The sequence below is a fragment of the Triticum urartu genome, chromosome 4 (assembly GCF_003073215.2).
Source record: "Triticum urartu cultivar G1812 chromosome 4, Tu2.1, whole genome shotgun sequence".
Lineage (NCBI taxonomy): Eukaryota > Viridiplantae > Streptophyta > Magnoliopsida > Poales > Poaceae > Triticum > Triticum urartu.
In genome coordinates this window covers 240,487,638-240,559,726 of record NC_053025.1, presented here as the reverse complement: position 1 = coordinate 240,559,726, position 72,089 = coordinate 240,487,638, and the positions used below count along the sequence as shown (strand labels likewise).

The 72,089-nt window shown below is 44.8% G+C and overlaps 1 protein-coding gene across 1 annotated transcript; it reads left to right on the top strand.

The window, feature by feature from the left end:
- Positions 1–20,272: 20,272 nt before the first annotated feature.
- LOC125551389 (dormancy-associated protein homolog 3-like) lies at positions 20,273–23,082 on the top strand. Its single transcript, XM_048714606.1, has 3 exons — positions 20,273–20,513; positions 20,624–20,818; positions 22,507–23,082. The coding sequence occupies exons 1-3, from the start codon at positions 20,402–20,404 to the stop codon at positions 22,599–22,601; spliced, it is 402 nt and encodes a 133-aa protein (XP_048570563.1). The 5' UTR covers positions 20,273–20,401; the 3' UTR covers positions 22,602–23,082.
- Positions 23,083–72,089: the final 49,007 nt, after the last annotated feature.

Here is a 72,089-nt window from a genome sequence, read left to right as displayed (position 1 = left end):
TGCGGTTTAACCATATCTTTGAGATGTTTCTGACAAGGCGGCTTGATTTTACAATCGTCCACCTTTTTGCGCTACATATGAGCTCCATCATGAAGAGTGAAGAAGTCTCGCAAATCTGTGTGGTGGGTCCGTACTACATGCACGAGTGAAAGTGCAACTATCCCTAGGTGGTTTTGGTAATTCATAACAACATATAGCTCATTGAGCTAATGCTATTCCAAGATGACTATTTCAGGAAAGCTCAATGATTGGCATGGCATGGATGTGAAAGTGGAACCCTCAAAATGCTAAGGACAAAGGATTGGCTCAAGCTCAAAAGCTCAAGACTCTTCATTTTATATTTTAGTGATCCAAGATCACATTGAGTCTTTAGGAAAAGCCAATACTATCAAGGAGGGATGAGGTGTTGCTTAATGAGCCTTTTGCTTCATGTGCTTAGTGATATGCTCCAAAACCCTCAACTACTTTCCCATATCCACATATGACCTAAACCCTAAGCCAAACTCGGTCCTACCGATTCTTTCTATCCGGCGCCACCGAGTTTCACTTGTCATAAGCCACTGCCAAACCCTAGCAATTCGGTTCTACCGATAGGGATCTCGGTCTCACCGAGATGGGATTGCAAACTCTCTGTTTCCCTTTCGTAACTTTTCGGTCTCACCGAAAGAGCGAATCGGTCCCACCGAGATTGCAATGTAAACTCTTTGTTTCCCTTTTGTAACTTTTCGGTCTCACCGAAAGAGCAAATCGGTCCCACCGAGTTTGCCTGACCAACTCTCTGGTTAGCTTATTACCAAACTCGGTCTCACCGAGTTTGTGTAATCGGTCTCACCGAGATTACGTTATGCCCAAACCCTAACCATATCGGTCCTACCGAGTTGCATGTCAGTCCCACCGAAAATCTCTAACGGTCACTAGGTTTACCTTTTCGGTCCGACCGATGTTTATTCGGTCCCACCGAGATTGGTAAAATGTGTATAATGGTTGGATTTTGTGTGGAGGCTATATATACCCCTCACCTCCTCTTCATTCGTGGAGAGCCATCAGAACACACTACACATTTCCAACTCATATGTTCTGAGAGAGAACCACCTACTCATGTGTTGAGACCAAGATATTCCATTCCTACCATATGAATCTTGATCTCTAGCCTTCCCAAGTTGCTTTCCACTCAAATCTTCTTTCCACAAAATCCAAATCATATGAGAGAGAGTTGAGTGTTGGGGAGACTATCATTTGAAGCACAAGAGCAAGGAGTTCATTACCTACACACCATTTGTTACTTCTTGGAGAGTGGTGTCTCCTAGATTGGCTAGGTGTCACTTGGGAGCCTCCGACAAGATTGTGGAGTTGAACCAAGGAGTTTGTAAGGGCAAGGAGATCGCCTACTTCGTGAAGATCTACCGCTAGTGAGGCAAGTCCTTCGTGGGCGATGGCCATGGTGGGATAGACAAGGTTGCTTCTTCGTGGACCCTTTGTGGGTGGTTGCTTCTTCGTGGACCCTTCGTGGGTGGAGCCCTCCGTGGACTCGCGCAACCATTACCCTTCGTGGGTGGAGCCCTCCGTGGACTCGCGCAACCGTTACCCTTCGTGGGTTGAAGTCTCCATCAACGTGGATGTAGGATAGCACCACCTATCCGAACCACGGGAAAAACATCCGTGTCTCCAATTGCGTTTGAATTCTCCAAACCCTTCCCTTTACATTCTTGCAAGTTGCATGCTTTACTTTCCGCTGCCAATATACTCTTTGCATGCTTGCTTGAATTGTGTGATGATTGCTTGACTTGTCCTAAAATAGCTAAAATCTGCCAAGAACTAAAATTGGGAAAAGGTTAAGTTTTTATTTGGTCAAGTAGTCTAATCACCCCCCTCTAGACATACTTTCGATCCTACAAGTGGTATCAGAGCTTTGGTCTCCATTTTCTTTGATCTCCATAGCTTTTGGTGTCATAGCCTTGGTTTCACAACCTAGGAGAGTATGGCGTCTAGCGAGGGAAATTATCACCGTAGAGGTCCTTACTTTGATGGTACTAATTTTGCTAGTTGGAAGCATAAAATGAAAATGCATATTCTTGGACATAACCCCGCCGTTTGGGCTATTGTGTGTGTTGGTTTGCAAGGTGACTTCTTTGATGGGAGAGAACCAAACCGTGAAGCTACCGCGAATGAGTTGAAGATGTTGCAATACAATGCTCAAGCTTGTGATATTCTCTTCAACGGATTGTGCCCCGAAGAATTCAACAAAATCAGCCGTCTTGAGAATGCAAAGGAAATTTGGGACACTTTGATTGATATGCACGAAGGTACCGACTCCGTCAAGGAATCCAAGTTGGATGTGCTTCAAAGTCAACTTGACAAGTTCAAAATGAAGGATGGTGAAGGTGTCGCTGAAATGTACTCTAGGCTTGCTCTCATCACAAATGAGATTGCCGGCTTAGGAAGTGAAGAGATGACCGATAGATTCATCATCAAGAAGATTCTAAGAGCCTTGGATGGAAAATATGATACCGTGGTGCACATTGATCCAAATGATGCCCAATTACAAAGATCTCAAGCCAACGGAGGTGATTGGAAGAATTGTTGCTCATGAGATGTCACTTAAGGATAAAGAGGAACTTCACAACAAATCAAGTGGTGCCTACAAAGCCTCATTGAAGCCCCTACATCATCAAGTGAGAAACAAGACTTCAATGAAGAATTGAGCTTAATGGTGAAGAACTTCAACAAGTTCTACAAGAGTAGAAGCAAAGATAGAAGCTTCAAGTCAAGGTCCTACAATGACAAAAGATCTTCTAGTCAAGAGCGAAACTGCTACGGTTGTGGAAGACCCAGACACTATTCCAATGAGTGTACGGCTCCGTACAAGAGAAGAGAAGATTCTCCAAAAAGAAGAAGCAAAGAATCACCACCAAGAGAGAGAAGGAGTAGAGATGATCGTTATGAACGAAGATACATCACGGAGAAGCAAGGATTCGGAAAGGAAGGAAAAATCATCAAGGAGCTACACAAGACGAAGACATCAAGCTCATGTTGGTGAATGGGTATCCGGCTCCGACTCCGACAGCCACTCCGAGAGAAGTTATCACTCCGACTCCGAAGATACTCAAGATGAAGGTGTTGCCGGTCTAGCACTTGTGTCAACCAACTCCTACGACATATTTGACTCACCAAATGAAGGAATTGGAAGATGCTTCATGGCCAAAGGTCCTAAGGTAACACACCCCGAGTATGTTGATTTCAATAGTGATGAAGATGACTTGTTAGGTGATGATTTGCTTGTTGACAACTCTAGTGATGAATACTATGATGAAACGTCAATTAATCATGCTAATCAAGATAAAACGAATGACAATGATAAGGAGAAGATTGAGGCTCTAACTAAAGAACTAAACACTCTTAAGTTAGCTCATGAAACTATCTTCGAAGATCATCGAGAACTTTTAAGAGCTCATGAGAAATTACGCTTTGAAAAGCTCAATCTTGAGCAAGAGCATGAGTTCTTAAAAGCAATCAATGATGATCTCCGCAAGAAAAGTTCTTCTTACATTGCCAAGCGTTTACTCTTATCCACTTACATGCCTCAAGTCAAGAGTAAAAGAACAAGAAAGATTCTTCCTCTAGCAGTAACAATGATCATGCTAAATCCATATGTTTGCTTTCTAGGTAGTTCTCTTGATTCCACTTATGATTCTCTTAGCCAAGTTACACTGAGCAAGAAAATAGCTTATGAAAGGAATTATAGAGAAAGGAGTACAAAAGCCCTTGCCGGGAGTAAGCAATTCGAGGAAATTGTGCGCAAGCAAGGAATGCACCGGAAGATCAAGGTGTTGGTTTTGAACGAAAGTTCAATGCCAATGGAGTTGAGTGGGAAGAAGATCAATACCCCAAGACAAAGTTTGTTCCTCAACAAGAGAAGTATGATACTTCTTTCAAGGGACACAAGCTCAAGATGATCTTCCACCACAAGACTACAAGCAAAAAGGCAAGGACAAGCTTCAAGAGGAAATTGATGCATTTGAAGAAGCTCCTAAGACCTTAGTCAAGTGGATTCCCAAGACTACTTCAAGTTCACTATTCCAAGTACGACTACAACTCCAAGGATTCCCATCAAGATGGTGTGGATCCAAAAGAAAGAAGAACTAGAGAGTTCTTGAGGGTGACTCCGCCAACATACTTCACTCTTATCATTTTGGCAAGAACAAGTGCAATCAACTTCCACATCTTGCACTAGTTCAAGGAGTCACAAACCCTCTTGTTGGTAAGACAAGGGACAAGGTAACCTAAAAGTTTTCATGGACATCATCTTTTGTGTGCATCACTCTATGTCTATGGATATCCTTGTTTGTTCCTTGTGGGACTAACCCATGTAGGTATTGAAAGTGCAATTCACTCAAATGGATAGCTCCAAGAGATCTACATCAACATTGAGCATCCACATCTTCAACATCTACATGAAGTCATCATCGACAAAACCCAAGGTTAGTTCATCCCTCTTAGGGGGGATATCACATCTAGGGGGAGATTTACTCTAAGACTTGAGCTAAAGCAACTCTAAAGATGTGAACAAAACAATGCTTTATGTAAAAGTGATAAACCCACTTGAGCTTAAACAATGAGTATGACCTATGATCAAGTGTTCTCACTTGACTCCTAAGTCAATATACTCATATATAGATGACCTAGTCATCACAAATTGCTTGATAGATGCTAGAATTGGTTGTGCATGCCTTGTCACATATTTCATTTGCCATATTATTGTGTGAGCATGCTGGTTGCATATTTTACTCATTCGAGGACATCCACTTGTTGTTTGTTGTTTGGTTTTATTTCCTTTTCCAAGTGGATGGACAAGAATCCTAAAACCTCCTCTAGCTATCTATGCTTTTCTCGTCTCAAACTCTATTCATGCTACATCACAAAATTTGATCAAGTCAGATTCGAACCACTCTGTGTGAGGAGCGCTCGGAGTCCCCGATTCGTCATAAACTTAAACTTCAAACCTCTTTATGATTCTCGGTCTGACCGATACCCTACTTTCGGTCCTACCGAGATCATTAAGTTGATCTAGGTTTTCTGATCTCGGTGCAACCGATTTGAACCATTCGGTCACACCGAGTTGCAGAAACTGTATACAGTTTTGCATCTCGGTGCCATCGAGTTGTTCCACTCGGTCACACCGACAGGGTCGGGCTATATATAGTCACGGGCAAAAATTTGGAAATTTCTCCGAACCCCTTCGCCCGCGCGATAGCCTGCTCTGCCAACTTGGTCTCCGGATCGTCTCCTCGCCGCCAACCGCCTCCAGTCGCTGGTCTCTGTCACCGTCAACGGGAATTCTACCCCGCCGTTGCCGCCGTAGCGAGTCTCCGCCGAACTAGGGTATGGACTCGATCTTTGTGCTATTCCCCAATCCGATTCTTAGCACATTGTGATCATCATGATTATTGCCACGTTTGTTAAACTTCTATCCAGTCAATGAACTCGTAGATTAGGTTTAATTCGAAAATTTTAGGGTTAGGTTTCCGCCGAAACCATCTCGACCCACCGAGTTGAAAAACTCGGTCCCACCGATTTGGCTTATGCCATTGCACAAGTGAGACTCGGTCTGACCGAGAATTACTTATCGGTGTGACCGATTTTGGAACTCTGTGAAACCCTAGCAGTCTCGGTGCCACCGAACTGTGACTCGGTCTGACCGAGTTCACTAGTTTAGGTGCCAAAACTGCTTCGGTATCACCGAGTTTAGAAATCGGTAGATCCGAGATGCTTTCAGTGGGAAACTAAAACTAAGTTTTTGAATTATTCTTTTGCAAAAATCCTCTGCATTTTGTGATGCTATCCACTCTATCTCATCTTATAACCTATTCACAGGGTCAGCAGTCAGAGTTTGCATCATGTCAGACCAAAGTGATAGCCAGAACTTGTCAGAGCAGCAAGTGCAGATGAGGTGAGGGCACTAGTCCCTCAAGTTCCTCAGATGGCAAGCAGGAAGCCACCCTAGCATCTGCCTAAAAGCTGGCACAAGATAGAGAAAGAAGAGAACCTCAGAATCAGAAGATGAGGATTATGTGGCAGAAGAGGAAGCAACTTCCAAGAGAGTTGAGCCAGCACAGGGCATAAAACCAGGGATGAAGATCAAAAGGCCAGCAGGCAGGCAGCCTATGTCAAAGGCCAGAGCTTCAACTGAGAAGCCCACTCCCATTGAGCCAGTTGCTGCTGAAGGCAAGAAGAGGAAAGAAAGGGTGAAGAAAACTGTAGCCAGAGTGCTTGGCAAGGCTTCCATCATGGAAGATGAGGAGGAAGAAGAAGAGGTAGCTGCACCAGCACCTAAGGCACCCAAGCTGATGGGTGATGCCATAAGAACAGGGGCAGCTGCTTCCAAGGCCAAGCCAGCTCCAAAGCCAAAGCCAAAGAGGAACACAAGAAGCATCCCAGCTACTGAGAAGAACAAGGCCCCAGTGCCTGAAGCTGCAGAAGAAGAAGAAGAGAATGTTCTTAGAAAGCTCAAGCCCAAGATCCCAGACCACAACGATGCTCATCCTGTGGCTGAGGATATGAAACTCAGGAGAGATTCAGGGCTCCGGAAGTGGAGAGAAGCAGACCCGTATGCTTCAAGGAGAAGGACTGCAGTTGACTACAGGTTTCACACCAAGGAGCAGCAAGACTTTTATGAGACAGTGCTGCTAGACAAGAAGCCAATTGTCTGTGATATGAGATGGGTTGATTGGCAATACATCAAGGACAACGAAGAGTACTACCCTGGAGTGCAGGACAGCTTCAAGGCATGTGGAGTAGAGGACTTTGTTGGGCAGAAGCTCACAAAGTGGAACGAGGAACTCATCATGCAGTTCTACTCCACAGCCCATTTCTATCCAGATGGCAGGATTGTATGGATGTCAGAGGGTACGAGGTACCAGTCTACAGTTGCTGAATGGGCTCAGCTGATTAATGCCCCAGAAGAGCATGACGATGACTTGGACATTTATGCCAAGAAGAAGATGGACCACAACTCAATGTCAAACATGTACAAGGAGATTCCAAATGAAGCACTTGATACGTTCAAGTTTGGCTCAGTACACTATCTTCTGTCAGGGCTGCCAACCATCAACTGGATTCTTAGGCACACCCTATTGCCCAAGTCTGGAGATCACAAGATGATCAGGGGCCACGCGATCAACTTGCTTCATATCTTTGACGTGCCACAGAAATTCAAAGTCATGAGCCTTATGATTGAAACAATCAAGAGGACAGCAGCAGACCAGAAGAGGAGCTGTGGATATGCCCCACAGATTCAGGAGCTCATCAACTCTAAGATGGGCACGGGCATATACTTATTGGACAAGGAACACCTGCCCATCCGTCCAGACTTTGAAGATAATCAAGTGGTCATGACTGAGAATGAGCCATCATCTGCCCAAGCACAAGCCAAGAAGGAGAAGGCGAGGAAGGAGAAAGCTGCCAAGATGCCTACTCAAGAGGAGGCATCTGAATATTTCCTGAAAACCAAACAAGAGCAGCTTGGTTACTTGATTGCATCCACCCTGCGGATTGAGCAAGGACTAGCCACCCTAACTCAGAACCAGGCAAGCTTAGAGAGGATCATGGAACAAAAGTTCTATGACTTGGATGTCAAAGTGACAGAGATTCAGACTGCAGTGGAGCAGCTCCAGGATGACATGCAGGAGAGGAGAGGCAAGACTACAACTGATGCCTTTGCCAGAGTGCCACGAGGTCCGAGGTCGTCTGCAGTGCCAGTTGCTGACCCCAGAGCCACCACGTCTGCACCAGCTACAGCCTCAGTTCCACCAGCTCCAGCGTCCACTTCAGCCTCGACTCCGACCACGTCTACAGAAGGCTTCGTCCTTGGAGTGCTCCGGACTCCACCACCACCTGAAGATCAAGCCTGAGTGTCGACTTAGCACTATGCATTTTCTAGGAACTTTTTGGTAACTTGTTGCCAAAGGGGGGAGAAAATGTATAGATCATAGGCTTCGAGAGAAAGTGTTGCTTTTATTCTCTCTTGTTTTATTTGGTGGTTTTTCGAACTTTGTTTGCTTTTGTGTGAGATACTATGTCATTGCTCGTGAGACATTGATGATCATGTGTTTGATCATAAGCTACACTTAATGTTTGCTTAATATTATCATCTTATCTATCTTATGTGATCATTCACTATTCTTGGTGATGAGTGCATGTATTTCATTCTTATCATTTTAAGCGCTCCACCAAGATGTATGTGACATGGAAGAGTAACCCATGACTCTAACTCTTTGTGCATTTGCAGTCCAAAGCAAATTTTAAATATGCACAAAATTAGGGGGAGCTCTTACTTGTCACATACTTCTCAAAGCGACGATATATTTCTTGCTTATTATCATTTGTCGAAGCTTTGATCTATATGTTGTCATCAATTACCAAAAAGGGGGAGATTGAAAGTGCAACTATCCCTAGGTGGTTTTGGTAATTCATAACAACATATAGCTCATTGAGCTAATGCTATTCCAAGATGACTATTTCAGGAAAGCTCAATGATTGGCATGGCATGGATGTGAAAGTGGAACCCTCAAAATGCTAAGGACAAAGGATTGGCTCAAGCTCAAAAGCTCAAGACTCTTCATTTTATATTTTAGTGATCCAAGATCACATTGAGTCTTTAGGAAAAGCCAATACTATCAAGGAGGGATGAGGTGTTGCTTAATGAGCCTCTTGCTTCATGTGCTTAGTGATATGCTCCAAAAACCCTCAACTACTTTCCCATATCCACATATGACCTAAACCCTAAGCCAAACTCGGTCCTACCGATTCTTCCGACCCGGCGCCACCGAGTTTCACTTGTCATTAGCCACTGCCAAACCCTAGCAATTCGGTCCTACCGATAGGGATCTCGGTCTCACCGAGATGGGATTGCAAACTCTCTGTTTCCCTTCCGTAACTTTTCGGTCCCACCGAAAGAGCGAATCGGTCCCACCGAGATTGCAATGTAAACTCAGTGTTTCCCCTTTGTAACTTTTCGGTCTCACCAAAAGAGCAAATCGGTCCCACCGAGTTTGCCTGACCAACTCTCTGGTTAGCTAATTACCAAATTCGGTCTCACCGAGTTTGTGTAATCGGTCTCACCGAGATTACGTTATGCCCAAACCCTAACCATATCGGTCCTACCGAGTTGCATGTCAGTCCCACCAAAAATCACTAACGGTCACTAGGTTTACATTTTCGGTCCGACCGAGATCATTGATTCGGTCCACCGAGATTGAAAACTGTGTAACGGTTGGTTTTGTGTGGAGGCTATATATACCCCTCCACCTCCTCTTCATTTGTGGAGAGAGCCATCAGAACACATACATAATTCCAACTCATATGTTTTGAGAGAGAACCACCTACTCATGTTTTGAGACCAAGATATTCCATTCCTACCATATGAATCTTGATCTCTAGCCTTCCCAAGTTGCTTTCCACTCAAATCTTCTTTCCACAAAATCCAAATCCTATGAGAGAGAGTTGAGTGTTGGGGAGACTATCATTTGAAGCACAAGAGCAAGGAGTTCATCATCAACACACCATTTGTTACTTCTTGGAGAGTGGTGTCTCCTAGATTGGCTAGGTGTCACTTGGGAGCCTCCGACAAGATTGTGGAGTTGAACCAAGGAGTTTGTAAGGGCAAGGAGATCGCCTACTTCATGAAGATCTACCGCTAGTGAGGCAAGTCCTTCGTGGGCGATGGCCATGGTGGGATAGACAAGGTTGCTTCTTCGTGGACCCTTCGTGGGTGGAGCCCTCCGTGGACTCGCGCAACCATTACCCTTCGTGGGTGGAGCCCTCCGTGGACTCGCGCAACCGTTACCCTTCGTGGGTTGGAAGTCTCCATCAACGTGGATGTAGGATAGCACCACCTATCCGAACCACGGGAAAAACATCCGTGTCTCCAATTGCGTTTGAATTCTCCAAACCCTTCCCTTTACATTCTTGCAAGTTGCATGCTATACTTTCCGCTGCCAATATACTCTTTGCATGCTTGCTTGAATTGTGTGATGATTGCTTGACTTGTCCTACAATAGCTAAAATCTGCCAAGAACTAAAATTGGGAAAAGGTTAAGTTTTTATTTGGTCAAGTAGTCTAATCACCCCCCCTCTAGACATACTTTCGATCCTACAACGAGTCTTTCTTGAGTCTCGGCGACTTTGAGCGTGAAACTGCTAGAGAGTACCTCCAAAACTTCATGGTACAGAATAAGGACTGGGAAATTGTTCTCGTGCCTTATCATCCAAAGTAAGTTAGTTCCAGACAACCCTTTCGTGCATTTCAATCATTCATTCTCTCTCATATGGGGAATAATTTGAGGTGTCTTTTCCCCGCAGCAACGGGCGCGCCGTCCTTATCGTTCTTTACCCGCAAGTCTCCCACGCCGTGTATTTTGACCCTTCCAGAGACTACGAGAAAAAAGACTACACCCACATAATGAATATTCTAGATGATGCTCTCCAAGGCTTCAGCATTAGAGGTGGCCACATGCAGATCAGGAAACAAAGGAACAAGAAGATGGGTTTCGCGCATAAAACTAACTTCTCCTGCATCCATGTCCCAAAACCAAGCAAGAAGGATGGATTCTACATCGTCCATCTCATGATTCAGTTCAACACGGATCACCAAAAGCTTCGCATGAAAAGCAGAAATGATGATCATATCCACAAGTGGCTAGAATCTCATGGAGAAGCGGATTATAAACTTAGAGATGACTTCTTTCGCATCCAAAGCGACATTGCGACGATCATCATGAAAGAAGTCGTCGATGAGAAGGGGATGTTCCACCACGGCCCTATATCACGAGCTGACGTCCGAACTCGCATAGGCATGCAATGTCTAGACCTCACGCCGTTCAAGAAGCTAGGGTCCATCCTCGATGATATGGAAGGATGGAACTTCTAGTGATTTATGATGCAGATGATGATATGTGTCGATTGAACTTGTATACTTTTTGTAGCGATGAAACTTTGTGATGTCTACGGTCCCTGCCGAAATTGCGTAACGCTACTTTGTTAGTTTGCGTACGATGACCTGCGTACCTCTAGTTAATTAATTTGCGTACTGTATGTTGCATCTAGTTGCTAACCCTTTCTTTTTCGGTGTTGCTCTAGTATATTTTGTTGCATATATATGATTGTACATCCTCTTCATGAACATGCATCTCTAACAGGTACCTAGTTTCTTGATGGCGAGATGGAAGTGCTATGTCGTGTACAAAGGGAAGGTTCTGGGGGTGTACAACGAGTGGCATGAGTGTCAGGCGCAAGTGAATGGGTTCTCGGGTGCTAGCCATAAAGGCTTCAAAAGCAGACAAGAAGGAGAAGCTAGTTACTTGAGGTTCACGCTAGCGCGAGAGAGGACTCGTAACCGCCACCTCATGTACTGCATAGTTCCGCTCTCACTCATAGTGATAGCTCTTCTCGCGTATACCTTTGTTTAGATGGATGACGTTGTAGTTGCAAGTATTCGAGACTTGCATGTATCGCTATTTTTGAGATGATGACAAGATACCACTTTGTGTTGGATGATGATTATGATGAGACTATTTGTAAGTATATGCTATGATTACATTTGTGGTCTCGCAGGCATTTGTATGTGTATCATGATGACATTTGTATGTGCTAAAGATTCTTCTATAAAGCATGTTCAAATACAAAACAGAAAAATAACAAAAAACTACTAAAATTAGCAGTAGCGAGTGGAGAAAAGTTAGCAGCAGCGCGGTAGTAGCAATAGCGCGCACAGGAGAAGCGCGCTATAGCTATTAGCAGTAGCGAGCTTCCATTAAGCGCGCTGCTGCTACACTTGTGTAGCAGTAGCGCTGGTGAGCACGCGCTACTGCTACGTGTTAGCTGTAGCGCCTTATTAGTAGCGCCGGTCCCCATGCTACTGATACACCTAAAACCCGCACTGCTGCTAGCCTTTTCCCTAGTAGTGATGGTCTCTGGAATCTCCCCCGGCCTGGGAAAGTCTTTTTGTACACCACCTCGTCATCACCCTTGGGTAAGATGGAATGAGCAGGTGGCGGAGACATGCTAGCCATCTCCTTTGAGTCCAATGAATCCTTTGTCGAGGATCGCGAGGAGCCATCGCGTGCCGGACTGCAATGACAAGGTTTAAGATGTATCAATATTACAAATCGAGAAGGCCAAATGTTTTTGATTCTGGTACTCACGAGGCGGCCCGAGGCTTGGTCCGGCAAGGTCGCTCCGGACTGCTATCAACATCCCACGCGGAGTTATCCGCGAAGGAGCCTCTCCGCCTCTTGGGCGCTTCCGCCTCCAAACTCGTGGAGGCCTCCCTTTTCTCCCTTCCTCTTGCATGAGGGGAGTCGCCTCCCTCCTCGTCGTCATCGTCGGTGGCTGAGGGGTATGTCTCATCGTCAGACGAGATGACCAAGGTGCTCCTTCGGCGAAGCCCTCTCCTGGCCCCCTTGGCTATGGTTTTGACCTTCTTCTCTGGTACGTCGTAAGGCGCCGGAAATAGCATCTTCGTAAGGAGTGGGGTTTCTTCGTCTTTAGGCAGCAGAGCCGGACTATTAATCCGTCCCACTAGGTCGACCCAGGACTAGAAAAGAAATTGATAAGAACGCTTAGTATCCTTCCTCAAAGTGTGTCCTTAAAGACTATACCTTGATGGCTTACCGAATTGGCCTGACGCTTAAAGTTGAGCCTGCGATCTTTGGTCAAGGGTGGCGGTGTCTCGCTGCCCTTGAAGAGCACCTTCCAGATATCTTCGCGCGTCGTGCCAAAAAGCCTTAGCAGCGTCTGGTGCTTGGCCGAATCGAACTCCCACAAATAACAGGTCCGACGCTGACACGGAAGGATCCAGCGTACAAGCATGACCACATCAACGAGCTTGATCTTCCGGGTTACCATATTCTAGAGGCACGTTTGGAGCCCTGTGATCTCTTCCAAAGATCCCCAGGTCAGGCCCATCTCTTGCCAGGAGGTAAGCCACATCGGGACTCCAGATCGGAATTTGGGAGCCGCCACCCAGTTGGCGTCACGCGGCTCGGTGATATAGAACCACCCCGACTGCCCTTCACCGTCTCTACAAAGGAGCATTCGATCCAGGTGGTATTGGGCATCTTGCCCGCCATGGCACCTCCGCACTCGGCCTGTTGGCCGTGCACCACCTTTGGCTTTACATTAAAAGTCTTCAGCCATAGGCCCAAGTGAGGTGGGATGCGGAGAAAGGCTTCACACACAACTATGAATGAGGAGATGTTGAGGATAAAGTTGGGGGCCAGATCGTGGAAGTCCAGCCCATAGTAAAACATCAATCCATGGACAAATGGATGAAGAGGGAATCCCAGCCCACGGACGAAGTGTGTGAGAAACACAACCCTCTCATAGGGCTCGGGGGTAGGGATGATTTTCCCTTTTTCTGGGAGTCGGTGAGCAATCTCCTTGGCTAAATAGTCGGCTTCCCGTAGCTCCGTGATGTCCTTATTCTCAACGGAGGAAGCCATCCACTTGCCTCCAGCTCCAGATCCGGACATGATTAGAGTGCCTTCTCGAACAAGGAAAAGCTAAAGCTTGGGCGCTAGAGCTCGAGGACCGATGGACTGAAGGTGAAGAAGGGTGTGGGTAAAGGGAGAGTGTCCTTATCCCCTTATAAAGGCCGCGAATATCAAGCGCCTCCCCACTCATCCTAAAAACCCGCCTATTGCCAAGGGCTGTATAAACGGCACAGTTAGGTTACCCATGCCCGTATTGATGAGAATCTCATGATAAGGGGACACGATCTCTGCTTTGACAAGACGTGCCAATGGCAACCGCGTCTCAAAATGTGGAACGGCAGACGAAAAGCGGTTCGAAATTATGACCGGACAAACATAATGTCGTGTTGTGAAAAGCTGTCAGCGGATAGAATTCGTGTGAAAATATATTCTCTCTGCGGCTGTGTGTGGTATGTAACAGGTCTGGATACTATCATCGCATCCGAAGACTATCTTGGAGTTCAGAGAAAGGGGAACCCGCCTTGCAATTCCGAAGACAATCTTCGTGCCTGACAGCTCGTCATTGAAGCCAGGTTCAGGGGCTACTGAGGGAGTCCTGGACTAAGGGGTCCTCGGGCGTCCGGCTTGTTATCCATGGGCCGGACTGATGGGTTGTGAAGACATGAAGGCCGAAGACTGCACCGTGTCCGGATTGGACTCTACTTGGCATGGAAGGCAAGCTTGGCTACCAAAGATTCCTTCTTATGCAACCGACTCCATGTAAACCCTAGATCCCCTTGGTGTCTATATAAACCGAAGGGGATAGTCCGGAAAGGACACCACATATACTCATTACCATATTCATAGGCTAGACTTCTAGGGTTTAGCCATTACGATCTCGTGGTAGATCAACTCTTGTAATACTCATATTCATCAAGATCAATCAAGCAGGAAGCAGGGTATTACCTCCATAGAGAGGGCCCGAACCTGGGTAAACATCATGTCCCCCGTCTCCTGTCACCGTCGATCCTAGACGCACAGTTCGGGACCCCCTACCCGAGATCTGCCGGTTTTGACACCGACATGATGCACTTATAGCTCCTGAGCATCTTCACGAGGAATCACCAGGTAAGAGCATTGAAGGAAAAGAATGAAGAGGCTTCTCACAAATAAAAGGATACATGGTTAAGAAATCTGAATCCTTGAAGAAAAAGGGTGGGATGGTGGAAAAATAAATGCAATTTGGGACGGACGAAACAAACACCGTTGGGAAAACTGAGAAGTGATCTTGCGAATGGGGAAAATGATAGGATCATCTTGACGAGAAGCACACCGATTGGAAAATAATTGACATGACCATCTCGATGATGGAAAGGGTTAGCATTCACATCGAAATATGAGAACGCCGCTTAGGAAAGGTATGGAATCAACACTTGGCATTGAAGCAACTCGAATACCACAACTCAAAACAAAACAAAGGATAGACTTGCATAATAAGCCAGAACAAACATATGATAGACCCCATATCGTATCATGTGTCTGCTGGAAAGATATCCTACGTGATAATTGAATTCCCACCTATAAACTCCCGAAACTTTCTGGTTATGCAATCTGGTGTTGGGGATATAGGGAGGCACACATATCTCAAACAACTAACAAATCCTACACTCCAATTGTATCCATCCGTCAACACATAACCAAGAAAACCTCGAAAACCGAGTACCTCAGACCTTTGAAAACATCCGATATACTAGATGTGGCAATACATCTGATCACTCTCCCCGGTACTGGGTATCGTCAAACTACTCTCACCACAAAGAGTATAGAAGCGTTTTCGATGTCTGCGTCCTCTGGTATTCCGGAACTGAAATGATTAGCACTATGACAAAAACACCTTGGATCTCAACTCCCCGGACACTGCCACAACCCCTAAATGACAGGAGGCACCAAGACAGAATTCCCCTCACAATGATATCGCAACGATCCGACAATACCCGCGTGATCCTAAAAAAATTGAGTGAAAAGAGGAGAGTGAAGTCGAAACATCTACGTCAGGAGTCCTCACCAGAGCGACGAAGGGGATAAGGAGTAAAAAGAATTCCTACTCTTCGATATAACTAAGACTCGAAATAGTTTTTTTCTAGACTCAACAACAGCAGCGGTTCGATCAATCAAGGGGGCTCCTAAGGTCGGCAAGGCTCTGATACCAACTTGTAGCGCCCAAGATGTGATTCTATCCCAATCACGTGATGAATTCATGATTGGGGCACAACCGCATTTCGAGCGCATAGCAAGGTGGATATCATCACAACATACCATGTACTGAATGGATGAGAATACAAGATAAAGGCTTACACTCGCCACAAGCTACATCATGAATACAACAGTTCATCAATACATAACAATCATCATACAGAAAAGCAGGATCCGACTACGGATGAAATCAAGCGAAAAAGAAGAACGACATACACCCTGCTAATCCCAGGCTCCCCGACCCGGAACCTAATCCCTTAATCAAAGAAGAAGAACTAAAAAAGAAATCAAGCATCGCTCTCATGTCAGATCATTGCATTACCTGTGCTTGCAACTGTTGTTGTAGTATCTGTGAGCCACGAGGACTCAACAATCCCATTACCATGGGTATCAAGACTAGCAAAGCTTAATGGGTATGGAAAGGATAAGTGGTGAGGTTGTAGCAAGCGACTAAGCAATATATGGTGGCTAACTTAAGAGTATAAGAGTAAGATGAGAAACTACGCAACGGCCGCGAACTAGTAATGATCAAGAAGTGATCCTGAACTACTTACATTCAAACATAACCCAAACCGTGTTCTCTTCCTGAACCTCATCGAACAGAGACAGTCACGATTACACACACGGTTGGTGTATTTTAATTCGAATCTGGTGTCAAGTTCTCTATAACCGGACATTAAAAACTCCCATCTGCCACATAACTACGGGCATGGCTCTCGAAAGATTAAACCCTGCAGGGGTGTCCCAACTTAGCCCACGACAAGCTCACGATCCGTGGAGACAATCCTCCATCGCGGGACATCCGATCAAACTCGGGATCCGGTGCACAAGACATTTTGACAATGGTAAAACAAAACCAGTAAGACCACCTGGTGCGTCGATACCCCAATAGGAGCCGCGCATATCTCGTTCTCAGGACAACACCGTCTATGATAAGTGCACGGTAGCCAAAATACCATCGAGATGCCCCAAGGCAGCACCACCGACTGCTAGGTAGGTGGACCAACACTCATGACGAGCACGGGCCTGGCGGGTTGATTAAGAGACCTCGGGTGCCAGCGGGTCCCTATGCAAGTTTTAGTTGTTATTAGGCAAATGGTAAAACCAATGTTGGCCCTTGCTGGAAGAGTTTTATGCAAAGCAAACTGTCAAGAGGGGCCCATAAACCCTCATCGTGTTAGGGACGCAAAATCAAGGAACATAACACGAGTATGACGAAAACTAGGGCGACAAGAGTGGAACAAAACACCAGGAAAAAGGCCGAGCCTTCCACCCTTGACCAAGTATATAGATGCATTAATTAAATAAGAGATATTGTGATATCCCATGATACCCATGATATCCATGTCCCAACATGGAACAACCTGCAACTGAACCTACAACTATCAACGCTATAAGAGAGGCTGAGCAAAGCGGTAACATAGCCAAACAACGGTTTGCTGGGGTGGTGAAAAGGTTAGAGGCTGTCATGGCAATTTGGGAGGCTTGAGAAACAAGTGGTAGGTAGCGCGACACAGTGATAGTATCGAGACAACTAGCAAAGCAAAGATAGTAGTGAGATCCAAGGTGACGGTCATCTTGCCTGAAATCCGCTAGGAAGAAGACTAAATCCATGAAGAATATGAACCAACGTAGTCGAACGAATCCTCACGACGCAATGAAACAGGAACTATCGAGAAAAAGCACAACCGGAAAGAAGCAAACAACATGGTAAACCAACAAGCATAATCATGGCATGATGCACAATCAAGTATGATGCATGTCCGGTTTAATGATTCATGGCATGGCAAAGTGCACAAACAATACTACAAGTTAAGTGGAGCTCAATATGCAACGAGTTGCATATTGACGAAACACCACATTCAAATATTTAGTTCACTCTCGTTTATGTACCCAACAATATTAAATGTTATTAAACATGACAAGAGGTGAAGCATATGTAAACTACACATTTAAGCAAGTTTAAATGAGGCCGGAAAAAACAAACAACAATTCCGAAAAGAAACCAGGTGCATATTTCAAATTTGCTACTGTTCTGCCCTATACATAGTTTCAGAGTTGTTAAACATGCAAAGTAATGCCACCATGTTAAACTATGCATTTTTCTACCCCATTTACATATAAAGATTATTAAATTCGGAGCTACGGTTATTTAGTTATTAAATAAATCATTTTAGCATGGCATTTAGCAAATTAAATGCAAACAACATTTTCAACATTTTAAACATGGATGAAAGCAACATATTATGAAACTAGATGAAATTCTAAGCATTTTACATATATAAATTATTTTAATTCGATGCACGGTTAGTGAGATATGATATGCATGAACATGAGGGTTTTCTGTAAAACTGCAGTAAATCCTGGGATAATGCTAAATTCGTTCGGCAGAAAAATAGTGAACGGGCCGAAACTGCCAACGGGCTGCACGGGACAGTGGACGCTGGGGGTGGCCTCACCTAGTAGGCTGAGGCCCAGTCGGTGTGGCAGGCTAGGCAGGCCGGGCAGGGACGAGGCCCACAAGGCCGGGTCAACGGGCGCAGGGACTTTGGCGTTGCGTGTGTCCCAGGAAGACGAGCGGTGGCTGCGGCGGTGCTTCCGGCGACGGTAGACGGCGGAACGACCACCGGAGGCGGGGGTGAGGTCGAGGGGAATCGATTCCCGGCGGTGGGAGGCGGATCCGGCGAGGCCAGGTCTTGGCGGCGGCGACTTGGTGCGAAGATGAACTTGGTGCGAGCGAGCAGGGCAGCAGCGGTGCTCGTGGGCAGAAGAGGCAGGGCCTTGGGAACGGCGGTGGCTTGGTCTGCGGCGGCGGAGCTCATAGGCAGACGCAGGGGAGCGGTAGCGGCGGCGAACCAGAAGCGGAGGCGGAGCTCGAGCGAGGTGCCCCCATGGCATCCTGCATAACACAGAGAAAGCAAGAGAGTTTGAGACCAGAGGGGAGGGAGAACCAGAGGGAGAGAAAAGGAAGCAGGGGCATGCCCTGGCCGTGGTCGATGCGGGCCCGGGCGTGCTCGGGTGCTCCTCCTGAGCGGGAGCCCCGTGGTGATGCGGCGTAGGGGAGGACGAGGCAGGAGGCCAAGGACGAGGCATGGCTTGGGCAGGAGAAGGAGTGGCACTGCGCTGTGGTGGTTGGCTCGCTGGGGAAATCGAGGGAGAGTGGGTGGATCTGGATCCCGAGGGAGATAACGCGGCGGCTAGGAGGATCCCTAGAAATTAGGGATTTGGTCTCAGGTTAGGCTATTATATATAGCGAGGGGGTTAGGTTTAGGGGTATGTGGTCCCTCCGATCGGAATCGGATGGTTCGGAAAAATAGGCTAGGACAGCTTAACAAAGAATCGAAGATATTTTAGGGATATTTGGAGACGATCCGGACCCATCGGTAACGACATCCCGGTTCGGATTCAAGGAAGTTTCGGACGCACACAAGGGGGTTTGAGAGAGATCAACAAGACAAGAGGGTTTGATGGGCTCAAAGAGGAGAGAGAAGAGTGGTCCGGTTGATCCAAGAGAAGGTCAACAGAGACAAGGAAGAAGTGACGACTACGAGCGGATGCAAGTTTTAAGAAAACATGCGGATGCTATGCGGATGATGCCATGATGAATGCAACAAACAAATAAAACACACACATCGATAACGAAGAACATGGAAGGCGTCTGGAGCGTCGGTCTCCGGTCGTTACAGGTGGTTTGGGCGATATCTGCGACGAGGACGCCACCTGAGGCGAAGCCAGCGAGCGCGCCGGTGGAGGGGTCCAAGGACATGGAGAGGATGTCAGAGGGGAAGCCCGCCTTGAGGAAGACGACACTAGCACTGCAGCGGCGCATATGTGCTATCCATGGACTGGCCGGCGATGCGAATCCCTACCTAGACGACGCCGGTGGTGTCGGGAGACATCGAATTGTCGGAGACGTTCGCATCAAAGATATGCCAGACCCCTTCGGGAGGAGAGAAGATAAGGGAATTTCAGTAATTAAAAAGAAAAACAGTTTTTCATAAGTGGGGTCTATCTAGCCATGTGTCAAGCATTGGTTGACCCCGCACAATATTCCCAGCACAAGAGCTGATCCCGCATATGGACGGATTTTTCTCTCACCACACGCGTGGGCGTTAGTGTTATTCATTAAAAGTAGTCCTCACCATGCACAGGCGGACGTCTTGCATATAGGCTGCGTGTGGCCGCATGTCCTAAAAATCCGGGTCGCTCTTCTATGCCTCAAAAGAAAAAAAAAACCGTAGGTCGCCTCGTCCATTACCCACACAGTACAGTGTATCCGTCCTAATATGGTTGTCTCTACACCCGGTGGCCACAGGCTTGTCACCTACTCACGTGACGCCCGGTATGGCGGCCTCCCACTTGGCGCGTCGTGAGAGGCCAGCAGGAGGGCCATCCCACGAGCACAACCCATCGATCTTATCCGCAGCGGGGCCCACCTGCGCCCCCGCCAACGCTTTGCAACCCCGCAAAAGAGACATTTCAGTTTGGGCCCACCTGCATTCCCACAGAGCTCCGTAGACCAGGTTCACGGGGAAAGGCCAAGCCGCTCTATAAATAAGCTCCTGCTCGTCTCACTTGCACTCTTCCCCTTCTCTCAGATCCGGAAACTTGGGGAGACTGGTAGTGGGCTGTTCGGATCGGTCCATCCATCTCAGCGGCAGTCTGGTAATTGGGGACGAGGTATGGGCCTCCTCGACAAGCTGTGGGACGACACCGTCGCGGGGCCCCAACCGGACATCGGTCTCGGCCGCCTCCGCAAACTCGCCGTCCGCCCCGCCGCCGTCAAGATCAACGGTGACCGCTGCCCGCTAAAGATCGACATATTGTTAACCCTCGCCAGATCTTTGTACCATCAATCTGACCAGCTGTTTTGTTGTTGTTTTTTGTCGCGTTGGGTCGTTCAGATGTGGCTCCGGGCGCCGCGATGGTGATCCCACCTACCACGCCGGCCGGCGGCGAGGATGCGCCGATGAAAGTCACGCGCAGCATCATGATTAAGCGGCCGGCGGGGTACCCCTCGTCGCCGAGGAGCGCGGCCAGCACGCCGCCAGCCTCGCCGCTAGGATCCACGCCGCCCATCTCCCCGTTCGCCGGCGGCGGTGAGCTCCCGTGCCCCTCATCCAACTTCTCGCATTAATTTTTTTTACGGTAGGGGCAGTTCGGCCATTTCGTAGCCGCGTCCATGTGTGCGACGGGGAATGCCCGGGATGTGTAGGTTTCGTCTATGTGGCTTTTGTCCTGGAGTTCGGAAGTGTCTAGACGGGGCTAGGGACATTTTGGACATTTCTGCCCGGGCAAGTGCTTTACCTCGCATTCCATGTAGGATCGGATATGACGTAAAGTAGTTTCGGACAGGGAAGTGGGATCCTCTCCGGAAGGCGGGTGCTTGAAAAGAAAAAGTGTGATCCGATGATAAAAGCTGAAAAAGTTAGAGTGAAAAGTAGAGATGCATTTGTACTAGAGTCCTTATTTTTTATTTTTTAATAAGACCCACTAGTGATAGCTTGTATTAAAGAGAAAAAATTAATATAGGTGCCTTAAATTACTTTTTGTCATGGGGCATATGTATCTAATTTTATCCATATGTCATCATTGTACATGCCCTTAGCTCTCGGGTCTTTCGTGGGATCATGACTGGATATCATCGTGTTCGATAAGTTACCATTTATGTGGTGTCTTTGAAATGCAGCGGCAACCGGATAAGTGTAGCTATCAGGCTGTAAGGTTTGCCTTCCAAGAGAAAATAGCGACGCCTTTCTGTTTTCTGTTCGTAGAAGAACAAAAAATGGATCTGTACCAGTATGGAGCTGCTTTATCTAGTACTCCTTGTGTGCGTGAAGTTGTCAATGGGGTGTTGGCCTAATTGAAGCCAGCTCTCCCGACCCCACTTGACGTTGGATAGCGAAGCCAGCAATGGACCGTTCGTCAAGCCAAGAGCATAGACCTAGTAGTAATACTATTTCTAATTGGTCACCAAGTCTCCAGAGTGCACACAAGAGTTCATACTTCTCCGTTCCAAAATACTTGGAAGTTCTAGGTTGTCCCAAGACAATTTTTTTTTCAAGTTTGACCAAGTTTGTAGAAAAATATACCAAAATCTTCTACCTTTATACTTTATATATTTGACAGTGTAAATATTAGAAAACTTTTCTAACAGTTGGTTAAGTTAGCCTTAAGACAAACCTACATATTGTGAATTTGTGTGCCGTGGGTGCAGTTAATTTACTTATGGATATGCTCTGGTTATACCTATGCTTACGAGGAACCTCTTTTTGTTTGTATTTCTGTATGGAAACAGATACTTTGATGTGGAACAGGTTCTGGTATATTATTTTGCAGATCTGTGCTTGAGGTTGAATCAGTTTATCTATCTTGGGTAAAATATTACGACTTAGACAGTGATGTGGTTGTAGATGATTTCAAGAAACAGGGATACTTGTACAATTAATCATCGTTCCGCTTTCCAAGTCCACAACTTCGTTTGACTTGTCAGATTCCTGTTGGAAGATTTACTTATTATCCCTTGTTGATGCTGTCTTTGTCTACTCACTGACCAATTATGGAAGAGTTTGTAAGAATCACATGGTAGTGTGTGGGAAAACATGGATACATGGCATGCGGCATGGAATTTTTCATTTATTTGTATATTTATATTCTATATACATCATCTTTTGTGGTTCATTAATTAAATTCTTTTTCCACACAAACAAAATTAATTGTTCTTCTTTTTTGTTGAACTAAATTAATTGTTCTTCTTACCTAAACTCGAACGGACTATGTTTACCAGGTGGTCGCTTCAGAAGGAAATCATCCTCGGATGCATACCAGAGGGCTACCCCTGGGGCGTCGACCAGTCACCCTCCTCCCCCCTTTGAGGTGTGACTGCCCAGCGCGCTCATGCTCCTTTTTGCTCCTCGGCCCGCTCTACTTCATGCAAGGCAGTGGAGGAGAAAGAGAAGACATATCATCGTTAGAGAAATCGAGAAACGCCGAGGATCTGCCGTACCTCTACTGTGATAGTATAATATAGATGAATGTGTAGTGTTTTGTTTCTACTATATATGCAGTGCACGCGTGTATGGTTATGTGTAGAGAAGGCGTTGAAAGTTGCTGCTGCTGTGCTGTGTTAGTATGTACGTACTTAGGTCGCCCCTATGCTGGCACGCAGCTCCTCGTTTGTGTTTTGCTGTTTTGCCTACTATGTTGTGGAGGCCTCGTCCTTCCACCACGTTCGTGTGTGGTGCGGATGAAAGCTGTAATGTTAAGTAGGGGGGGCGAGATATGGTGTACGTAGTACGTGTAATTTTGTTTCATGGTGTTGTCTCAAGTAGTTCCTGGTGCTTGCTTGAACTTTTATGTATTATCTTTGTGTGTTTGCCATGATAATCCCTAGTATTTTATCCTGCATGCTTACTCTCCGGACGCTGTCTGTTCTTAATAAATGTTGTAAATGGTCCATAATACCTGAGAGCAAATACTACTTGCCTCTGCTCTCGACGAAGAATTGAAGATTGCTCCTAGCACCGTGTCAGTGGCTGGTATTCCTATAGAAAACACGGAAGATTTAAATTGGGTCATCGAAAGGTTTGAAGCAGGCACGACCTTTCGTTTGTAGGATCACATTGAGGCCTCGTTTGGTTTCAAGGGCCGATCATCCCAGGGCTCTAATCCCCCTCGGGGGGATTTCCATGGCCTCTCCCCGAGGGGGGGATTTCCATGGCCTCTCCCACACCACGGGGAGATTACCATGCCAGTTTGGTAACAGGGGGGAGGGGTGGAGATCACGTCCAGAAAGTGTAAACAAAATTGTAATATTCAGGAATCATGAAAATGACTCAGTTTCTTTACAGAAACATCATACCAATTCAGAAGTAATCAAAATTTATGTATATTTCCTTGAAAAAAAAGAAAAATCAGGAATGACACAAAGTACTAAGTAAAAAACATGAAACACACAGATAATCAGCAAAATAACACTTCAACCCACTGACAGACACTAACCACAAGTTATACATATCGATTCGCACAAATAACATAGCACTACCGTGGTGTCCTAATCATGGTTTTAACATCAAAAATACAAACTACGGCTAGAAATCCAGCAATAATAAGCATTTTGTTCCATAAAAAATGCCCATGTGTGACTGATCCATAGCAAAATGTTGTCGAAACAGTTACTCTACTGTAACTTCCACCATCAACTTCTTTGAACATTTTTATCGGATAGCTCTAGTAAACCTGCAAAACAAGAAAGAACAGTGTTGTTACTACACAATATCATGTTTAAAACTATATATAAGCACATATTTTTATTTACATGCATGTTTCACAAAGAAACAGATGCACACATAATAAAATGTTGTCCTCTCTGACAATAATCTACAGGAAAACTCAAAACCTTAACAATACATTGATTCATGTTTTCATTGCTTTGTCACTAATACACGTTTTTCAAATCAAGCTAGAAGCTAAGACAACAACAGATCAATTCAGTGGTGTATGAATAAAGTCAAAATGGACAGAGATGATAACTGAAAAAACAGTTGGGTTCATAGAGTTTAAACCCAAAGCAATTATCACGATTACATATGCTCAACCCACAGTTCTTTAGCTTGGTACAAAACGGAAGAACTTGAATGATTAATGTTCAACGTTGTCAATGGTTAGAGTTAAACTGAATAGTTAGCTTGATACTAATGCTACCTTTATCAATGGAATTAAATTCCAACGAGTATTATAGGAAAGATAAGCATACTTCAGGTTATCTTGAAGATTCTAAGTTAAAATTAGGACAAGGATAATACAGGCTGACTAGTCCCTTCCATATGTGATTTTTAGATTAAGTTTACTGACAGAAGCAAATTATATATCAAGGCCATAATTTCAGAGAACTAACCAAGCAACACATGGACCAACTAGCAATCCTACAACAGAGCATCTACTCTTGGCATGGTGAAGAAAATAAAATGGAATTGTAAGATAATGCACAAGAAGTAAGATCATAGGAAGCTCGATTTGTATGAAGAAAAAACTGTACCGCTTGATGATTAACCTGGCATCGAAGTTAAAGATTTCGCCAGGATTGGAGGGAATCGCTGGAAACGGCTAGGATTGGGATCTTGGAGCCCGTCCTTGGTGCCAGCATTGTAGGTGCCCTTAAACTACCATCATAGTCATTAATCTAGATAAAGTAAAGCACTTGCTATTGTCAGAGCACCTGCATTTGACGCACAATAATATAAATTTTAGTTGATGGCACAAAACTTTGCCAGATATAGTGCGCATCTCCACCTGATATTTCTAGAGAGAATTCCTTATTTGACACTACCTTAAAATGTGGTTCCCTATTTGGCCCTGAAGAAATTTTTCTTCCCTGTTTGACATCTCCTCTAAATTTCTTTCCCAATATGACACTCTAGTGCATTTTGTTCACTAATGGTGTTAAAGACAGACGTGAAAAGACCTTTTTACCCCTGGTGCATAAGGTGACCAAAAATCTGTACATGACAATATCTACAGTTATGTTACATATTTGGTCATGTTAAATGACCAATTGAGACCCCATAATTTGGTCAATGAACTGATTTCAATCCAAAAAATTGGTGTTGGTGCTCGCATGAGACGGCCGTCGGTGTTGGTGTTGAGCGGATGGTGGTTGGATGCGAGGACTCCGACACCGCCAAACGCCTCCGCGAGATGCGAGTGATGGATGGGTGTGGGCGTTGGGGAATGGGTGGATGTTGTGAACGATGTATGGTTCCCCTCTCTGATCATGCATGAGTCCTGCGAATAGCTTTGTGTGTCTGTATTTATAGAGAAGGAAGATAGGCAAAGCGCGAGCATTGTTTCGATCTTCGTGGAAAGATAGAGATATGAAATCCCATCTACGCGCGAGCTTTGTTGCGGGTATTAGTATATGTGCATGTACATAGTAGGACTCAACCATATTTAACATGCCACGGACAGCTCAAACTATACTGGTGGATGCATGCATTAGTCAAGTATTCGGGTATTCGAAGATGTATAGTACGCATCGGCCAGACGCCGGTATACAGGTACTGTCGCGTGGACGTTCAGATATATGTACGAATCGATGAAATGTCAGCGGAAACTGCTGCGGACCTCTACATCTGCAAGGTTAGTTAGTTACATGATCAAATACGTAAACGGGTGCACGTATGTAATCAGCTAGTATACGTGTGTGCGAGCATGCATGCATGCATGGTACGTGAAGTAACCGGGAAGTGTGTGCATGCACGTATGTATAACTCTAAATGTATGTGTAACTTGCACTAAAAAAATGCAACTGGACTTATAGCTTTCTCAAAGCGATAAGCACAAAAACACGTCAAACAATAGAGACGAAAGGGACGGCTAAGATCGGGATATTTTCTTTTGTTCGATGTGGGCTAGGGACTAACATAGGGGTATTTTGGTCCATTCAATTTTTTTACAAGGAACAGTGTAACGAAACCAATGGCGATGTCACGTAAGGAAAGAAATTTAGACTACATGTCAAATAGGGAAGAAAAATTTATTCAGGGTCAAATAAGGAACCACATTTTAAGATAGTATCAAATAAGAAATTTTCTCATATTTCTAAACCAAAACAAAGAAAAAATAACTCGGTCCAGAGAGTATGGAGAGCTGCTGGTTACTATGTTCACAGGATGGGTCATAAAACTATATCGATCTACATGTATCTAAATCTAATTGATAATCAATGTTGTGTGCCTCCTATAACATACGAAGTATGATGTTAATTGTTAACTATGAAAATACTATTGACAAATAGAGAATGTTCCGTTTAGATGGACAAATACATAATTATGAAATACTTTGGACAAATACATAAGAGGTACACATACTATATATGGACAAATACATAGCTATGAAAATGAACCAACTGAACCACATGTCTGCTGTATACAAGTGCACAGATTTATCAAATAGATAAGCAAATATTACCCCACAGAAAAAAAGATAAGCAATTGTTAATGAACAATGAGATGTAGTGATCAGGAGCAGGCAAGTTTCTATGTGCATCAAGCTTCAGAATAAATTTTACAATCCGTATGGCCAGAACGGTATGCTACATTGGAACAACTAGTAGGCAGCTAGAAAGAAAATAAAAATCCGTTTGGATCTGGGGTCAAGTTCATCAGGGACGGAGGCATGAACTGGAGAAAATATATGAGGTTGAAGAGGGCGGGAGGAGGAGGGAGCTAACCTTGATCGGAGAAGGTAGAAGTCGCGGTCGCCGGAGGGGGCCAAAACTTCGATGCAGATGGAAGATCTGGGGAAGGAGGAGGGTGACGGCTGCGGTCCGTCGCCATCGCTGGAGGGGAGCTTCGATCCTGAGCACCGGAGGGAGGAGGTCAGGGGCGTCACTTCGGTCGCCGGCGCAGGAGCTCGGAGGCGGAGGAGACGGGGCGCCGGATCTTGGTCGACGACGCCTGTTGTTCACTCGTATCGCTCGAGACGGCGGTTTCCTTTCCGATCTCTGGGGTCGTGGCGTTTCTTCCCGTGGAAACGACGTGGGTCGGGCAGGGCTACCTCCCGTACAGATGCATCCAAATGTCGCGGCGGGTCTCCCGGGGCCAACTCAGCACGAGGTTCTCTGGCCCGGGGAAATAGCGGGGATCCCGGGGGGATCACTTGCAACCAAACGAGGCCTGAGAGTTGACTCACCCGGCTTTCCCACCTCCCTTGCTGTAGGCAGCTTCTCAACTTTGTAGTTTGTACATACCGCAGCAATGCAAGCAGTTCAGAGAGATGCAGATAGAGAAATAGCACCTCCCTTGCTGAGATGGTATGTACAACTTTGTGACTGTTCTTTCTCAGCTAGGGCTTGCTTCTTGAGTCAGCACGTCCTGCACACGGGTACATATGAAAAAAAGTATTTTTATTTTGTCTCTGTAAAAAGACAAAGTTTAGTGTTTCTAAATAGCGTTTCGTGGCATAATATTTTGTCTTTTTTGAATAACCTACAAAAAATATTGTTTTTCCGTGAAACTTTCTGCACACACATAGAATATGGAGATGTCCGCGCACACATTTTTTTAGAACTTTTTGGTATTTCCAAATGTGTTTTTCAAAATGGGTTCATATGTACCTGAGTTCATCCATGCACTTCCCTTGCTTCTTAGCATTTTCTTCTCTACCTTTCTTCTCGGCTAGTGCTTGCACCTTTGCTTCATGTGCAACATTTTTTTCTTCCTCTGCTCTAGCTTTCTTCTCAGCCAGTGCACGCTTCTTAGCTTCTTGCTCTTGGGCTTTTTTCTCTGCAGCTACTTGTTTCTTTGCTTCCTTCTCTTTTGCTCCCAACTCAGCAGCCTGTAGCATTATTAGTTCATCAGCTTGTTTTTGCCATTGGGCTAGCCGTCTTTCAACAGGGTACATCCAACCATACTGTACTGGATTTCTAAGTAGTGCCTCATCAAGTAGATGAATAGCCAAATGCACCATCACATCAAAGAAGGCTAGAAAATATATCTTCTCAAGGTCCTAGGATAGTTGGTATTTTGTCTCTAAGACGCTCCAAAGTATCTATCCTGATATTTCTATTGCGGAGTTCCTTGAAGAATTGTCCCAACTCTGCAACTGCTCTATATAAGTCAGGGCGGCCCAATCCTCTAAGGATAACAGGTAAAACCCTTTGAAGTAGGACGTGGCAGTCATGAGTTTTCAATCCTTATACCTTATTTTCATCTGCACTGACTCTTCTTCCAGGGTTGGAAGCAAATCCATGTGGGAATCTCATACGTGACAGCACCTTGCATAATTCTTTTCTTTTTACCTTGTCCAAGACATACACAACTGGTGCCATATCCTGTGATGCACCATCAACATTCACCCGGAAATCCGATATGATTCCGGGTGTGTCAAATCAATCCTAGATTTTAAGGTATCTTTTGTCTTGCCTTCAATATTAAGAAGCGTGTCGATAATGATGTCACATATATTTTTCTCAATGTGCATCACATGAAGATTATACCGCAGATCCAAATCTTTTCAATACTCCAAGTCGCACAAAGTGGTCCCGTGGGTAAACAATAATCTCTCTTCTGCCTTGTCATGCTTCCTTTTCCCGCTACCATTATCAGGATGGTTTCCTGGTGTAATATGCCCGACCTTCTGTAATTCCTCCAGCGACTCATCGCCGGTGAGCCTCTTTGGCGCATCACGGTTTTTATGCTTTGCATTGAGCACATGTGTTTGGTATTTTGTAGGACATGGCTTGTCCCTGGCAAGGAAAAGGCGGTGTCTAATGTAACAAGTCTTGTTAAGTATTGCGTATGACAGCGGATTTTTCTTATGATAGTGAACACATGCATTGTAACCATGTGTCGTTCGCCCTGATATAGTGCCCAAAGCCAGATAATCATGGATGCACTAATTATAACATCACACAGAAAGAAATCAGCTGATGGGCTGCTATATAGGTCTCGAGTGAGAACACCGCTCCATAGCTATTGAAATTCCTCCACAAGAGGCTCCATGGATAAATCAAAACCCTTTCCAGAACTTTTTGGACCTGGGATGAGCAAGGCCATCATGTAGTTTGACTCTTTGGTGCAGATATTTGGTGGCATGTTGTAATGGATAACAAGCACTGGCCGCATGCTATATGTGGCGCTCTGGTGTCCAAATGGGTTGAATCCATCTATAGCTAAGCCAAGTCTAATGTTTCTCGGCTCAGCAGCAACTTTTTGTGTTTCTGATTAAAGCTTACCTAGTCACTACCATGAAATGGATGGCTCATTACATTCTGATCTCTGTACTCCTGGTTCCTAGAATGCCATAGTACATCCTCTCTTGTTTTAGCATCATGAAACAACCTCTGCAATCTTGGTATAATTGGAAAATGTCTCAGAACATTATGAGGAATCCTCTTCACAACATCTCCATCTTTCCATCTTGATGATTTGCATTTTTGGCATTTACTTAAGTTGGCATAATCCTTTCGAAACAGAACATAATTATTCTTACAAACATGGATCATATTATATCCAATTACACTACACGAAAGAAATTCTTCATTTTACTGTAGGTGTGTGGCAGCTCAAACGCATCTGGGTAAGATTTGCGGAAAGGAGCCAACATCGCATTGAATGATTTGTTGGTCATCCTCTCAGATGTCTTCCCCTGAAGAAAGGTGACCATAGCTGAGAATACTGACAGCTTATTTCCTGGGGTGACTGCCACGTTGCATTGTACCAACATGCGGGCCCACCATTTTCTTGTGCAGGTGAAAGTTCACGAAATGCGCGAGCATTTCATAGCATTGTTTCAATGTTGGTCAAACTCACTGGCTCCGCCGCCACCACCTCCTCCTCCTCTTCCTCCTGGGCATCAGGCAGATCAAGATGGTGATCTGCTGCTTCCACATAGTCAGTAACATTGACGTTCACAGCTTCACCATGATGAACCCACCTAGTATATGTGACTGACATCCCATAAAAGTGTAGATGACTTTTTATAGTTGACTGGGGTCTTGAAACTGAATTCACACAACTGCTACACGGGCAGAGCACATCTGATTTTGGACCACCATACTTAGCTCTGATAAAGTTCATGAAGTTTTCAACCCCCTCGACATATGTAGGGGAGAATCTTCGAGCAGAAGTTATCCAAGTCATGTCCATCTGTTAGACATACAAATTAGTTATTCTACTAGATATTACAGTAAATGCATATATTTTATTTTATAAAGTCTAGAAAAACCACCTAGGTCGATGTCTAAAGCTATGACAAGACATTTGAACAAGCTGATCTAAGTAACAAAATATATGTACAACTAATTCAGCAAACATATTGAGTGCTAAATTATGGCAGGCTATTTCAGCAATCAATGAGGCTAAGCACATAGCCATCGAAGGCCATCCCAGCAACAAAGATTGAGTATAAAACAGTGTCGAGCTATTTCACCTAACAGATTGGCTGCTAGACCATGGCAATCTACTTCACAATACATGCATGGTCCTAATATATGGCACTATGGCAGGATATTTTAGCAACTAATCGGGTGTGGCATGTCATCTCAGCAAAGCAGATTGAGTGTAGAACAAGGCAAGGAAGCTTCTTAAGCAGAGCATATTGATTGTAAACTATTTCAGCAAGCAGTGAGACTAACATCGTCTATCAGCTAACATTCAACACTACTCCGAGATGCACGGGACCTCATTCTAGAATGCGCATACCATGGGAGAAGATGACCGCCGTGCGTCTCTACAAGAACGTCGCCAGCGTGGCGGCACGGCTGGAGGACGGTAGTCTACGAGAGCGTATTGTGGGAGCGGGGGGATCGTCGTGCGTCCCTGAGGGAGTCCTGGATTAGGGGGTGTTCGGATAGCCGAACTATACCTTCAGCCGGACTCCTGGACTATGAAGATACAAGATTGAAGACTCCGTCCCGTGTCCGGAAGGGACTTTCCTTGGCGTGGAAGGCAAGCTTGGCGATACGGATGTTCAGATCTCCTACCATTGTAACCGACTCTATGTAACCCTAACCCTCTCCGGTGTCTATATAAACCGGAGGGTTTTAGTCGGTAGGACAACATACACATCAACAATCATACCATAGGCTAGCTTCTAGGGTTTAGCCTCTCTGATCTCGTGGTAGATCTACTCTTGTACTACCCATATCATCAATATTAATCAAGCAGGACGTAGGGTTTTACCTCCATCGAGAGGGCCCGAACCTGGGTAAAACTTCGTGTCCCTTGCCTCCTATTACCATCCGGCCTAGACGCACAGTTCGGGACCCCCTACCCGAGATCCGCCGGTTTTGACACCGACATTGGTGCTTTCATTGAGAGTTCCTCTATGTTGTCGCCATCAGGAAGGATGCCTCGCCCCGTCTTTAAAGACGGCACCGTTGCTAAGGGAGCTTTGGCTGTCGGCCAAACCCTCCGGCTAGGTGGTTTTCTTATGACCACATGTTCGGCTTCTGCGCAGACGATGACCTCTTGATCCATCGAAAACAATCTTCATGTCAACTCGGAACTTGCCGAGCAGTTAGATCCAATAGAGCTTTCCTCCATAAACGAGCTCTTGGATCGCTTCGCCGCCCTGGGAGTCGCTACGGATTACGACCAGATTGGGCCTAAAACTGATCTAAGAGAGATTAACTCTCCCCAAGCCACCCATCACGTTGCCGTGGTAGAGGGACAGTGCGGCGACCCTTCATCTATCTTATGGACTCGCTACGTCCAGACTCCCGATCCCTCCAAGCCGGATGTCCGCGGAGGGGAGGATATCACTCAAGACCTGAACCTAGAATCAGGCGACGGACTGGATTCATTGGACGACATCCAGGAATTCAAATTCTCGAGTTAGGAAATTCCTCGGCCTCTGAGCCTCAGAAGGGGTAAGGTTTCGGATTTAATTCCACCCACCCACCCGAACTTTAGCGATCTATCCCAAATCATGCAAGAGCCCAAAGAAACAGTACATCATTACTGGGCCAGATTCCTCCTGGTTATGAACAGGATAAAGGGCTGCCGCGAGGAAGACGTAATTTCATTCTTCTACAATAATTGCACAGACAAGGGAATACTCAACGCCATAAGTCGCCGTGATATTACACGCTTCGCTGACTTAGCGTCCATAGTACGAAAGTACTGTGCGATGGAAAGCGCCCGGAAAACCGAAAAAATTTTTTGGGACAATCCGGCCCTCAAGGCAAGCCCAGTCCGAAATAAAAGGGTGCATCATCGCCAGACACCCGGGTCAAACACTAAAAGGCAAAAACCCTCTACAGGGCATGGAACCGTACTGGAAGGATGGCTTAACGGACCCTGTAAAATTCATAGTACAGAGGACGCCACACCAACTCACAGCCTTAGAGCATGTTGGATACTCTGGCAGGTGGCCAAAATTGGCGAAAACCTCCTAATTCCGGAGGCCACAGAAAGCCACCCCAGAGACACCAATATGGTATTAACAGTCTTCGAGACCTTCGCATCAAATAATATGCGAAAAAGGACACTCCGCAGCCTTGCCGAAGTCTACCAAGTAGCAACAATAAACCCATGGAGTGACACGGCCATTACCTTTAACGCCAGTGATGAACCTAAATTCCGAACAGCTCGAGCACCAGCTGCATTGGTCCTCAGTCCAATAGTGGACAGCTTTCGTCTTACCAAGGTACTCATGGACGGCGGCAGCGGATTGAACCTCATCTACGAGGAAACTCTTCAAAAAATGGATATGGACTGGAACCGCATCATGCGAAGCAGCACAAACTTTAGAGGAATAATCCCCAGTCGGGAAGCGCGCTGTACAGGAAAAATAACACTAGATGTGGTGTTCAGCATGCCGGACAATTATAGGTCCGAAGAGGTCACGTTCCATGTGGCCCCGTTCAGCAGCGGTTATCATGCTCTGCTAGGGCGGAAAGCATTCACAATCTTCCAAGCGATACCCCATTACGGGTACATGAAGCTCAAGATGCCCGGGCCTAACGGGATCATCACTCTCGCTAGTGATCCAGACGTAGCACTCCGCACCGAAAACAAGACAGCCGCACTGGCCCTCGAGGCACTATCCGAAGCCCTAGCGGCTGAGGAGCTGACTGCGCTGCACTCTACGGTGAATAGGGACGATGTGGTACTCGACAAACGATCCAAATCCACCTCCTTTAAACCAGCAGACGAAATAGTCAAATTCCAAGTCCATCCAACGGACCCCAATAAAACAGCTTCCATCGGGGCACAGTTAAACCCTGATGTCGATGCCACATTGCAAGAGTTCCTACAAGAGAACTGGGACATTTTCGCCTAGCACCCTTCAGACATGCCAGGAATTCCACGCAGGCTGGCTGAGCACAACTTAAACATCCAAACAGGATTCAAACCTGTCAAACAGGCTCTTCGGTGTTTTTCCGAACCTAAGAGACATGCTATGGGAGAGGAGCTAGCAAAGCTATTAGAGGCCGGATTCATCAGAGATATAAAACATCCGGACTGGCTAGCAAACCTGGTGATGGTACCAAAGAAGGACAAATCCTGGCACCTGTGTGTTGATTTTAAAGACCTTAACAAGGCTTGCCCAAAGGATCCCTTCCCCTCCCCCACATCGATCAAATTATCGATGCTACCGCAGGACACAATTCGTTGTATTTCCTCGACGCATATTCTGGCTACCATCAAATCAAGATGGCAGAACCAGACCAAGCCGCAACGGCATTTATCACACCATACAGGCCATTCTGCTTCAACACGATGCCCTTCGGGCTCAAAAATGCCGGCGCAACATATCAGCGCATGATTCAGACATGTCTGGCAAGCCAGATCGGTAAAACCGTGGAGGCATACGTAGATGATGTGGTCGTCAAAACAAGACATGTTGAATCTCTAGTAGACGACTTGAGGCTCACATTCGATAATCTCCGAACATACGACATCAAGCTCAACCCGGAAAAATGCATTTTCGGTGTTCCAGCCGGAAAGCTCTTGGGCTTCATTGTATCCAGTAGAGGAATTGAAGCAAATTCAGCCAAGATCCAAGCTCTGTCGCAACTGGATATCCCAAAGGACCTCAAACAAATACAAAAGTTAACCGGATGTGTGGCGGCTCTAAGCCGCTATATCTCCCGCTTGGGAGAAAAGGCCCTTCCCCTTTACCGCCTCCTTCGGTGCACCGAACACTTCAAATGGACGGACGCAGCCACGGCTGGACTCGATGAAATAAAAGCCATACTGGCAACAAACCCAGTCCTGGCCACGCCAAACATCGGCGAACCAATGCTATTGTACATCGCAGCAACACATCAGGTTGTAAGCGCAGTGCTCGTCGTCGAACGAGAAGCGGACGGACACAAATTCCCCCTTCAAAGGCCGGTCTATTATGTGTCCACTATCCTCACTCCCTGCAAATCACGGTACCCGTATTATCAAAAGATTGTGTATGCGGTATTCATGGCATCTCAGAAGCTACGACACTACTTTCAAGAGTGTTCAATAACAGTAGCCTCGGAAGTACCACTTAACGGGCCGGATTGCGAAATGGGCCATCGAGCTCCTCCCATTCGACATATCTTATAAGCCACGACGAGCCATCCAGTCACAAGTTTTGGCCGACTTCGTCGCAAAATGGACGGAGGCCGAACTCCCTAGAGAGTACGACACATATTCAAATTGGATCATGCATTTCGACGGCTCCAAAATGTTGGCTGGACTGGGGGCTGGCGTCATTTTGACGTCCCCCACAGGAGACACAGTTCAATACATACTACAGATTCTGTACACGGACTCCAACAATGCAGCCGAATATGAGGCCCTTCTACATGGTCTCCGGATGGCAGTATCCATGGGCATCCAACGCCTAGAGGTGCGCGGGGACTCGAACCTCGCAATCTCCCAAATAAATGGAGACTTCGATGCCAAGGATCCGAAAATGGCAGCTTACCGCAACGCCGTCCTAAAAATGTCAGCTCGGTTCGAGGGACTTGAATTTCACCATATAGCATGGAAAAATAATCAGGCGGCAGATGTCCTGGCACGCATCGGTGCAAAACGCGATGTAGTCCCCCCAACATCTTCTTGGAAAGGATTTTCAAGCCATCCGTGGCATGGGAAGGGGAGCCGAACAATAACAGCCCGGACCCAACCGCACTGCCCGACACCAAACATTCTGACACAATCGGAGGCTCTGCCATTGAAATAACACCTTTAGCCCACGTAATAATGGCCGTCATCGCCCCGTGGACAGAACCATTCCTCGTCTACCTTACTAGGCAGGAACTCCCCGAGGACCAAAATGAGGCACGCTGCATAGTGCGGCAATCCAAAGCCTACAGAGTCCACGAGGGAGAGCTTTATAAGAAAAGCACTACCAGAGTCCTTCAAAGGTGCATCTCCGAAGAGGAGGGGCGGAATCTCCTGGCTGAAATCCATGCCGGACTCGGCGGTCATCACGCTGCAGCCCGGTCCCTGGTAAGCAAGGCCTTCCGTACAGGCTTTTATTGGCCGACGGCCCGGGCAGACGCTCAGGACTTAGTCCAACGATGCGCTGGCTGCCAGCTCTTTGCAAACCAAAGCCATATGCCACCCACCGCCCTCCAAACTATCCCCATCACTTGGCCCTTTGCGGTCTGGGGGCTTGATATGGTTGGACCCCTTAAAGGCGGAACCCACAAGCACAAATACTTACTGGTCATGGTGGATAAGTTCACCAAATGGATAGAAGCCAAGCCTGTTAAGACAGCCGAATCCGGACCTGTGATAGACTTCATATCCAGGGTTGTACACCGTTACGGCGTCCCCCACAGCATCATCACTGATAATGGCACGAACTTTACGGCCGACGAGGTAAAACTCTGGTGCAAAAACATGGGCATAAAGCTCGATTATGCTTCCGTCTATCACCCACAAACTAACGGCCAGGTCGAACGTGCAAATGGTCTTATCATGAGCGGCATCAAACCCAGACTAGTGCGGTCCCTCAAGGAATCTAACACGCACTGGGTAGAGGAGCTCGACTCCGTACTCTGGGGGCTGCGGACCACGCCGAATCGCACCACCGGATACACACCATTCTTCATGGTGTACGGCGCAGAGGCAGTTCTGCCTTGCGACATAATTCATGACTCACCTCGAGTGCGCACGTACGAGGAAAGAAAAGCCGAGCTCGATCGGCAGGATAGTTTGGATGCATTAGAGGAGGAGCATGACGTGGCGAAAGCCCGTTCCGCATTCTATCAACAGCAAGCTCGAAGATACCAAAGTAGAGAAGTACGGGCCAAAAATTACAACGTTGGCGAATTAGTTCTACGCCTGCCGGACAAGAAAAAGGACCAACTCAAGCCCAAGTGGGAAGGTCCCTTCATAATTGACCAAGTCCTGAATGGCGGAGCGTACCGCCTGCAAAACGCATCGGATAACCGACTCGAGCCGAACCCATGGAACGCAGCCCGTCTCCGAAGATTCTATGCCTAGCGCCGGATCCTGTGTTTGTCTCCTTACTCTGTCCATTTTTTATATACTGTCCGTCTTACATTTCTCTCCTTCTCCCTTTTTCTCTCTCTTATAACCTTTAAAGGCTCACAAATTGACGCGCTATCCGCGCTCAGTAAACCTGGGGGCTTCTTTAAACAGAAGCTTATTTATACGGGCTTCATGCCTAACACATGTGTCAAACTTCCGCATGTACCTTTTCTTCACCATTATATGCATCGATATGACTTAAGTTTTGGCCAAGCTGGGTTGCCTGGCTCCTGTGCTTACCCCTACGTTCCTGATTATTCGGCTAGGTGGTAAAGGGAGCACCTCTGTGATTGTTACTGCCGGATCAGCCGGACGTGTACCTCAGACTGGGTGAAGCCGAAAGCTAGCGTTCTTAAGAGAATATTCGGTCGGTGAACTAAAGATGATCTTTTTCTTTATCTATGTGCCCCCAGGCGTTTTTCCTACGTTTCTTTTCGCAGCATGGACATGCACTATAGGGCATCCCCCCGCAGGGAAAGGAACCCCTAACGGAACTATTCTCCCTAGAAGATGTTTCTTACTAACCATGTAATATAACATAACTAGTCGGGCACTTGTCGGTTCACGCACTAATGACCCCTACGCCTGATCTCCACGCATTCCCCGGTTCCTATATAACCGCATGGGAATTCGGACACACTCCGGACCGTCAGGCCCCGAGGTTGAAGAGAAAAGGTCGGCCATGACAAATGATCTACAATCCGGCTAGAAGGCATTATAAATGTCAATTCGATTACATAGTCATTTTGACTGATTGTATTCCTATTCAATACCATCTAACAGGCTGTCTAATTTACAGTCCTGCTGTGAGTACTTTGCGGCCAACTCTACTTGGCCATACACTAAGCTTACAGGGATCTCCTTCCCATCGGGCCCTATAGGACCGACCTCGGCCATGTGGTTGGGGTCAGCCTTTGAGTACCGCGTCTTCACCATGGCCCAGGCCTCCCTAGCGCCTTGACGGCAGGCTGATATCTTCCACAACTGGAAGCGCCGCCGTGCTCCCTTTAGCTTCTCCGCAAGCTCTCCAATACCTTTGGGCATGGAGACGGATGGCCACAGGGCCTGGGCGACACCTCGCATCGCCTGCCGAACTTGATCGAGCAGTTGCGAGAGCTCGGGAAGAAGGTCACCCATAGAACCGGGCATCTCCTCCGCCGGACGACCTGTTAACACACCTACAGACATTGCTCTGTCAGTCGACTTCCCCGCCGAACTTTCTTTCAAAAGGTTCGTTCAAGCACTTACTAAATATGCCACGCCGAAGCCGCTGATTCTCCTTCACAGAGTCTGATAGCTGGGCACGAACGTCTTTCAGCTCGACGCCCAGCCGGGTGTTGGCATCTTGGAGAACGTTCTTCTCCCCCATCACCTTTAATAGCACCCTCTCACCAGCCTTTAGCTGGCGTAGGAGATGTTGCTTTTCCGGATTCAATCCGGCGCCATCTGCAATTTTATTTGTCAGATTCACACCAAAGCCGTGCTTCGCAAAATACTTATCTTTTGAAATGTATATTACCAGAGGGGGCCTCCTTAGGCTCCCCTGCCACGGCTAGTGCGGCCTCCAGTTGGGCTTTGCACTCTTCCAGCTCCTGGGACAGTAGGGAATTCTTTTCTGTAAGAACCTGCATATCAAATGATCCTTAAACCAGTTATTTTTAACTGTTTCAAGTCTCGGGGGCTACTGCTACATATATATTTACCAAAATTTTCTTACCCGTATGTATTTTACATATTGCTCCGTGGCTCTGGCTAGACCATTTTGAGCGGCACGGAGGTGCGCATCTCCCGAATTGAAGGCATCTAACGCCTCTTGGGAGAAGCAAGTGTCGCGAAGAATTGTCCGGCGGCGCCTGTGGTTCATGGCGCTTTCCACCTCAGAGTTGGTGGCAGACAACCCGTCCACATCCTCCGTCGGAGGAACATCCGGCACACGCCTTGCGTTCGCCTCCGCCCCCGGACCAGGCTTTGGAGCCTGGCTAGTGGAGGCGCGATTGGCTGCCTCTCCGGATATAGTCCGGCGAGGTCTCTTTGTCCTGAAGAGGGCACGAGTGTCAAATGTGCCCCGAAGGTACAACAACTGGGATAAAGGGGCGCGCCATACCTTTGTGCTGATGCCTCGGTCTGGACTGCACCTCTTTTCTGCCCACGGGGCCCTGCGGCCCCTCGTGGGCTTGTCGCCATAGGTTCGGCCTTCCGCCTCAAAAACCTCCCCTGCAGAGTTCGGTTGCAGTCAGGAAATTGAACACGCGTGGACGGACCCCTATCCGGGGTACTGAGACTTCGATCTCAAGTACCTGGGGCGTCGGGATTAGCCCTGGGTAATCGGCCATCATGGCCACCAAGGCGCTGTCCTCGCTCAATTGATGGAACACTCCATCAATAAGCTCCACAGATATTATCCGGATCCTCTTGAGAGGCCGGGTCGAGAGACCGTCCTGGGTCCTCGGGTTGTGGAGGCGGGCTGCTTATTTCCTTAACAGCCCGGCGCAGTTCCTGCGTTAAAGTCATCAGACTAAGTATTTAACAATGGGAACACTAAACGGATGAGCAAGTAAATGCGACCACTTACCCACCTTGGGGAATTGTGCATAGAGAATCCACCCTGTGGGTTGACGCGGAGAAATTCCTCCTCTTCTCCCTTGTACAAAGTGGACAAGATCTTTAATAGAGCGGCAACTGAATCCGGCCCTTTACGGCCGTAGCGGGTGGCGTCGTCCTCCCCGTTGAAATCCCACATGGGGTGACTTCTATACTGAAGCGGCTGCACCCCCCACATGATGCATTCGGCCATAACTCCGATCATGGTTAGTCCGGAATGGGCCAACAATCTTATTCGGCCCATCAGGTAAACGATGTCCCTGTCACTTTCCCTTTGAGGGCTCCGTGGACGCCAGCTTAGGCGCTTCTTTAAGGGAGCACTATCGAATTCTGGGAGGCCGATCCGGACAGGATCCGGCAGTGGGACGTCTTCTATATAGAACCATTCCGAGGGCCAATCTTCGGATGCCTTCTTTGGGGTTCCGGACAGATATCCGGTCCCGGCGATGCGCCATACTTCGGCTCCACCCACTTGATACATTGACCCTTTCTTGGAACGGGGCACGAGGCAAAATAGCTCCTTCCACAGTCCGAAATGAGCTTCAATACCCAAGAACAGCTCGCAGAGGGCTACAAAGCCCGCGATATGCAATACTGAGGCAGGCATGAGATGATGTAGCCGGAGGCCATAGAACTCCAGCAGCCCCCGGAGAAATGGGTGGATGGAAAATCCGAGCCCCCTTATTAAGTAAGGGACAAGGCACACCCGCTCACCTTTGGATGGATTAGGGGCATTCTCTGCTTGCTCTCTGCCATTGTAGACGGCAAGACCGGCTCGAACCGGGACCATATAGGCTGGGGGGAGAAATCCCTTGGTCTGGAGCGTCACTAGCTCGCTATGCGGAGTAGAACATCTCTCCCAATATCCAGGCTTAGGGCTAGAAGGGCGAGTGGAGGAGTTGCGTTGGATGGCCATGGTGAATGGACCTTTGTCGGATGCGCTCTGATGAACACTCGTGGATGGGAGAAGGTGTGGATTGGATCTAAATCCTTGTCCCCTTAAGTAGGGCAGCTCATTTACGCGGCTAGGGGTGTGAACGTAAAAACACTCAGACTTTTCATCTTCGTTTGACACGTGGGAGACGACCATTATTGGGCGTAGAAGCCAAGGAGCGCAACATCTATAAGAAACCGGACTTTATTCAAATAGGTACACGGAATTTGGAGGAGAACCCGCCTTGCAATGCCGAAGACAATCTGCGCGCCGGACTCATCATCATTGAAGCCTGGTTCGGGGGCTACTGAGGGAGTCCTGGATTAGGGGGTGTTCGGATAGCCAAACTATACCTTCAGCCGGACTCCTGGACTATGAAGATACAAGATTGAAGACTCCGTCCCGTGTCCGGAAGGGACTTTCCTTGGCGTGGAAGGCAAGCTTGGCAATACGGATGTTCAGATCTCCTACCATTGTAACCGACTCTATGTAACCCTTACCCTCTCCGGTGTCTATATAAACCGGAGGGTTTTAGTCCGTAGGACAACATACACATCAACAATCATACCATAGGCTAGCTTCTAGGGTTTAGCCTCTCTGATCTCGTGGTAGATCTACTCTTGTACTACCCATATCATCAATATTAATCAAGCAGGACGTAGGGTTTTACCTCCATCGAGAGGGCCCGAACCTGGGTAAAACTTCGTGTCCCTTGCCTCTTGTTACCATCCGGCCTAGACGCACAGTTCGGGACCCCCTACCCGAGATCCGCCGGTTTTGACACCGACAGTCCCCTTGACGAACCGCGACGCCCACGTATCGGCGAGGCGGGGAGGGCGGCTTTGGCGGAGCGAATGGAGTGGAGGGGCCGGTGGGGGAGGGGGTTTGGGGAATATTATTGGCTAGTTGGCCGAAGACGAGTTGAATGTGGGATTTGGGGGGATTTTCGTGCGGTGGGCGGGGGAGTTTGGCACATGGTTGGTTTCTCGAAATGCAGTCCCACATGTTAGTGAAGAGGCAAGCCAATGTGCATTCTGTTTGGGTGAGCCATGTGCAGGACCGACTGTGTGAGGGGTGCAATGCGACTGCGACAGGCATGCTGTGAGTGTACCGTCTTTTTATTTTTACACTCGGTGCTTCGTGTGATCCATCGATACTACTAGTAATCCGGTAATCCCAACTAAAACGCCGCGGCCGCGTCTTTTCCCGCGCGATATGCTGGGAGGTTGGCTTAGTTGGTTTTTTAGGACTTTATTTTTTAGGACAAGGCTTAGTTGGTTTGACACACAGAGCGAAAGAAAGACGTGAAATGCGTGAATGTGTACTGGATGTACTATTGGAGTGCCTAAGATAAATTGTGTATGTAGACCCTATGTGTTTATTTACTTCGCATGTTAGCTTTGTCTTGGGTCAAACCTTCTAAACTTAGACCAAGTTTATACACACAAAAAAGAATCATCACTCAGTATATTTTCATACAATATATCTTACTATTATTGTCAAAGTTCATATACACCGGACGAGATTGATGCAAACATGACAGATTTTCATTACATTTTGAACTTCTATAGGACAGAAAAAGAAAAGAAACATGACCGTAAACCTATTCTACGGCGGCGACCGACGCCCACTTTCCTGTGTACTTCTGCATCGGCGATGACATCCTCCATCTACCATCTTCATGAACAGCGGCGGGGTTCAAGATCCATGAAGTGAAGGTGCGGTCTTCGGTGAGGAAGAGTAGAAGACGAGAGATGGACCGACTAATTGGCACACCATGCCCTACCGCCTCCCATGCCCTATTCATCCTTGGAGGAGTCCCCGACCTCTCGATGGTGCCAGTGGACGTGATGTCGATGATGATGGACGTGGATAGTCCATCGCTTCACCTGCCACATGCACCAGCTGATGACCCAGAAGTATAGGGGATCAATCGTAGTCCTTTCGATAAGTAAGAGTATCGAACCCAACGAGGAGCAGAAGGAAATGGCAAGTGGTTTTCAGCAAGGTAATGTCGCAAGCACTGAAATTGTAAGTAACAGATAATTTGGTAGCAGGATAATTTGTAACGAGCACATAACGGTAACGACAAATAATATGCAGCAAGAGAGCCCAATCATTTTGTGGCGAAGGACATGCCAAAATAGTTTCTTATAAAAGGAAAGTGTTCTTGAGGGCACACGGGAATTTCATCTAGTCACTTTCACCATGTTGGCTTGATTTCTGTTCACTACTTTGATAATTTGATATGTGGGTGGATCGGTGCTTAGGTGCTATTCTTACTTGAACAAACCTCCTACTTATGATTAACCCCCTCGCAAGCATCCGCAACTACGAGAAAAGTATTAAGATATAATCTAACCATAGCATTAAACTTTTGGATCCAAATCGGTCCCTTACGAAGTAGCACATAAGCTAGGGTTTAAGCTTCTGTCACTCTAGCAAACCATCACCTAATAACTACTCCACAATGCATTCCCTTAGGCACAAAAATGGTGAAGTGTCATGTAGTCGACATTCACATGACACCACTAAGGGAATCACAACATACATATTACCAAAATATCGAACACATATCAAGTTGACATGATTACTTGCAACATGATTTCTGCCGTGAACTCAAGAACAAAAGTAACTACTCACAGGTGATAAACATTTTCACCTCAATACCTCTTTTAGAAATTTTATGGCCCAAAGCAAGACCTTCGTTAACCATAAAGTGGCACTTCTCCCAATTCAAGACAAGATTTGTTTGCTCACATCTCTGCAAAACTCGATCAAGATTTCTTAAACAATTATCAAAAGACTTCCCATAAACAAAAAAGTCATCCATGAAAACCTCAACAACCTTTTCACAAAGTCAAAGAATATAGTAGTCATACATCTTTGAAAGGTAGCAAGTGCATTGCATAAACCAAAAAGCATACGTCTATAAGTTTAAGTTCCAAAAGGATAAGTAAAAGTAGTCTTTTCTTGACCAGATTGAGAAACATGTATTTGTGAAAAACTAGAATATCCATCAAGGAAGCAAAAATGTGTGTGCTTAGATAATATTTCTAGCATTTGATCAATAAAAGGCAAAGGGTAATGATCTTTTCTAGTTGCTTTGTTTCATTTTCTAAAGTCAATTACCATTCTATAGCCTGTAACAATTCTTTGTGGAATAAGTTCATTCTTATCATTAGGAACAACAGTAATACCTCCTTTCTTAGGGACACAATGCACAGGACTTACCCATCTACTATCAGCTATATGATAGATTATACCTACTTCCAGAAGTTTTAATATTTCCGTTCTTACCACTTCTTCCATCTTTGGATTTAACCGACATTGGTGATCAACAATGGGTTTAGCATCAGGTTCCATATTAAATCTTGTGCTGACATAGAGTGGGCCTGATGCCCTTAAGATCATCAAGAGTATATCCAATAGCAGCTCGGTGCTTCCTTAGAACTTTCAATAATATTTCTTCTTCATGTTCTGAAAGGTTAGCACTACTAATAATAGGATAAATCTTTTTCTCATCGAGATAAGCATATTTCAAAGTGTCAGGTATCTGTTAATTCAAACACAGGATCACCTTTAGGTGGAGGAGGACCTCCTAGAGTTTGAATAGGAAAATTGTGCTTAAGTAGAGGTTGTTGTTCGAACAATATTCTATCTATTTCATTTATTTCGTGCATATGCATATCATTTTCATGGTCTAGCACATATTGTTCTAAAGGATCAGTAGGAGGTACAACAATAGAAGCAAGACCAATAATTTCATCCTTACTAGGCAATTATTTTTTATGAGGTTTTCTACTAAACTTGAAAATTTTGAACTCATGAGACTCATCACCAAAGCTAACACCGACATTTTGTTTCTCACAATCTATTTTAGCATTAAGGTGTTCAAGAAAGGTCTACCAAATATGATGGGACAAAAGTCATCCTGTGGGGGGCCAAGAACAAGAAAATCAGTAGGGTATTTTATTTTCCCACACAAGATTTCAACATCTCTAAAAATCCCAAGTGGTGTGATGGTGTCTCTATTAGCAAGTTTAATAGTAACATCTATGTCTTATATTTTAGCGGGTGCTATGCCATTCATAATTTCTTGATATAAGGTAAAAGGAATAGGACTCACGATAGCACCTATGTCGCATAAACCATGGTAACAGTGATCTCCTATTTTAACTGAGACAACGGGCATGCCAACAACGGGTCTATGTTTATCTTTCCCATCGGGTTTGGCAATTCTAGCAGCTTCACCAACAAAGTAAATAACATGCCCATCAATATTATCGACTAAGAGATCCTTAACCATAGAAACACTAGGTTCTACTTTGATTTTCTCAGGGGGTTTAGGTGCTTTGATATTACTTCTACGGACCACAGTTGAAACCTTAGCATGTTCTTTTATCTTAACAGGAAAAGGTGGTTTCTTGATGTAAGCAGTAGGAACAACTGGATCAACATTGTAGATGATAGTTTCTTCTTTAGCAACTACCAGTTCTTTAATTTCTTCTTTAATAGGGGGATGGTATTTAAACCACTTCTCTTTAGGGAGATCAACATGAGTAGCAAAAAATTCACAGAAAGAGGCTACTATCTGAGAATCAAGTCCATATTTAGTGCTAAACTTTTGAAAAGCATCGGTATTCGTAAAAGATTTAACACAATCAAACTTAAGCTTAATACCTGACTCTTTACCTTTGTCGAGTTCCCAATCTTCAGACTTGCATTTAATTCTTTCCAAGAGGTCCCATCCGAATTCAATAGTCTTCGTCATAAAAGAACCGACACAAGAAGTATCAAGCATGGAATGATCATTATGAGAAAGCCGAGCATAGAAGTTCTGAATGATAATTTCTCTCAAGAGCTCATGATTGGGGCATGAATATAACATTGACTTAAGCCTCCCCCAAGCTAGAGCGACACTTTCTCCTTCACGAGTCCAATATATATATATATAATTCCGATCATAATGAACTAGATGCATAGGATAATTTGTTTTGATGGAATCACTACTGCAGGATGCTGCTAACGCGACACTATGATCAGAGACCCTTCGAGGAACTGTGTGCGATGCAATGATCGGAAACGATGGTGTAGGAAAACCATTAGAAATGTATAAAACGTTTGCGATGACGGATGCATCAAACACGATTCAGGTTTTAGTTGCGTGTGCGATGAAGGGCGTACGGTTCAGTTCAATTAACTATTTGCAATGAGGAGGAACAAAAGAAACGGGTAGCCAGATGAAGGTGTGTGCGATGTACAACATACGGTTCACTCGGATGAACTGTTTGTGATTAGGCAACACAAAAGAAACGGACAGCCTGATCAAGGTGTGTGCGATGAACAACATACGGTTCACTCGGATGAACTGTTTGTGATTAGGCAAGAGAACAAAAACAGTTCAATATAACAAGATGTGTGTGATACGCGACAAATAGGCCTGTAATCAGAAATGTGTGCGAAGACCAATAATAACGCAGACGATTGCTTCTAGTAAGACGTATGTGATATGCTCCGTCTACACAACATCTATTGGCCATTGTGGGATGGGCGGTCATCCGGATACGCCATAAGGATGCGAAGAGGCATTCCTATCAGCAAGGACTAGCTGTTCCACCAGTAGCTCATGTAAGAAAACTATCAAGTTAAGTGTGCTCAGGCTGGAGCAGCCATCGGATGGGTGACTGGATGGGAAGTTGTGTCGATGTTAAATTAGGTGATGGGAAATTTAACCTCGAGGTCCTTGTTTTTTTATTTTTTTTATTTTTTAGCACATGTTAAAGAAGTTCTACCACATTACTTTTTGACAATGTGCGATACGTGGCATACAATTGATCCATCCGACCTATTTGTGATGGAATAGGCTGTGTGTGTTGTGGGCAAACGCTTGCTAGTATTCAACCATTTGGGATTGATGAATTCATCACCGACGGGATCCCTAGTGTGGTTCGTGTTCATCTGATCATCATCTACTTCTTGTGCTAGCTCAATGCTACGTTTCCATTAATTGATGGCGTTTTATGACCACGCCACCGTTTCCCACCATTTCCCCACCTGTTTCCCGCCACCCTGCTATATTGCACATAGGGGGCGCGCGACACACGGAGGCGACAAGCGTAGCCTGTAACACATCCACCTTTTCCAAGCATGCCAACCCACCAAAGTGCCGCCTCTGCCATCAAACTCATCAACCTTCACCGTCGTATCTATAATTTTTGATTGTTCCATGCCAATATTCTACAACTTTTATGTACTTTTGACAACTTTTTATACTATTTTTGGGACTAACATATTGATCCAGTGCCCAGTGCCAGTTCCTATTTGTTGCATGTTTTTTTGTTTCGCAAAAAATCCATATCAAACGGAGTCCAAACGGGATAAAAACCGACAGAGATTTTTTTGGAATATATGTGATTTTTGGGAAGAAGAATCAACGCGAGATGATACCCGAGGGGCCCACGAGGGTGAGGGGCGCGCCCCAGGGGGTCAGGCGCGCCCTGGGCCCTCGTGGCCACCCCGTAAGGTGGTTGGTGCCCTTCTTTTTCCACAAGAAAGCTAATATCCAGATAGAAATCATGTTAAAATTTCAGCCCAATCGGAGTTATGGATCTCCGGGAATATAAGAAACGGTGAAAGGCTAGAATCTGAAACGCAGAAACAGAGAGACAGATCCAATCTCGGAGGGGCTCTCGCCCCTCCTCCGCCATGGAGGCCATGGACCAGAGGGGAAACCCTTCTCCCATCTAGGGAGAAGGTCAAGGAAGAAGAAGAAGATGTGGGGCTCTCTCCCCCTCTCTCCCGGTGGCGCCGGAACGCCGTCGGGGCCATCATCGTGTGACGGCAATCTACACCAACACCTCCGTCATCTTCACCAACATCTTCATCACCTTTCCCCATCTATCTACAACAGTCCACTCTCCCGCAACCCGTTGTACCCTCTACTTGAACATGGTGCTTTATGCTTCATATTATTATCCAATGATGTGTTGCCATCCTATGATGTCTAAGTAGATTTTTATTGTCCTATCGGTAATTGGTGAATTGCTATGATTGGTTTAATTTGCTTGTGGTTATGTTGCTATCCTTTGGTGGCCATCATATGAGCGCGCGTGTGGATCACACCATAGGGTTAGTTGTATGTTGATAGGACTATGTATTGGAGGGCAAGAGTGACGAAGCTTCAACCTAGCATAGAAATTGATGCATACGGGATTGAAGGGGGACCAATATATCTTAATGCTATGGTTGGGTTTTACCTTAATGAACGTTAGTAGTTGCGGATGCTTGCTAATAGTTCCAATCATAAGTGCATAGAATTCCAAGTTAGGGATGACATGCTAGTAGTGGCCTCTCCCACATAAAACTTGCTATCGGTGTAGTAAAGTATTCAATTGCTTAGGGACAATTTCGCAACTCCTAGCACCACTCTTCCACACTCGCTATCCTAACTTTATTGCTTCTTTACCTAAAACAGCCCTTAGTTATTATTTACGTGCTCTTTATATTCTTGCAAACCTATCCCGTTACACCTACAAAGTACTTCTAGTTTCATACTTGTTCTAGGTAAAGCAAACGTTAAGCGTGCGTAGAGTTGTATCGGTGGTCGATAGAACTTGAGGGAATATTTGTTCTACCTTTAGCTCCTCGTTGGGTTCAACACTCTTACTTATCAAAAGAGGCTACAATTGATCCCATATACTTGTGGGTTATCAAGACTCGCCGCACAACATGATCGATGGCGTGCCGCAGAGCAAGCTAGGTGCGTCCGCGCCGATAGGCTGCGGCTCGCCGCACGGCGAGATCGTTGGAGCGCCGCAGAGCGAGAGGCGCGGCACGCCGCACAGCAAGAGCGGATCCATCGGCACTTGCCTGCTGTTGACACGGCATCGCAGCTGGGTACACGTCCCGTCAGTACCTCCATTCCTCGCCAGGAGTGGGAAGAGGCCCTCAACGCCGTACTTGCACCAGATGTCGGCCACGCCGTACTGGCATCGGACGCCTGCCGTGCCGTTTGCATGGGTGCTGTCGTTCGCCTTGTCCGCGGCCCGCTTGATGCCAATGCTCTGGTTTGTAGACTCGACCACCTCCTTGGTCCAGGTGTCCAGCTGGGCGCAGTAGAGGAACATGGCCGTCGCATCCTCGAGTTGGTGATCTCCAAGGAAATAGCCAACTTGGAGCTCGAGATCGCGCTCCAGATGTACCACGAGCGTGTCGACCGCTTGGACGAATGCCTGCACGAGTTCAGGCAGAGCCAAGAGCAACCCTAGGCAAGGGCTGCTGGTCATGGTCTCATGGACGCGTTTTATTTTGAAAAGTTGTTTCGACGTGGATAGCTTTGTATTCACAACAATCATAGTATTCCTCTGTTTCAATGTGTGTACTCTGTTTTCCATTCTTATATGTTCTGTTTCAATGTGTGTATATACGCTTTCCATTCTGTATATGTGGATGATAACAGCTAGATTCAAATTAGTATACAAAAACAGATAGAAAATGGAATTCATAATATATATATATATAAATTGTTCATTAGATCATCACAGAATATATATATATATATATATATATATATATAATATCATCACATATACGTGATGATACTTAACTACTAGGTACAATGCATAAAATTGAAAACAAACAATACTAAAACTAATAATACCTCCTGGGGCCAGTATTCCGACAGCCCCTCGCCAGCAGCTCCCTGGTGCGCGGCGTCTTCGCAGTGCGGAGGCAATACTCCAACTCCTCTGCCTCGCAGCGCTTGACATACCGATCTGCCTCTTGCTGGTGGACGCGCGACCGATCTTGCCATTTCGTTGGGCGCCCACCGGAGCTCCTCGTCGGTGGCACGCTGGAGCTTAGCGGCCCACCTCCATGCAGCAACGAGGCGCCCAACGCCTATGACCTTCCTCACGAAGTACCCGTCTTCGTACACCTCCTCAGCACGACGACGCGCCCGCCCCCAAAGCTTCTCCACCTCCTTTTTCCAGGCGGGATAACGGGCTTCACAGGCCGCCTGGTACCTGGCTTCCTCCTCCGTCATCTCCTTCTTGAACGCCACTTGCCTGACTTTCTCAGCCGGCGGCAGCGACTTCCATAGACAAAGATTGTACTGGCCCCAAAACCAATCCAAAGTTGGGGGGTCCGGCGCAACCTCGTCAGGCGGCGCGTAGGGGTCCTCGTCACTGCTAATCGAGTGAACGTCCTCGGGGGGCGGTGACTCCTCGTCGGCGCGTGGGCAGACCGGCGGTGCCATGGCAGAGATTTGAGAGAGAGAGAGAGGGCGAGCGAGGGGAGGATGTAGATGAGAATGCAGGCGGGATGACATGAGCAAGGTAGTATTTATTGGCGGCTGGAATCTAGATCGACAGGGACAGTACACACGCCGGTCGCCAGAATTTACGAGTACTGTAGTTTGAATTACACACAATTCCCGCAGCAATTCCTGTGTGAAGATAATAGCCGAAATCCGTGTGTTAACATAATAGCTGACGGTTTCCAATGCAGAACCGTGTCTAATTAATGATCCCCGCCATTCACCTACCAAACATCGAGCCGCGAGATAGACTGCCAATCGTGTGGGGGCCGGTTGTCTTGCCAGATCTTTAAATTTTCTTTTTTGAACACCAGATATTTACATCGTCTGATGATTTTTTAACTCGCACACAAGTACACAAAAATATAATTTTTCAAACCGTTTTGGTTAGGCATTGCATGTAGATGTAGTTCAAATTTGAATTGCGGTCATTAAATGGTTAGAAAATCACTTAAATGTCTTTAGAAGGTCAAATGACCCCTGGAATTTACCAATTTTTCACATGACAGTTGTATTAGTGCACGTTAAACGTAGGAAAACATTTGAAGGCCGTAAGAGGAAGCTATCTCCCGTTCGTCATCAAACATGCATTGTTCCCTCTCGGAACCACGAACCTTCTAGCGAGTTGCTCCAGTTTGTGAGGGGTGTGTGTCCAAACGTTCGTCAAACATGCCAATTTTTTTACCACATCATCTTGGTGGCATGACATTACATCAACCAAGGTTTCATGTGTTTCTGATCATTTTTCTATTTTTTTGAATTAAAATTCCATGTCACTCCATGCATACGTATGCATGTGTCCATGTCGTGAGACCAATATGTTTGAAAATTCCTTCTAATTTACTGCACATGGAATTAACTCGCACACACATACACATATATGATTTTTCAAACCGTTTTGGTTAGGCGTTGCATGTAGATGTAGTTCAAATTTGAATTACGGTCATTAAATGGTTAGAAAATCACTTAAATGTCTTTGAAAGGTCAAATGACCCCCAGAATTTTCCAAAATTTCACATTATAGTTGTAGTAGTGCACGTTAGACTTTGAAAAAATTGCAAGACCGCAAGAGGAAGCTATCTCTCGTTCGTCATCAAACATGCATTGTTCCCTCTCGGAACCACGAACCTTCTAGCGAGTGGCTCCGGTTTGTGAGGGGTGTGTGTCCAAACTTTCATCAAACATGCCAATTTCTTTACCACATCATCTTGGTGGCATTATATTACATCAACCAAGGTTTCATGTGTTTCTGTTTTTTTGGAATTAAAATGCCATGCCATTCCATGCATACATATTCATGCATATGTGTCCATGTCGTGATACAAATATGTTTGAAAATTCCTTCTAGTTTACTGCACATGGAATTAACTCGCACACAAGTACACAAATATGATTTTTCAAACCATTTCGGTTACGCGTTGCATGTAGATGCAGTTCAAATTTGAATTACGGTCATTAAATGGCTAGAAAATCACTTAAATGTCTTTAAAAGGTCACATGACCCCTAGAATTTTCAAAAATATCACATTACAGTTGTAGTAGTGCATGTTAGACGTAGAAAAAAATTTGAACGCCGTAAGAGGAAGCTATCTCCCGTTCGTCATCAAACATGCATTGTTCCCTCTCGGAACCACGAGCCTTCTAGTGAGTTGCTCCGGTTTGTGAGGGGTGTGTGTCCAAACTTTGGTCAAACATGCCAATTTTTTTACCACATCATCTTGGTGGCGTGACATTACATCAACCAAGGTTTCATATTTTTCTGATTTTTTTAATTTTTTGGAATTAAAATGCCATGTCACTCCATGCTTAATTGTGGCATAGCCGTTAGACCAATATGTTTGAAAATTCCTTCCAATTTTCTTCACATGGAAATAAATCACACACAAGTACACGAAATATGAGTTTTCAAACCGTTATGGTTAGCTGTTGCATGTACATGTAGTTCAAATTTCAATTACGGTCATTAAATGGCTAGAAAATCACTTAAATGTCTTAGAAGGTTATATGACCCCTGAAATTTTAGAAAATTTGACATGACAGTTGTATTAGTACTACACAATTTCTCATTCATTTAAAACACCATCCGTTGGCACTTTATTCCAAATTCGTCTTTCACAACTAATAAAAATATCTACAACATCACACACAGTTGTTTTCTAGGAACTGTTTGCGATGAAAATATCTGGGTCTATTGAAGTCTCCCTCCTTAAGCTTTGCCGGCTCGTCTGCTCTAGTGCCGGCAACCCCCGAATCCACGAATCCCGATCCCCATTCCCGCACCCCCTTCTTGCAAAGATGACGCCGTGGAAACGCCTTGTGAAGGCCCGTACGATGGCCGTGTCCCCCTCGAGCGCCGCCGCCTGCGCCGAGAGCGCGACCACCTACACCGAGAGTGCTGCCACATCCGCATTGAGCGCGGCTGCTTCCGCCGAGAGGGCGTCTGCGGCAGCCGAGACAGCTGCAGTTGCTGCTGCGACGGTGGCTGCAAAAGCCGAGAGCGCTCGAGCTGTCGTCCATGCTGCTGATGTCGCCCTGGCCCGGGTCAAGGCCGTCCATGCCAAGATCGAGGATGCACACGCCAAGATATTCCAGGCCACCTCGGACTCCAGCATGCAACCCATATCTGAAAAGGCGGCGGTGGCCATGGAGCACCTGCTTCCTCATGAGGTCGCCGAGCGGGAGCTGGAGATGCAGGAGGCGGCGGAGATCGAGGAGCGCCGGGAGGAGGAGTTGTGCGTGGCCGAGGTCGAGGTAGAGAAGAATCTGTCCATCGAGGAATCGATGGTGGAGTACCAACGCGAGCTCTAGCGCAGCCACTACTATGAGTACTATAGCCTTCAGGGCAGCGCCGAGGATGAGGACGAGGTCGACTTCAGCAGGGGGACGCGGAGTACACCAACGGCGGCATGTTGCCAGGATAAGTTATCGACGTCTCATCTCGCACCGGCGATGCATAGGCCGGCGCGGCAGCGGATTTTTATTTATGCGTACTTAGGCTTTGTTTTTAATGCTGGTCTTTTGTTAGAGCAATGTTTAGGTCAATTGGCTCTGTGTAATTACTAAAAGTGCTCGATTTAGTAAGTGTGGTCTGTCTGCTATACGCTCTTTTGTGTGCCCAAATTAGCAAGCGATGTTAAATTATGCAATGACGTACCCAGGGAAATTTCCACCAAAATTTGAATTATCAAACTCATCCCATGCACGTAAAGCAGAAGAATCATTTGCGATGCACACAATCGTTCAAAGTGAATGGTCCGACGGCACCGCACGCATTCAAAGTGAATGTGCCCATGCCTTGAGACAAAAATTTGAATTATCAGACTCATCACATGCGCGTAAAGTAGAAGAATTGTTTGCGATGCACACAATCGTTCAAAGTGAATGGTCCGGCGGCACCACGCGCAAAGTTTCTCTCCACATTTCCAAAATTTTGGCCTACCGCCAAAATATCTACCCGCCCCCCTTCCCCACCCCCTTTTCTCCCTGACCACAAGTCACATTTCCCCTGTTTCCTCCTTCCTTCCTTCCTGGCTAAGCTATAGCCGCTTCCTCGCTCTCGCCGTCTCGCATCCTACCGCCGAGGTCGCCATGGTCTTCTTCAAAGACATCTCCAGCGGTTCCTCCTCCGGCGACTACTCCTTCACCACCCGGGTATGCCTCTCTTCTCTCTCCGGGGCTATGACTTGGAATGAAGGATTTTTACCCAGAGGTCGATTTTAGTCACTTCTTCCTCTTGTAGCTCCCTAAGACCATCAGTGGCAACGAATGGAGCGGGGTGGCTGAAGATCTATCTGCTCGTTGTCACCATCAATATCCATGCGTGAAGCTACTTGCATTTGATTCTATGGACACTGGGAGGAAGTTTTTGGCATGTGCAGAGAAGGTTAGACCCTCTTCCGTTGTTACAAATCATTTGTTAGATGCGATTCAGACACTGTCACGGTCCCAACCTATTCATACCACACCTTCAACCAAACGCATCCTAAGACAATATCACAGTTTGTACCTAGTATCTTAAATTGGTGCCATCTCATCAGCGGTGCCATTAGAAAATTATTTGGCACCGCTTCAGCAGTTTGTGCAGCCAACTTTGGTCCACACATCCGAGCAGCCAAGCAGTAAAATACTAAATCTTTATGGCACGAAGGAACTGGGCATCAGAGCAACTACATGCTTCGGGGTCCGGGTCCCTAATTTTTCCGCTGCATCGGCTCACCAGTTCCGGGCACCGATGTAGCAATAGTTGTCTTTACACCAGTTTTGGCATACATAGTGGACGACCTTAGTGCTATTAGTTCTATGTTACTAAATTTGTGCATGTACACATCTGTTAGTATCAATTTGCTGTCATCCAAACACTATCGCTATGCTGTTGCAGTTATATTTACCCTCCTCATAAAATGTTCAATTTGTTATTTATTGTACATGAGTAAGAACTTGTAGCGTCATTGTAGTTAATTATAGCTTCTGATGTTCCAGAATTTGGTTGTTGTCTCAGTACCAATTATTTCATTTGCACATTGATCTTTTTGAGAAGATATGTCATAATTAACATGTTTCTTCAGTTTTTCAAAATAAGCATTTGTGATTTTCTATGTTGCTATAAACCCATTTCCCCTACAATTGTTACCGATCTAGTTTGAAATGTTATAGGATGAATGGAAGTGTTCTTACTTGGAGTGGGTTGATCAAGAGTGGCCATAGTCTTTGAAGATGTGCCTAACGAATCTTTGGAGCATGTACGAGGAAGTGAACACAGCTAGGCTTAGAGAAAGTCTTGTCAATGTTGAAGCATATTTCAAGATGCGGGATAAAAAGTTGAAGGTGGAGAATGAGCTCAGATTTTTTTTAAAGACTTTGCTAAGATGGTGTTGGCGAAGGAGGAGGCACTTTCCCAGTTGGCCCGTGCAAAATGGGTTCTTACTGAACTGAAAGCAGAGGTGGATAAGACGAGCCTGGATGATCTCGATTAGGGAAATGAATATATAGCTCTTATGAAGTTGAACTAGCTATATGTTGTACTGTGCTGTTTTCATGTAGCTACCGTACTGTGATGTTATAATATATTTATGTGCCTGATAAGAAATTGGCAAACAGCTATTCGATATGAAATGTGAAGTTGCATAATACTGGAATTATTAATTGTAAACTAATAAACCGGCTAAATGTCTCATGGACCTTTGCAAACGGTTCTAGCAGTAAAAGCGGTTGCGATGGATAGCCCAATGCCACACAGTTTTCTTCATCAAATCGTGTGTGATATAGTTGATAAAAGCAAACAGTTAACCAAGGAAGACCGTGTGTGATAGTTACACCTTTCACACACAAGCCTACACATAAAACTGTGTGGGATTTACATCTGAACGGAAACGTTTTCCCTGGATTGACTGTGTGGGATGTACATAAGAACGGAAACGTATTCCTTGGATTGACTGTGTGTGATATACATACGAACGGAAATGTTTTTCTGGGATTCACCGTGTGGGATGTACATACCTACGGAAATGATTTTTTCGGATTACCGTGTGGGATGTACATACCTACGGAAATGATTTCTGGGATTCACCATGTGCGATGTACATACCTACGGAAATTATTTATGAGATTCACCGTGTGGGATGTACATACCTACGGAAATGATTGGGTTTCGATGCCTCGCTCGATCGCACACGGCCCCAGCCTGGGTCCTAGGAGAGACTATCCCCGACAATTTCTGGGTCGTGTGGGAAGGACACCCTATCGCACACACTCACTTGGCGACGGTTCCAAATGCCGCCGCGGGAAGGGGTAAAAAACCGTTTGTTTAGGACCGACGCGCACCAGTGAATTCCAATTTCAACCAATTCCAATTCCAAGATCCAATATCATCGCATAGCCTATACCTTGTCAATTCATTTCCATTCAAAGATAAATGGAACACCTTCTTCTTAGCTTCATATCCGGGTAAACCTACAAGCTTAAACAACCCACAAATTTCATCCACATATATCAAGTGCATATCAGGATATTCGGTTCCATCTCCTACATAAGGATTAGCTAGCAGTTGTTCTATCATAGCCGAGAGAATTTCATATTCAGTATTTTCAGTAGGTCCAATGGGTTGAGGGGCAACTAATTGTGGTTCCGATCGAGGTGAAGATACCCCGAACAAACCCCTCAAAGGATTGTTCTCCATAGTAACAAGTGACAATAAATTTCAGCACATAGTAATAATTTTTTCCTTACCAATTTCCACTTACCAAGAGCGCTTCACTCCCCGGCAATGGCGCCAGAAAAGATCCTTGATGAACAAAAAGGATAGGGGATCAATCGTAGTCCTTTTGATAAGTAAGAGTGTCGAACCCAACGAGGAGCAGAAGGAAATGAAAACTGGTTTTCAGCAAGGTAATGTCTGCAAGCGCTGAAATTGTAGTAACAAATAATTTGGTCGCAAGATAATTTGTAACGAGCACGTAGTGGTAACGCCAAATAATATGCAGCAAGAGAGCCCAATCCTATTATGGAGAATGACATGCCAAAATTGTTTCTTATAATAACAGAAGTGTTCTTAAGGGCACACGGGAATTTCATCTAGTCAATTTCACCATGTTGGCTTGATTTGTGTTCACTACTTTGATAATTTTGATATGTGGGTGGATCGGTGCTGTTCTTACTTGAACAAACCTCCTTATTATGATTAACCCCCTCGCAAGCATCCGCAACTATGAGAAAAGTATTAAGATAGAATCTAACCATAACATTAAACTTTTGATCCAAATCGGTCCCTTACGAAGTAGCGCATAAACTAGGGTTTAAGCTTCTGTCACTCTAGCAACCCATCATCTAATAACTACTCCACAATGCATTCCCATAGGAACAAATATGGTGAAGTGTCATGTAGCCGACGTTCACATGACACCACTAAGGGAATCACAACATTCATATTATCAAAATATCGAACACATATCAAGTTCACATGATTACTTGCAACATGATTTCTCCCATGACCTCAAGAACAAAAGTAAGTACTCACAAGTGTAAACATGTTCATGATCAGAGGGGTATCAAATAGCATAATGGATCTGAACATATAAACTTCCACCAAATAAACCATATAGTGATCATCTACAAGATGTAATCAACACTACTAGTCACCCAGAGCTACCAATCTGAGGTTCCGGTACGAAGATTGAACACAAGAGATGAACTAGGGTTTTAGAGGAGATGGTGCTGGTGAAGAAGTTGATGAAGATTGGCCTCCCCAAGATGAGAGGGTTGTTTGTGATGATGATGACGATGATTTCCCCCTACGGAAGAGAAGTTCCCTCGGCGGAATCGTTCCACCAGAGGGCAAAAGTGCTCCTGCCCAAGTTCTGGCTCGAGACGGGAGTGATTCATCTCGAAAGTCCTCTCCTCATTTTTTATAGGTAAAAATGACTTATATACCAGAAGATGGGCACTGGAGGTGGGCCGAGGAGGGCACAACCCACCAGGGCGCGCCAGGGCTCCCTGGTGCACCCAAGTGGGTTGTGCCCACCTGGTGGGCCCCCTCTGGTAGTTATTTGCTCCAATAATCTTATTTATTCCATAAAAATTCCTCGTGAAGTTTTAGCTCATTTGGAGTTGTGCAGCTGGAAATTCCTCGTGAAGTTTTAGCTCATTTGGAGTTGTCAACAATAATAACTCATGCTACCCATATGCAACTAGATATATGTTCCTAGATCTTTCCTCACCACATGATGCTTGCCAAAAGAGAAAAATAAAAAGGAATAGAGAGAAAAACTTTGACTCTTGCATGAAAGTAAATACATAGAAGTAAAATATAGACCCTCCGCAGAGGGAAGCATAGGTTGGCATGCGCTTTTTGATTGTATGCTCAATCCCTTAGTGCAAAAGAACGTCACATTATATTGCCCCTTATGATAGCAACCTTTATTATGCAGTTTGTCGCTTTTATTCTTTGCCATCACAAGTTCGTACAACACTCAATTTTCTCTTACACTAAATGATCTAACACTTCTAGAAGGAATTTTTATTGCCTCATTGCATCAATGAAAACTTACTTGAAGGATCTTACTCAATCCTTAGGTAGGTATGGTGGACTCTTGAAAATAAGATTTAGGTTTAAGGGTTTTTGGATGCACAAGTAGTATCTCTACTTGGTGCGGAATTTTTGGCTAGCAAAGATGGGGGGCAAGCACCACCTGTTGAAGGATCTATGACAATATAACTTCTATGTGAATATGAACAAACATAAATTATTAGGTTGTCTTCCTTGTCCAAGGTAAATTTTTTTGGCATATAATATTTTGATGGGAGCTCACAATCATGAAAGATTTCCAAGATAGTGTATTTGCATGTGAATCTTCTCTTCCCTTATTAGTTCTTTCATGAATTGCATCATTGACCAATGCTATGTTTGTGAATCTCCAATAAAATTTTCTACTTATACTTTTCCTTATGTGGTGTCATTACTTACCATAAGATTAGCATATGATATTTTTCATTTATTTCCTTTTTTTGTTGAACATGAAAGTAAACAAAACAAAACTCCAACTAAACTTTATTATATATCTCGCATACGATTACAAAGATAGATCACTAAGCAAACTCTCAAAAAGAAAGGATCGGACTAAAATTCTATTCATCTAAAGCAAAATATAACTATGGATCGAACTAAGGTAAATAAATGCAAAAGATAGTGGAGGTGATACAATACCCGGGCACCTCCCCCAAGCTTGGCGCAAGCCAAGGGGAGTGCCCACAGCCGATACTCAATTTTATTTTGGTGATGAAGAAGGAGGTGGTGGTGAGATGACCATAGTAAGGTTTAAGGATATCTTCTTATTCTTGCTCGGCAGGCTAGGCCTGCTCAACGACCGACGCTTGATCTCCGGTAGCCTCCTTGCTCTTGTCCCCTTTGACGGCTTCTACGGGCTCTTCTCTCTTCAGCTCGATCTTCATCAACCAAGCATCCTCTTCCACGTTGTTGGAGGAAGAAGATGACATGATGCTTGGCTCAACAGATCTGACAGAAAACGACAAGATCAGAAAACAGAAGATTTCTCCGCGATGCGATGGTCAATAGGTTCGGGGGGTATATAAAGATTTTTTTATCTTGGGAAACAAGCAAACAGAAGAAAAATGGAGTCCGGAAGGTACCCGAGGTGGGAACAGCCCACCTGGGTGCACCAGGGGTGCCTTCCTGGTTGTTTATTATTTTCCTAATTTTTGTTATATTCCAAAACAGACAGAAAATATTTTAGCAGATTTTTCGGAGTCCGTTTACTTATCGTAACATGTACCTCCTTTTTTCATGATTTTGGAGTGTTCTAGAAGGTTTCTTTTATGTGTTCTTCCAGTGTCATAGTTTGGATAATATTGCTTTCAACATTAATGGGTGTACCTGAGATATAATGTTTTATTTGTTTCCCATTAACAACCTTCGGGCTAGTACCTTCGGTATTATTTATTTTGTCAGCTCCAGATAGATAAACCTCCTCGATAACATAGGGTCCTTCCCATTTGGAGAGGAGTTTTCCTACAAAGAATCTGAAACAAGAGTTGTACAAAAGAATATAATCTCCAACTTTGAACTCACACTTTTGGATTCTTTTATCATGCTATCTTTTAACTTTTTCTTTAAATAATTTGGCATTTTCATAAGCTTGGGTTCTCCATTCATCTAATGAGCTAATATCAAATAACCTCTTCTCACCAGCAAGTTTGAAATCATAGTTGAGTTCTTTAATCGCCCAATAAGCTTTATGTTCTAACTCAAGAGGCAAATGACAAGCTTTTTGCATAAACCATTTTATAAGGAGACATATCCATAGGATTCTTTTATGTTGTTCTATAAGCCAAAAGTACATCATCTAATTTATTAGACCAATTCTTCCAGGGCCTATTGACAGTCATTTGTAAAATTAATTTTATTTCTCTATTGCTAAGTTCAACTTGCCCACTAGACTGAGGATGATAAGGTGATGCAATTCTATGGTTAACATCATACTTGGCAAGTATTTTACGGAAAGCACCATGAATAAAGTGTGAACCACCATCAATCATTAAATATCTTGGGACTCCAAACCTTACGAAAATAACTTCTTTAAGCATTTTAATAGAGGTGTTGTGATCAGCACTAATAGTTGGAATAGCTTCTACCCACTTAATAACATAATCAACAACAACCAAAATATGAGTATACCCATTAGAGGAAGGAAAAGGTCCCATGTAATCAAATCCCCAAACATCAAATGGTTCAATAGGAAGTGAATAATTCATAGGCATTTCTTGACGCTTACCGATATTACCTATTCTTTGACATTCATCACAAGATAAGACGAACTTACGAGCATCCTTGAAGAGAGTAGGCCAATAAAACCCAGATTGCAATACCTCGTGAGCAATTCTGTCTCCTGCATGATGTCCTCCATAAGCTTCAGAGTGACATTTATGTAGGATTTGTTCCTATTCATGCTCAGGTACACAACGTCTAATAATACCATCTACTCCTTCTTTATAAAGATGTGGGTCATCCCAAAAGTAATGTCTTAAATCATAGAAGAATTTTTCCTTTTGTTGGTAAGTAAAGCTCGGGGGTATGTATTTAGCAACAATATAATTAGCATAGTCAGCAGACCAAGGTTTACTATTAGAAACATTTATTCCAGCTAATTGCTCATCAGGAAATCTATCATCAATAGGTAGTGGGTCATCAAGAACATTCTCCAACCTAGACAGGTTATCAACTACGGGGTTCTCCGCTCCTTTTCTATCACTGATATGCAAATCAAATTCTTGTAGCAAGAGAACCCATCGAATAAGCCTAGGTTTGGCATCTTTATTTTCCATAAGATACTTTATTGTAGCATGATCAGTGTGAACAATTACTTTTGAATCTACAATATAGGATCTAAATTTATCACGAGCAAACACCACTGCTACAATTTTTTTTCTAGTAGTAGCATAATTTCTTTGTGCACTGTCTAGAGTTTTACTTGCGTAGTGAATAACATTCAGTTTCTTATCAACTCTTTGTCCTAGAACAGCACCAACAACATAATCACTAGCATCACACATAATTTCAAAAGGCAAGTTCCAATCAGGTGGTTGAACAATAGGTGTATAAATTAAGGCTTTCTTGAGAGTTTCGAAGGCTTCTAAACAATCATCATCAAAAACAAAAGGAATATCCTTATGCAAAAGATTTGTAAGAGGCCTAATTTTTTTTAGATAAGTCTTTGATAAATCTCCTATAGAAACCATCATGACCAAGAAAACTACGAATACCTTTTATATCTTTAGGACATGGCATTTTCTCAATTGCACCAACCTTAGCTTTGTCCACCTCAATACCTCTTTTAGAAATTTTATGGCCCAAAACAATTCCTTCATTAACCATAGAGTGGCACTTCTCCCAATTCAAGACAAGATTTGTTTGCTCACATCTCTGCAAAACTCGATCAAGATTGCTTAAACAATCATCAAAAGACTTCCCATAAATAGAAAAGTCATCCATGAAAACCTCAACAATCTTTTCACAAAAGTCAAAGAATATAGCAGCCATACATCTTTGAAAGGTAGCAGGTGCATTGCATAAACCAAAAGGCATACGTCTATAAGCATAAGTTCCAAAAGGACAAGAAAAAGTGGTCTTTTCTTGATCAGGTTGAGAAACAGGTATTTGTGAAAAACCAGAAAATCCATCAAGGAAGCAAAACTGTGTGTGCTTAGATAATCTTTCTAGCACTTGATCAATAAAAGGCAGAGGGTAATGATAATCTTTCAACTTAGAACATACTTTGTTGGTTTCCAATAGAGATTATGCTTTATACTTCTATGTTGTGATGAATTGTTACTTATTCATGAGAAGTCTATGATAAAAGTTCTATGATAAAGTACATGTTAAAGTTTGTTGTTGTTATAATAATTTACATGATGCTTCTATGTCTGTATTCTGTTTTTATCGACACCTTTCTCTCTCTCTAAGCATGTAGACAAGTTTTTCGATTTCGGTTTTCACTTGAGGACAAGCGAGGTCTAAGCTTGGGGGAGTTGATACGTCCATTTTGCATCATGTTTACCTACTATTATTTATAATGTTTTTATGCATAATAATGCTTTTTGGACCTCGCTTTTGTTGGTAAGTAAATCTCGGGGGTATGTATTTAGCAACAATATAATTAGCATAGTCAGCATACCAAGGTTTACTATTAGAAACATTTATTGCAGCTAATTGCTCATCAGGAAAACTATCATCAATAGGTAGTGGGTCATCAAGAATATTCTCCAACCTAGACAGGTTATCAGCTACGGGGTTCTCCGCTCCTTTTCTATCAGTGATATGCAAATCAAATTCTTGAAGCAAGAGAACCCATCGAATAAGCCTAGGTTTGGCATCTTTATTTTCCATAAGATACTTTATTACAGCATGATCAGTGTGAACAATTACTCTTGAATCTAATATAGGATCTAAATTTATCACAAGCAAACACCATTGCTACAAATTCTTTTTCAGTAGTAGCATAATTTCTTTGTGCACTGTCTAGAGTTTTACTTGCATAGTGAATAACATTCAGTTTCTTATCAACTCTTTGTCCTAGAACAGCACCAACAACATAATCACTAGCATCACACATAATTTCAAAAGGCAAGTTCCAATTAGGTGGTTGAACAATAGGTGTAGAAATTAAGGCTTTCTTGAGAGTTTCGAAGGCTTCTAAACAATCATCATCAAAAACAAAAGGAATATCCTTTTGCAAAATATTTGTAAGAGGCCTAAATTTTTTAGATAAGTCTTTGATAAATCTCCTATAGAAACCAGCATGACCAAGAAAACTACAAATACCTTTTATATCTTTAGGACATGGCATTTTCTCAATTGCACCAACCTTAGCTTTGTCCACCTCAATACCTATTTTAGAAATTTTATGGCCCAAAAAATACCTTCATTAACCATAGAGTGGCACTTCTCCCAATTCAAGATAAGATTTGTTTGCTCACATCTCTGCAAAACTCGATTAAGATTGCTTAAACAATCATCAAAAGACTTCCCATAAATAGAAAAGTCATCCATGAAAACCTCAACAATCTTTTCACAAAAGTCAAAGAATATAGCAGTCATACATCTTTGAAAGGTAGCAGGTGTATTGCATAAACCAAAAGGCATAAATCTATAAGCATAAGTTCCAAAAGGATAAGCAAAAGTGGTCTTTTCTTGATCAGGTTGAGAAACATGTATTTGTGAAAAACCAGAAAATCCATCAAGGAAGCAAAAATGTGTGTGCTTAGATAATCTTTCTAGCATTTGATCAATAAAAGGCAGAGGGTAATGATATTTTCTAGTTGCTTTGATTAATTTTCTAAAGTCAATTACCATTCTATAGCCTGTAACAATTCTTTGTGGAATAAGTTCATTCTTATCATTAGGAACAACAGTAATACCTCCTCTCTTAGGGACACAATGCATAGGACTTACCCATCTACTATCAGCTATAGGATAGATTATACCTGCTTCTAGAAGTTTTAATATTTCCGTTCTTACCATTTCTTTGATCTTCAGATTTAACCGACATTGGTGATCAACAACGGGTTTAGCATCAGGTTCCATATTAATCTTGTGCTGACATAGAGTGGGCTTGATGCCCTTAAGATCATCAAGAGTATATCCAATAGCAGCTCGGTGCTTCCTTAGAACTTTCAATAATCTTTCTTCTTCATGTTCTAAAAGGTTAGCACTAATAATAATAGGATAAATCTTTTTCTCATCGAGATAAGCATATTTCAAAGTGTCAGGTAACTGTTAATTCAAACATAGGATCACCTTTAGGCGGAGGAGGACCTCCTAGAATTTCAATAGGAAAATTGTGCTGAAGTAGAGGTTGTTTTTCGAACAAGATTATCTATTTCATTGCTTTCGTGCATATGCAAATCATTTTCATGGTCTAGCAGATATTGTTCTAAAGGATCAGTAGGAGGTACATAATAGAAGCAAGACCAATAGTTTCGTCCTTACTAGGCAATTCTTTTTTATGAGGTTTTTTACTAAACTTGGAAAAATTGAAATCATGAGACTGTTCGCACACGAACACGTCACCGTGTACCTTCGACGTCGACGGTGATGCACCGCAGCTCATGTCAAAGGAGACCCACCGGAAGCGCGGTACGCAAGACAATCCAACGGGCGCTTTTGTATACCCGAAACCCCACACGCCCGTGAGGGACCCCGTCAGGGCGCGCAGCGGCTATGGGCTGCCCTAGGTCGGCCTGACCGCCCCTAGGGCCTCGAGATTCGCCGCCCTGCAATGAAGAAGAACGAACGAAGAACAAGAAAGAAGAAGAACTAGGGTTGAGGAGAAAAGTAAAAGATAAAAAGTGGTAGATGAATTGATCGATTGTGTGTTGTTGTTCAATCGGCCGTCACCTCTTATCTATATAAGAGGCGGATGGACTTCCGGTACAAGAAAAGGACTTGCCTTGCCGTCCAAATCATCAAAATCTAACCAAACTCGGACTTCTCATGACCTCCGGCCCGGATGTCCGGCTCTAGGCCCGGATGATCCGGCCTAGCCCAGCTTTCTGATAGCAGCTCACTGTTTTAGCTCTAGAATCCACATACGACCTCGGATTAGGACGTTTTTATATCAAAATCAACCGCCTCTACGAGATGCACAACTTTCATGTTGAACACTTTTCAATCCGAGGCCATCTTGATGGTGTTTCAGGCCTTTTACTTAAGTCTGTAGTAGAAAGAGCTGTCCGAACGTCCGGACTTCTACCCGGATTGTCCGGCCTCCACCCGGATCATCCGGGACTGGACCCAGATCATCTGGCTTCATCATAAACCTTTTGCTGCTTTCGGTGCTTCAATTTCCCAGATGATCCGGTCCCCGGCCCGGATGATCCGGCCAAACACTGCTGCAACGCACAATTTTGCCTGTAACTTTTGCATACGACCTCAGATGGGGACGATTTTTACATCAAAATCGTCCGTTTCGACGAGACAAAGAACTTTGCAGCTGTAACTTTTTGCACCAGAGGCCATCTTGGTTAGGTTTCATGCCATTTTCTAATCTGGTGCCAATACGAACATCTCTAAGATTGTCATAACTTTTGCATCCAAGCTCCGTTTTGGACCATCTATATATTTATTCTCATCGGCTTGAAGAGAGTCATCCAATGATGACATGAAATCATGAATTTTACATCATCTCATTATAGCCTCAAGTTACTCTTTGCGACCATGCCATTTTTGAGCGTCAACACATGCCCCCTGTTTTTGGCAAAGGTAGCGTGCCGAAAAATAACTTGTACCTGTTGGTTCTAAGGACGATGTCAACACTCCATCGTCCACTTTGCATGTGCTTAGGGCAATAAATATATATCGGCCATTATTTGTTTGAATCCTTGATGCAAACTTGGGTGAAACCTTTTCAACTTCATTAACAATTCGATGATAAAGTTCCATAGATATGTATCTCAAGGCCATCCTCTGAACCATATTGTTCACCCTTTTCTTAGGACTTTGCAGATAATCAACAATAAACTTTCTCCAATCCTCACTTTTACCTGCATAAAAAAATATTAGTGGCCGAAGCGGTGGACTTCGGTTTGGCCTTACCTATGTTGACGAGACTAAGCATCGGCTATTGATAGAAATGCAACACACCATGATTAACATAGTAGCCAGATGCTTGCTGTGCCAACTTTTCCGAATTGTCATGTCTAGAAATATGAACAATTTTAAAGCAACCCAAGGTAAATTTTGCATCTAGACATACCTCAAGATAAACTGTAAGTGATTCGTCAAAACATTGATAACTCTTGAATATTTGTTGTACTACTCATAACGAATCACACAAAGCCTCAATATGTATAGCACCTATGGTGACCAAAAGCTCCAAATCAAATAAAATTTTATATTCGGCTTTGATTATTGTGAAAAAATATTTTAAGCGGCATGAGGCTTGTTTTGGTCTCCAATTGAACTAAGGACGGTGTTAGGATACTACACCGGCCATGCTTTGACATATTCTTAGGGCGATAGATAAATATCGGCCATTAACATGAGGTCCATGTAGAATTCACCCACCAAATTATTTATAGCCTAAATAAACAAATAAAATAGGAATAAAATATTTCGGCCCCTTTGTATTAGCAACAATGTAACTAACCATATGTATAGTAATTTGGCAATACCCTCTCATGATATAGAAAATTATGTTGCATCCATGGATCAAAATAAATCCATGGAGGGTAATTGATCATACCTAGGGATGAATTCCATGGCAAAGGCATCAATGACATGGTTGAAGATAACGAATGATGTACTAACCGAAGATTTTGATGTTGTGATGCACACCTTCGACTTAATTGTTTGTTGCTTCCATTCTTCTCTTTCTTCACTTTTATTGTACTTATTGCAATAGAAGCATGCAAATCATTTTTGTTATGATTGGTCTTCTTGAGAATCCATGCCATGTTCTTCTTTCTCAGCTCTTGTGCACTAAGATTTTGTAATTCCTTCTTTTGCCAATACGACAAGCCGAGTGGGCACGTCGGCTGTGATTTTGTTTCAACCAATGGCAACTCGTTTTGGACCTTGTGCACCCTCAACCTCTTTTCTTCAGATTTGGCACTCTGATTTTTATCAATTGATTGCTTCAGTTCTTTGCCTTTTGTAGCCAATGTCAACATTTTAATTGGCTCTTTATCCTTTAAGATCAAATCTGAATTGGCACTCTTGCGACCATCTTTTTTAACTCGATATACTTGCTTGATCACCTCTTTCTTCTTTCTTGAGCTCTGAACCGATTCCTTATGATTGAAACGGTCTTTAACATGTGATTGTTCAAATGTTGATCTTCTCGGAGCTGCATAATATTGGTGAGATGGTTTAAAATAAGATGGAGAATGTGCCCTTGTATCATACCTGTCCCATGATGGATATGAATCTACATGAGCATAGGAAGGCATCCACGACATTGGCATTGGCGGCCCAAAATAAGGATATGAATATGTTGCATGAAAATTTTCACTTTTCCAATACCGATCCTCATATTTGCGCCTTGGGGGTGATCTTGATTCTTTTGCATTAGTTGGCCGATAAGCACTTCTCTCTTCACTCTTCTTTTGATATTTATCTAATAATTGTGCAAAAGTGACCTTGGATTCCTTGCACTTGTGCTTATTGCGGCCTTTGTTTCCTTTGGTTGTGCTTGCACCGATCTCTGAATTTGCTTGCTGCTCCCCAGTCCTTGGCGTCTCCATTGTAGCTTCGATGGAATTTTCGCCCTCAAGATTATGTTCATTATGCTCTTCAACAACTTCTTTACTTGAAAACTTGATCCCATCACATGCAGTTTTTACCTTCTCTTTAAATGGATCGGCTTGAAGTAGCCGATACAAAAACTTTCTGCCATCGGGACCAATCGGAATAGACTGGTCATCTCTTGGTGTCTCAACACATTTCAATCGTCCTTTATCAATGGCAGATTTAACTATTTGACAAAACATGTTGCAATCCTCAAAATTATGCTTGGACGAATCATGCAACTTACAATACATTCGTCCCTGGACAGATGGCTCAACATGGTGATCAAGAATTCTAATATAATTATTTCTCAACAACAAATTAAATATTTGATCACACATGCTTGAATTTAAGGTAAACTTTTTATTCTCTAGCCGATCTTGTTGTGAGAACGGCTTTGGAGTTAAGCAAACGAATGGTTCAGATTTTGCATCACCCCATTCGGCTATGCATTGTGTTTTGCACTCTATCTTCGATGTCTTTGGATAAGAAACTATACTGGCATCGGTTTGCTCAGAGGATTTTAACCTTGGCTTTAAATTTCTGAAACGAAAATAGTTAGAACATTGTAACACCCCGGATGTAATTTACCTAATATGTACTCCAACTCTTATCGTTTCCAGCGCTAAGTTATTTTATTTCCTCGGGTTCGGGTTTTTCTCTCCGTGTGTTGTTGTCGTTGTCATGCATCTCATATCATGTCATCATGTGCATTGCATTTGCATACGTGTTCGTCTCATGCATCCGAGCATTTTCCCCGTTGTCCGTTTTGCATTCCGGCGCTCCTATCTCCTCCGGTGGTCCTTTCTATCTTTCTTTCGTGTGTGGGGGTTAAAAATTTCCGGATTGGACCGAGACTTTCCAAGCGGCCTTGGTTTACTACTGGTAGACCGCCTGTCAAGTTTCATACCATTTGGACTTCGTTTGATACTCCAACGGTTAACCGAGGGACCGAGAAGGCCTCGTGTGTGTTGCAGCCCAACACCCTTCCAATTCGGCCCAAAACCCACCAAAACCCTCTCCATCATCTAGAGCGTTCGATCATGATCGCATGGCCGAAAACCGTACCTCATTTGGACTCTCCTAGCTCCCTCTATGCCTATAAATATCCCCCCTCCGAAATTCCCAGATCTCCTTCTTCCCCAAACCCTAAAAAATCGCCTCGCGCCGCGCCGGACACGTCCGGTCCGGCCGGACAAAGTGCACCGCCGCCGCCTGACGAATCCCCGCGCGCCAGGTGGCGCCGCACCCCCTCCCGCGCCGCCGGCCCGCCGAGCCCGGGTCGGGCCCCTGCGAGGCCCAGCCGCTCTGCCGCCCGCGCCTGCTTCCTCCTCACCACCCTCCGCCGCGCCGCCGCACTCTCCCCTCGCCGGCCGCCGTGCCTCCCCGACGCCGACGACCGCCGCCTCTGCCTCCCGGCTCGCCGCGCCGCCCCGACGCCTCCGCAGCGCCGCGCCGCCCGCTCCAAGCTCCGGTGCCCGGCCCCGGCGACCTCCTCCTCGTCCTCGAACTTCGGCGAGTTCTTCAGATCCGGCCGGCGAACCTCGGATTGCGTGCAGCCACAGTAACTCGATCCGGATCCAGATCTGATTTGGTTGACTTTTTCCCTCCTAACCCTAATTATTTTGCAATGTTCATCATGCTATATCTCCGCATCCGTAGCTCCGTTTTGCGCGTGTAGCATATCAAAATGTTCTTCTCAGAGAGCACATCATTTCATCTCATTGCATCATTTTCATTTGAGCTCATCTTGATGCCCTAAATGCTGTTGGAAGGGAGCTATTTGAGTTAATTGTCAGATCTGCTTTACCAAATAGCTATTTGTCATTTTTGCCATGATTAATGTGTGCATGATATGCCCCTGAGCTCTACATGAGTTTTGTTATATGCTTTGACATCTTTACAGAGGTTCTATCCATGTATTTTTGTGATATGTGTGGTGACTAGCACAAGCTTGCAAAGTGGTGCATTCGTTAATGCTGATTTCAGGGACTTAGAATTTCTCTAAGTCCTTGATCTGTTTTTATCAATATGCCATATGTTCATGTTGTTTCCTAGTGATCCGTGCCTCTTTTGAGGATGATCAGTAAGGATGTTTTGTTAATCTTGTGGTGCTCTATCCATCTATGTCTTTGTTTGCAATTATGGAGCACCCTAGCTTGACTCAATCGAGCTCTACGTTTGCTATTTCGTGAATCTGGGCAGATTGTCTACTTGTTAGCTATTTTGCCGAGGATGTTGTTGTTGATCCGTGCATGCTATGTTGTTGTTCTTGCCAAGTCTAGCTTATATAATGTGTATTGTTGATGGGTGTATGCTTAGTTTGTCATGCCTTGCTCTGTATTGAGTGCATCAAGCTCGTGAACATGCCTAGTTGTTAACAGATTTGCATGCTCCAGTTTTTCACTAAGTCTAAGATCTGATTATGTTTTTGCCATGTTCACATGCTTGTAATTGTATTTTCTGATCCCTTTTGGCTCAAGGTCACTAAGGGACTTTTGTTAAGCTCTTTGAGTAGCTCCATGCCATGCTTTACGTTGCCATGTTAAGTTCCTGTAGCTTATAGTTTTCATGCTCCAAAGTGGGCTACCTGATCTGAAATTCCAGGCTTGTGTTAATTTCACAAAGTCTGAAACTTGTTTACTAATTGCACTTTTGCCATACTTGTTTGAACCTGTTAATGGATGAATTGGCCGTAGCTCAGTGTTCATCTTTTGTTAAGCATTATCAGTGGATCCCTGCCATGTATTTTATTACCATGTTTGAGTGCTGTAGCATAATTATCTTGATGCATTTAGATGGCTACTTGCTGTTTATCGCAGACCGATGCCATATTTGTTTTGCTTGCCATTTCCAAACCGTGTCTCCGATTTCGGTGTTCTTTATATTGATTTCAACCGAAATCACCTCACCTTTCCAGTGGCACACTTGGATTTCCAAGTTGAGGCGAGGTTCATTCATTCCTTTCCAAATCTTGCATATGCATCACATATCGCATCCCGCATGGCATACCATGTTTGCATCATGTTGTTTGAGCTTTGCACGTGGTTGATTATGTTCCTTGTGCTTGTTTGTCTTGTTTGGGTAGAGCCGAGAGACGAGTTCGCTAACGAGGAGCCCGTTGAGTTTGCTTTCGAGGATCCAGTCAACTCTGACAACTTTGCAGGCCAGATGATCATACCCTCGAAATCACTTCTATCTTTGCTTTGCTAGATGCTCGCTCTTTTGCTATGCCTATGCTACGATGCCTACCACTTGCTTTTCATGCCCCCCAAATTGCCATGTCAAATCTCTAACCCACCATGTCCTAGCAAACCGTTGATTGGCTATGTTACCGCTTTGCTCAGCCCCTCTTATAGCGTTGCTAGTTGCAGGTGAAGATTGGAGATCGTTCCTTGTTGGAACATTGTTTATTGTTGGGATATCATTATATTTTATCTTGTTATCTTAATGCATCTATATACTTGGTAAAGGGTGGAAGGCTCGGCCTTTTTGCCTAGTGTTTTGTTCCACTCTTGCCGCCCTAGTTTCCGTCATATCGGTGTTATGTTCCCGGATTTTGCGTTCCTTACGCGGTTGGGTGTTAATGGGAACCCCTTGACAGTTCGCCTTGAATAAAACTCCTCCAGCAATGCCCAACCTTGGTTTTACCATTTGCCACCTAGCCTTTTCCCCTTGGGTTTCACGAAATCAAGGGTCATCTTTATTTTAAACCCCGGGCCAGTGCTTCTCTAAGTGTTGGTCCAACCCAGAGCATCATGCGGGGCCATCCCTTGGCAACTTGGGTTATGTTGGTTCCCGTACGCTTAGCTTATCCGGTGTGCCCTGAGAACGAGATATGTGCAGCTCCTATCGGGATTTTTCGGCACAACGGGTGGTATTGCTGGACTTGTTTTACCATTGTCGAAGTTGTCTTGTAGAACCGGGATGCCGAGTCTGATCGGAATTGTCTTGGGAGAAGGTATATCCTTCGTTGACCATGAGAGCTTTTCATGGGCTAAGTTGGGACTCCCCTGCAGGGATTTGAACTTTCAAAAGCCGTGCCCGCGGTTATGGGCAGATGGGAATTTGTTAATGTCCGGTTGTAGATAACTTGAACCTTAACTTAATTAAAATGAATCAACTGTGTGTGTTACTGTGATGGTCTCTTCTCGGCGGAGTCCGGGAAGTGAACACGTTGTTGGAGTAATGTTTGCTGTAGGTTGTTCTCTAGTTCTTCGTTCGTGCTTTGCCTTCTCTTCTCGCTCTCTTTTGCGAATAGGTTAGCCACCATTTATGCTAGTCGCTTGCTGCAGCCCCACATATTACCTTGCCTTTGCTATAAGCTTAAATAGTCTTGACCGCGAGGGTGCGAGATTGCTGAGTCCCCGTGGCTCACAGATTACTTCCAAACCAGATGCAGGGCCCGATGACTCCGTTCCAGATGATGCGCTTGAGCTCAAGTGGGAGTTCGACGAAGACTCATGCCGTTACTATGTGTCTTTCCCTGATGATCTATAGTGGTGCCCAGTTGGGGCGATCGGGACCGTGTCACATGTTGGGTTGATCTTTTATTTTGGTACCGTAGTCGGACCATGAGTGATTGGTTGATGTAATGTTATTTATGTACTTTGTTTGATGTGGCGAGTGTAAGCCAACTATGTACCTTTCCCTTTATTATCTATTTACATGGGATGTTGTGAAGATTACCTTACTTGCGACATTGCTTTCAATGCGGTTATGCCTCTAAGTCGTGATTCGACACGTAGGAGATATAGCCGCATCGAGGGCGTTATAAGTTGGTAATCAGAGCCTTCCCCGACCTTAGGAGCCCCATTGCTTGATCAAATTAGCTGCCGAGTTGAGTCTAGAAAAATGTTTTGAGTCATCTAGGAATTATATATCGGAGAGTTTAGGAATTCTTTTTACTCCCCAGTCCCTTCATCACTCTGGTAAGGCATCCTGACGTAGAGTTTTGACTCTTCTCTTCTCAAATTTCACTAAAAAAAATTTAGGATCACGCGCTTATCTTGGAATCGTTCCGATCGATTTGTGACGAGAACATTGTTCTTGGTGCCTCCTGTCATTTAGGGGTTGTGGCAGTGTCCCGGGGAGTTGAGCTCCGAGGTGTTGTCGTCACAATTTTATCGTTGCAGTTGTTGGTGAGATAACCTCGACGCCACCCAGTACCGGGGCGGGAGTTCGGGAGTATTGCCATAACTTGTATAACAGATGCTTTTTGAAGGTTGAGGTA

What these genes read in the sequence shown, in the direction of transcription:
- LOC125551389 (XM_048714606.1), top strand. Translation starts at nt 20,402, where the DNA reads ATGGGCCTCCTCGACAAGCTGTGGGACGACACCGTCGCGGGGCCCCAA. An exon ending in CGCCGCCGTCAAGATCAACG is followed by an intron (nt 20,514 to 20,623) that starts GTGACCGCTGCC and finishes TGGGTCGTTCAG; the next exon opens with ATGTGGCTCCGGGCGCCGCG. An exon ending in CTCCCCGTTCGCCGGCGGCG is followed by an intron (nt 20,819 to 22,506) that starts GTGAGCTCCCGT and finishes TATGTTTACCAG; the next exon opens with GTGGTCGCTTCAGAAGGAAA.